This window comes from Erinaceus europaeus, chromosome 10, assembly GCF_950295315.1.
Source record: "Erinaceus europaeus chromosome 10, mEriEur2.1, whole genome shotgun sequence".
Classification (NCBI taxonomy): domain Eukaryota; kingdom Metazoa; phylum Chordata; class Mammalia; order Eulipotyphla; family Erinaceidae; genus Erinaceus; species Erinaceus europaeus.
The window spans coordinates 35,450,418-35,522,506 of record NC_080171.1 but is presented as its reverse complement, the minus strand read 5'-3'; positions in this window follow the sequence as shown (position 1 = coordinate 35,522,506).

Here is a 72,089-nt window from a genome sequence, read left to right as displayed (position 1 = left end):
GAATGAAATAGTATATATAATATATATAAATATATAAGATGTATAAATAAAAATAAATAAATGAAATAGTGTATGTATATCCCTTTAGCACCTATTTCATTACAATACTTCATACACAGTTCTCAAAGAAAAATCAACTTCTATACATGATCCTGAACGCTCAGAAGAGAACCAGACTTAGCAACTAAAAACACGTCCCAGTAGTTAATATACATTATACTTGAAGACAAACAGTGATCAATTTGGGGAAATCCTGAGTTGCTTTTGAATTCCCAATCATGTGTGTGTGCATAAAATTATACTTTGGGCTGGGGCCCTAATCGGGGAGTCCTGAGATTCCCAAACAGACTTGATGGGCCTAGAACTCGAATAAATCCCTCTCTCTCTGTTATTGGTCATTTCTATTAGAAAAAACAAAACAGACCCCTTTGTGGGCCCACATAGGACCTTGCCCTCAACTTGGATCAACAATGGTAGAGAATGTTCCATCCTCCCAAGGGAAGCTGGACAACATAGTCTATGCTACACCTGAGGAAGATGGGTTGATACTGGGCCAACATGGAATGTTCCTACTCATGACCACAGAATATGAGCTCAGATCTAGAGGGATGTAGAGGTCACACAGGCTCCTAAGCTAATTATGGGCCCCAGATCATATCAACTCGATGGAGTTTACAGTAATATTTATACTCCTTCCCATATTATGGAGCTACTCTCTTCCCTGATCCAGCTTTCTCGTCCTTTTCCCAGCCATGACATCATCTCCCCAGACAATAATTAGGATCCACCTGCATATCAGATTTCAGGCTCAGGCAAAAACAAACAAATAAAACCACTAGTATAGCTATAGGCTCTTTGAAATATAACTAAAATATGCCTACTAGCTATCTACAAGGACCTCCCAACACTTCATATTCACTATTCCAGTCTTTAGGTCCATGATTGTTCAACAATTTGTTTGACTTTGTATGTTAACTCTCTTCAGCCACCAGGTTTCAGATACGAGCAGAATGCGACCACACTTCCCTGGACAGACAACCCCTCCAATGTGCCTTGGAGCTCCACTTCCTCAGAGTCCTTCCCCACTAGGGAAAGAGAGAGACAGGCTGGGAGTATGGGTCGATCTGTGAACGTCCATGTTCAGTGGGGAAGCAATTACAGAAGCCAGACCTTCAACCTTCTGCATCCCACAATGATCTTGGGTCTATACTCCCAAAGGGTTAAAGAATAGGAAAACTATCAGGGGAGGGGATGGGATATGGAGGTCTGGTGTGGGAATTGTGTGAAGCTGTATCCCTCTTATCCTATGGTTTTGTCAATGTTTCATTTTTATAAATAAAAAATTTAAAAAAATTATACTTTGGAAATGATAAATGATTACACACTACAGTTGTCTAAGGGTGTGTAATAAAGCCCATCATTAGAATATTATATACGTGCAAGTCAAGAGTTTCTTAAACTTTTGAGACCCTGATCTAATCAGCCTGGATCTTGAAATACCATCTTTTTAAAAAAAATTTTATTTATTTATTTATTTTCCCTTTTGTTGCCCTTGTTGTCTTTTTTATTGTTGTTGTAGTTATTATTGTTGTTGTTATTGATGTGGTTGCTATTGGATAGAACAGAGAGAAATGGAGAGAGGAGGGGAAGACAGAGGGGGGAGAGAAAGATAGACACCTGCAGACCTGCTTCACTGCCTGTGAAGCGACTCCCCTGGGGAGCCGGGGGCTGGAACCCGGATTCTTAGGCCAGTCCTTGTGCTTTGCGCCACCTGCGCTTAACCCACTGCTCTACCGCCCGACTCCCCCGAAATACCATCTTTTTAATAAGTTGAGTCATCTTTGTAGGGTGTAAGGTACAGGTGATAGGGTGACATTCTTCTTCTTCTGTTTTGTTTGTTTGTTTGTTTGTTTTTAGTGATTTACAGAATTATAAGATAATGGGGGTGTAATTCCATGACATTCTCACTACAGGAGTTCTATTAGGGTAATACTCTTCATGACATAACCAGCAATAACTAGCCAGGGTCTAAAAACAAATTTAAAAGATGAATTATTTTTCTTGACTACTGGTTTCTGCAGCAGTTAAAAAAAAAAAAAAAGAAAGAAAGAAAAAAAAACTACTTTGAGTTACACAGAGTTGCAGATGGTTTAATTAAAAGCTAACACTCCATGAATATTAGGAAGATAAGGAACCTGCAGCCAAAGGTGAGGTGCCCTTTCTGGAAAATTCAAATACCACATGCAGCAACGTTATCCTCTGGATGGAGTTTTAAATTGAGCCCTGAGAAGGCACCCATAAAGCAACACTCTGCATTTGTAAAAATCCAGTTGTATGCCTCCTCTGTATTCCAGACTGGAATTTAGTTGGTCCTGACAAAAGGAAGCCTGAAATTAGAAGTTTCCCTAATAGACATGTGATTCATACCTGATGTGCAGAAGAAGATGACAATTTGCTAATAAGCATCCATGAGTGGCCTGGCCATTTGAAATCTCCTGGGTAGACCTAGATTGAGTCACACACAGATGAGCAAAGTGTTTCTGTTCTCCAAAGGAATCGCTGGTCTCCATGGGCCAGTACGGATGATGCTGACAGTAATTCAGTTACAGATAATTGCCATTTGCAGAGCTTAGGTGGATGGGGTCATTCACTTAGTGCTGCCATGCTGCCTTGATTTCACCCGGTTGGGATCAAAACGTGCTTTAGCTTGAAGTGAAATGAGTGAAATGAGAAACAGAAAGCTAGACTCTCACCTCTCTTGGGCTACTCACCCTGCTTTCCTAAGCTTGCGGTGTTTTTAAAGCTGCTCTGTCTGGCCTTTGAAATTGCATTCAAATCCTTCTCTGAAAGTCCTCTGACAGTAACCAATCTCGTATGGTGAGGGCAGCTTGAGACTGAAAAAGGAACATATAACTGTGATGGGTCTATTGAATATACTAGATGGCATCTTAAAGTGGAATAATACAATTGGTTTCAAAAGCTTCACTTCCCCCCAAAAGTCACCAGCAAGGGTAAATTGGATGGGGCTGCGTAAAAATTGAGTTCCTTGGGCTTTTTTCCATGACTTGGTACTAGTAAATTTTCCTCAATCTCCTTTTATTTCCAGGCTTGCTCTTCTCTCATTCATGTACTAGAGTAGAATATAAACAGCTGGTTCATTTTCAGTCCATTATGACATTTATAATACTGCCATCCTCATAAAGACAAAGTTTATTGTTTGGAATATGCTATTTCCAGAGACTAACAAGTCATTAACTGACAGATTGTATATCCGGATTTTTAATTTATAATTCACCACAATTTGGTCCACTTGAAAGTGAGCCCCTCAAATGCAAACATGAGGATTTTTTCCCTTTATTTTTAAGCCTAACAATTGAAACATAAACCAATTACTCAAAATGAACCTGCTCCCTTTGTCTCTTCGGGGTGAAAATATTATTTTTAGCTGGTTCCTAGGTTTATGTAAGCTGTACATTTTGACTTTGACACTTCCCTCCTGGTATTTATACTTTTATTCACAAACTTGGAAATTGACAAGGTATTGTAAATAGTCTTTCAAGAATTCCTATTTTAGGAACTGCACCAAAGAGGGAAAGATCACTTGCTTCTACTTTAATAGGTTTAAACCTCAGCTGGGGGGCAGGGAGGGGGGGAATATGTCTTTTTAACTAATACCATGTCATTTTCTTAATCATGTTGATTCTGAATAATTCAGCCTCTATGAAAGTTTCAAAGCCAGAATCTATAGCTCTAGGGATGGTGTGAGGGGGGACGGGGCGGGTGGGGGAGTTTATTATTCCTAGACTGACAGGAGAGAGCTCTAGCAGGTTAATTGCTACAGGAGGACTAGCTGGGAGTTAGCTGGTGATATATAACGACAAACGGAGTGAAGGGGATTGCCTATTCCTGTTACAGCACAAATATCTTCATGCGCCTCAGGTTTCTCAGAAAGATATGAGAAATAAATGTTCCCTGTTCATTTTCAGTCTGCACAATACAAATAGCCTCCGGCTGAACATGGCGACTGCAGCACAGAGACTTCAAAAAAAAAAGGCAGAAGAAGAGAAAATTCGTAAATTAACATTATTAGAAACGTCTCTGCCTTGAAAGTGCTGGAAATCAATTTCAATATATTTTGCATTTTAATAAATTGCCAAAGAGATAAAGCAGCTATGTTTGAGGAGTGCTTGCCTGGCAATGATGTTTTCTTATCACATCTTGTTTTAACTGATAGGATATAAAATGAAACCTGTGTTAATTGAAGGTGTGGGAAATGTAACTGCTAGTTAATGAAGTAAATGCATGTGAGTTTCTCAGAATTAGACATCTGCTTTAATGTACTACCGCTGACACTATCCTCTTGCTCTTATAGCCCATAATTCCAAAGTAATAGTACTCTATAATATATAAATGGTTGAAAGGCAAAGCAACACTGTTGCCCAAACGGTTGCCAATGGCCATTATGCTTTAATCCCCGCCCCCCAGCAGAAACAGAATATAAATACTGTTGTTTTTATTTTGTACAGAAAACAACAAATTTCAGCTGTTGAACCTCCAGGCAGCCTTGGGGGTGGGTAACAGAAGCTCACACTTCTTTTCTATTGGGAAAACAAACAATATCACTTTTCAATCTTATTAACTGTTTGCACTGTTTAAAATTACTGAGATGAAGGAGAAATTGGGTTTGCTAGTCGTATCTAGGTTGACGTTTTTTCATGTTGCATCTGTCAGTGCTCATACCATGTAGTATGTGCTGATTCAAATGTTATTGGGTGGGTGGGTGGATGGATGGATAGATGGATGGATGGATGGATGGATGGATGGATGGATGGATGGATGGTGGATAATTGACCTCTTTCAATCTCTTTATCTCTGAACAGGAAAAAAAAATCATCTCATCCTCCACTATGTGTATGTATGCACATATATTTAGTAAATAAATATTCAGATAATATACCCCCAGTCTGTATTAGTATGCCCAGAATGCAGTTGTATTTTGTCTTGATGTCTTCTGAAAAAATGCAATCTGTCTCCGACTTGATATTCTAGCTAATTGCATTTCACTCTCCTTTAGGTCATGAGTTTTCTTCCTTGCCTATTTAATTAATTAAAACAAAATAAGGCAATCTTTGTGGGAAATAATTTCTTGAAAATTAGCAAATGACAAATACTATTTGGCAAACTAAAATTAGCCAGCCACAAAGGAGGAAATTTCTGTATCACTACAGCACTTTGACTGTGAATACTGCTAAGCTAAGCTACCCACCTTTTTTTTTTAATCACTGAAATATAGTCTTAACTTGGGTCATTTGATCAACACAAGACTTACTCTTAATATAATCTGTAGATTGCGTTTCTTTTTTAAAATTTTTTGCTATTTATTTTCCCTTTTGTTGCCCTTGTTTTTTTATTGTTGTTGTAGTTATTGTTGTTGTTATTGATGTCATTGTTGTTAAATAGGACAGAGAAATGGAGAGAGGAGGGGAAGATAGAGGGGGAGAGAAAGATAGACACCTGCAGACCTGCTTCATCGCCTGTGAAGCGACTCCCCTGCAAGTGGGGAGCCGGGGGCTTGAACCGGGATTTTTATGCTGGTCCTGTGCTTCATACATGCGCTTAACCCACTGCGAGATTGCTTTTCTTAAGTTTTAAATCTTAGCACATGTGCGTCAAGCTCTTAAACAATGGCTGGGCACATTTTTGTTGCTGGGTAGTGGTGGTGCATCTGGTAGAGTGCATACATTATAGTCAAGGACCTAGATTTAAAGCACTGGGTTTTCACCTGCAGGGGGGACGTTTCACAAGCAGTGAGTCAAGCAGTGTTTTATGTGTCTCTCTGTCCTTGTCTTTATCTCCCCCCTTCCCTCTCAATTTCTCTATCTCTATCCAAAATATATAAGGAATTAAACTATAAAAAAGAATTGGCATTTCTGTTCATGAGGAACTTATAATGAAGTTGTTCTAGGTAACAATAAATGAGAAGCGTATGTTCTATTGGCCAGAAGGTATGCCCATTCTAAATTAATCAGAGGAAAAACTATAAAGTCAGACCCGGTGTATTATCTGCTATATAAACCGAAACCTGCAGGCAAGTTATTGAGGATATTTAGCTCTTAGTTTTGTAAATGAGAATAATATGAGAAATCACATTAGTACTTAATTGTTAATATGCAATTTACAACAGTTTTTATTTGTGGGGCCTGCTTAGGTTAGTTATCATTCCAGCACCCATTTCAAGACCAAAAATATCTTTTCATCTTTACAAATTATTCTGCTGCCACCTCCTAGTCCTCAGCAGTGTTTATTCCCAGAGCAAAAAAAAAAAAAAAAAATTGTCTCTGGGAAATGAATAAGAAACTTATAACATCATACTGTTTTTTCTGTGGTTCTTTCCTCAATGACAAGAAGAGCATATGATTGTTGAAACTACAGAACTAGAGGTATGAGACCAGGCAGTGATGCAAATTAATAACAATATAATATAAACTGTGTCTGTTAAAAGACAATAGTGAGTTTGTATCTAGCCAAGGATGCATTTATGTGTCTTGCTGCATTTGTTCTTGTGTTGCTGTTGTCAGACCTCCAACAATGAGAAAGTGGCCACTGTTCTGCGATGCTGGCCATCTGTGTTCCAGCTCAATTCAGAAAACATCTCCTGGTAACCATTTGGTGTGAGTGAAAGCACTTGGAGAAGAGAAGCACAACATCATGGTGTGATTCGAATCATGGTGTAGATGAAAGAAAAAGAAGAAGAAGAAGAAAAGAAGAAGAAGAAGAAGAAGAAGAAGAATGAGAAGGAGGAGGAGGAGGAGGAAGAGGAGGAGGAGACCCAGAACTTCAATCACAAAGCTTCAGTGAAAATCCTACCTATGTTGTTTAATGTTTTTGTTTCCTTTGGAACCTGTAACTAGGTTCTGAGCCTCAGATTTCTTTGCAATAAAACAAATACAGAAATGTCTACCCTGTAAGTTTTATAGGATAACTTGTGTTATGTGGGATAGAAATGTATGGAACTATGGACTGAGTGGTGGTGCGCTTGGTTAAGTGCATGTATTACTATGCACAAGGACCCAGGATCAAATCTCTGGCCTCCACTGAGGGAAGGCTTAACAAGTGGTGAAGCAGCGCTGCAAGTGTCTATCTCTTTCTCTCCTTCTATCTCCCCTCCCTTTCAATCTCTGTCCTCTTTTTATATGTATATATTTCATCTACTTTATTTTTAATGAGAAAGAGATACAGAGAAAGATAGAGAGACAGACCAGAGCACTGCTCATCTCTGGCTTATGGTGATGCTAAGGACTGAACCTGAGACCTCAGAGCCCCAATTTCTCTCTGTTCTATCAAGTAAAATAAAATAAATTTCTTTTAAAAAAGTATTTATAAAAATATAAAAAGAAAAAAATAGAAAGATATGTATGGGACTATTGGGTTTTCAGAAAAGCAATGCTGTATTTTTCTATGCAAACTGAACCATGATTTTTTCGACAACCCAATCATACAAAATAGATGCCAAGAGTATCAATGATAGTTATTAATAGTTATGATTTCACAAAGAGAGGGAATATAAAGTTAAAGCAGAAGGATTAGAAAAGGTTTCTTGGTAAGATGTGGTATGTAGGGAGTCGGGCGGTAGCGCAGCGGGTTAAGTGCACGTGGCACCAAGCGCAAGGACTGGTATAAGGATCCGGGTTCGAGCCCTCAGCTCCCCACTTGCAGGGGAGTCGCTTCACAGGTCTGCAGGTGTCTATCTTTCTCTCCCACTCTCTGTCTTCCCTTCCTCTCTCCATTTGTCTCTGTCCTATCCAACAACAACGACATCAATAAAAACAATAATAATAACCACAACAATAATAAGAAACAAGGACAACAAAAGGAAAAATAAATTTAAAAAATCTTAAAAAAAAGATGTGGTATGTATTTCCACAAAACCTTTCATATTTATATACAAAAGTTGTATAGCTTGCAGAATTAAATGCCTTGCTTTGATTTACTTTAATATTTGGTCAAAATTAAATATAGCGCAGAACTGAGTATCTTTTGCTGTTAAGATCTAGACTCTAATTCTTAAATTCTTAACATCTTCCCACCCCTCTTGCCTCATGCAGACAAGAAATGAGTCAAATATAAACCTCTCACACACCCAGTCTTATAAACATCATACATAAAACATGAACTTACTTAATAAATGCGGGGTGTTAAGGTGATGAATTCTTACAGTAAATCCAAGGGTAAAGAGCTTTAAAAATTAATCTAATTTCTTTTGAAACACTTTTCTAGAGAGATCGTGACATGATGTGCAGCCAACCTGACTTTGAAAAAAAAACAACCCAGCACTAATAGCTTTTTTTTTTCCTGGCTATTTAAAAATGCCAGGTGCCAGTGTCACAGGAATAATTGACCAGAACTGGAAAGCCTGTGCATAAAAGACTTGGATTCCCCCCTCATTTTACTGATTATATTTATCACAGCACTATTATTTAAATTTATCTATTTACTATCTTATTTAATAAGATAGACAGAAATTGAGAGTAGAAGAGATAGGCAGAGAGACACCTACAGACCTGCTGCTTCACTGATCGTGAGGTGTCCCCCTTGCAGGTGGGGAGTGGGGGCTTAAACTCAAGTCCCTGAACATTGCAACATGTATGCTTAACCAGGTATCCCACTGCCCAGTCCCCCACCAGCAATATTTTTTTAAAAAAATATTTATTTATTTATTCCCTTTTGTTGCCCTGGTTTTTTTTTTATTGTTGTAGTTTTTACTGTTGTTATTATTGATGTCGTTGTTGTTGGATAGGACAGAGAGAAATGGAGAGAGGAGGGGAAGACAGAGAGGGGGAGAGAAAGATAGACACTTGCAGACCTGCTTCACTGCTTGTGAAGTGATTCTTCTGCAGGTGGGAAGCCAGGGGCTCGAACTGGGAATCTTATGCCAGTCCTTGAGCTTTGTGCCACCTGTGCTTAACCCACTGCGCTACCTCCTGACTCCCCACCAGCAATATTTTAAAGAAGTTATCAAAATAATTAATAACTAAATATCAAACTTAGCACCTAATACACATGAGGATGTATACTATTTATATGCATTAATAAATATAGTATATATTTGGCAGTATTACTCAGCCTTATATTTTGGGTCATGGAGATATCTCAGTGTTAGAGAGCAGGATTTGCATGTCTGGGGCCCGAAGTTGATCCCTGTCACTGTCTTATGCTAGAGCTAAGTCATGTTCTGTTATCTCTCACAGATTCGAAAATATATATTAAAAATAAATGATTGTGGGGGCTGGGTGGTAGTGCAGCGGGTTAAGTGTACATGGCACAGAGCACAAGGACCAGCTTCCAGTCCCCAGCTCCCCATCTGCAGGGGGGTTGCTTCGCAAGCGGTGAAGCAGGTCTGAAAATGTCTATCTTTTTATCCTCCTCTCTGTCTTCCCTTCCTTTCTTGCTTTCTCTCTGTCCTGTCCAGCAATAACAACAACAACAACAACAACAATGATAAACAACAAGGGCAACAAATGCAAAAATATAGCCTCCAGGAGCAGTGGATTCGTAGTAGTGCAAACACTGAGCCCCAGCGATAACTTTGGAGGCAATAAATACATAAATAAGCAAATAAATAAATAAATAATTGTATAAAAGTTGAACATACTTAATGCAAGCAATTTGATGAGTTGGAGATAAGCACATCACCATGAAACAATCACTATCATCAAAGTAATGAATGTATCTATAACTCCCAAAAGTTTCCTCATGATTTTATATTTGTTTTTATGGTAAAACTCCATATATATATTACAGATAGAGGCAGAGAGAGAGAAAGAGATATAGAAACACAGAACTGATGTGTCCAACATTGTGGGGGCTGAGCTCAAACCTGGGCCATGCACATGGCAAACTAGTGCTCTGTCCAACTGAGGTATTTGCCAGCTGCCCTCTTAAAAATGTTTACGTGCCAGGTGGTGCAAAGCACAAGGACCTGCATAAGGATCCCAGTTCAAGCACCTGGCTCCCCACCTGCAAGGAAGTTGCTTCACAGGCAGTTAAGCAGGTCTGCTGGTGTCTGTCTTTCTCTCTACCTCTCTGTCTTCCCCTCCTCTCTCCATTTCTCTCGGTCCTATCCAACAACAACAACAGTAATAACTACAACAATAAACAAGGGCAACAAAAGGGAATCAATAAATATATAAAAAACAAAAATGTTTACATGCACAACACTTACTTTGCTAACTGTAAGTAGGATGGTATACAAAATATATTTTGGATGTTAGAGTGATCTGGCTGTGACATCTGTCACCCCATTGATCGTCAGGGTTGATTCAGCTGATCTGGCTGGCTAGGCTGGTGTCCCCTTCCTCCCTCACTGCTCCATGTGCTTCCCTCCAGAAGTTTAGTTGAAGAGGAAGCTTTCACCAGAGACTGACCAGACCAGTCATTGGTCCAGGGTATAAGAGAAGCTGCACTCCCCTGTTAGAACATGCAGCTAAACTCAAAATATCTCTACAGCTTTGTCATTTTGCCTATCTGAACCATTAAACTAGCTGAATAACATCTCCACATTTCCCTGTTTCCCAAACCCTGACAGCCACTTTTCTACTCTGTTTGTACAAGTTCAGTTACTTTAAAGACTCTATATAAATAGAAATGTGCAGTGTTTATCTTTCTGTGACTGGGTTATTTCACCAAGTATCATGACTTCTGAGTTCATCTGTGATATATGTGCCAGGATTTCCCTCTTTATAAAGGCTGAATAATATTTCACTGTATGTATGCCTTATTTTCTTTATCATGGCATCTGTCTGTACACATTTAGGATATTTATGTATCTTGATGTGAATAATGCAGCAATAAGCATGGATCCTCTTTCAGAATCTAATTTCAATGTTTTGAATAGCTGCCCCAAAGTAGGATTATTTAAACTTATGGCAGCTCTATTTTATTTTTTTGAGGAGCCCCCAGGTGATTTTTCCATAGCTGCTAAATTATTCCATTTTCCTAATCACCAGTTCACAAGAATTTCAGTTTTTCTACAACATTCCCAACATTTATTTTTTAATTTGACAGTCATCTCAATGGGTTGGCAGTGATTTCACATGGTAGTTTTTTTTACTTTCTTATATCTGTGATTAATAGTAGGTTACAAGATTGTAAGATTACAGTATAATAGTTTCACATCACACCTACTTACAAAGTTCTGAAGATACAAGAAACTAAATAAGTTCATTCATATGTGTAGTCTAGAGAACTGAGAACAGAACCCATGTGGTAGTTTTGATCACTATGTCCCTGGTGAGGAGTAATGTTGAGGGCAAACAGGAAATATGAGAATAGTATGAGTTGTCTAGCAAGTGATGTTGTGAAAAAGAAAGCATTTCTTTTTCTTTTTTTTTTTTTTAGAGACGAATAAGCTTCACAGCTTACCTCATACTGACCTACAAAAGTGAACTCACATGGACTAGGAACCTTCATGTAAACAATGAAATTGTAAAGTTGAAAGAAAAGAACAGGTGCTCTAATCTAGAGGAAGATTCCTTTAGTAAAGCTTTAAAAAATTAAGCAGTAATGCTTCTCTCAAGTCATATTAACTGACACTGAATTTTCTGATCCCATCCTAATCAATGTAACCAGTGTCTAGAGACTTCAGGCACAGAAAATCAACCCCTCAGCTTCATTACTGTGGTGGGACCTTAGTACTAGCTCATAGTACTCCTTAACTCCATTTCAAGTGGTGCACTTCTTAACAAATCCTCAAAACCTAGATATAGACCAGGACCCATGACATTGGGCATATGTACATGTATCCGTAAGTTAGGGGAAAATGATATACCTTAAAGCAGAAGTGCACAATAGTTTGCAGTGAGTCAATAAATGAAGCAAGCAAGTAGAAAGACCTAAAAAGAGGGAGTGGGGTGGTAGCACAGTGGGTTAAGCGCAGGTGGCGCTAAGCACAAGGACCAGCATAAGGATCCCAGTTCAGGCCCCTGGCTCCCCACCTGCAGGAGAGTCACTTTACAAGCAGTGAAGCAGGTTTGCAGGTGTCTGTCTTTCTCTCCCCCTCTCTGTCTTCCCTTCCTCTCTCCATTTCTCTTTGTCCTATCCAACAACAACATCAATAATAACTACAACAATAAAACAACAAGGGCAACAAAAGGAAATAAAGAAAAAAATCAAAAAATGAAATGTGAGCTGACATTAAAAAAAAAGGAAAGATCTAAAAAGACACCTTAAAGTACCTAATGAAACCGTTTTTATTTAGACCTAGATACCCTCTTCACCTACCTTCTTTTTTTTAATATTTATTTTATTTTATTTATTCCCTTTTGTTGCCTTTGCTGTTTTTTTTTATTGTTGTAGTTATTATTGTTGTTGTCATTATTGGATAGGACAGAGAGAAATGGAAAGAGGAGGGGAAGACAGAGAGAAGGAGAGAAAGATAGACACCTGCAGACCTGCTTCACCGCCTGTGAAGCGACTCCCCTGCAGGTGGGGAGCTGGGGCTTGAACCGGGATCCTTATGCCGGTCCTTGTGCTTTGCCCCACCTGCGCTTAACCCGCTGCGCTACAGCCCGACTCCCTTCACCTACCTTCTATTGCACATTTCTCAGTCACTCGAAAGCTAACCTTGTCAGACAAAGTAAGGACTACAAAAGCTGAATGGGGCAAGAGACTGGCATACTTTAATGATGACTCTTTAGTCACTACCAGACCACCTCATCATCGAGGGCCCTAGTCAGGGAGTCCTGGGATTCCCACACAGACAGATGGGCCTAGACCTCTAATAGATTCCTCTCACCACTGTCACTGGTCATCTCCATCAGGAACAACATATATGGATCCCTTTGTGTGCCCCTATAGGACCTTGCCCTCAAAGTGGATCAATAATGGTGGGGAATGTTCCATTCTTCAAAGGGAGGTTGGACAATATACTCTACCTGTACTACCGAAAGAAGATGGGTCTTGAAATTAGTGCAGCCTGGACTGTTCTTAGCTGTGACCACAGAATGCAAGCCCTGCCTCCTCAGATCCCTGCCCCACTAGGGAAAGAGAAACAGATGGGATGTATGGATCCACCTGCCAGCATCCATGTTCAGCAGGAAAGCAATTACAGAAGCCAGATCTTCCACCTTCTGCACCCCACAATGATCCTGGGTCCATACTCCCAGAGGCATAAAGGATAGGGAAGCTATCAAGGGAGGGGATTGGATATGGAGCTCTGGGGGTGGTATTGTGCAGACATATACTCCCCTTATCCTATAGTCTTGTCAATATTTCCATTTTATAAGGAAAAATTAAAAAAATTATGCAGTAAACAATGTTCCAAATTGATCATGTAAAAATAAAGATTATTCTGCTCAGGGAAGATTATCACCATTAAAATGAACAACTGATAAACTGACTGGGTGAATAAGTTTATCAATCTAAAAAAATAGATAAAAATTTCATCAAACTGTAGAGAGAAAAAGAAAGACAAGAAATTCAAAGGAGAAGTGGTGTGCATTGGCAATAAGAGAAAAGAAAGTTGGTCACAATGATGTTACTTTACCTATTATTCCTAGACTGGGAAGACCAAAAGGCCATCAGACTTTCCTCCCTCCTCTCCTTCCTCTGACATCATTCATCAGGACCTCACAGGAATGAGTAGTGGTGCCCAGAGGCACAGGACTGCTATGTTGCTCTCTATAGTCAGCTGTATCTACAGTGAGACATTGGATTATTCTTATTCAATGCAGAATTGCTCATTAAAACACATTGGAACATTCTCCTTTCCCCCAGCATGAAAAATGTATTTTACATTGAAAATGTATTTTAGAACTCTATGACCTAGGGCAAGGTGGTGGATTACATGGTTGAGCACACACATTACAGTGCATAGGTTCAAGAGTCCAGTCCCCACCTGCAAGGGAGAAGCTTCACTAGTGGTGACAGTACTGCAGGTACCTCTCTGTCTCTTTCTTTCATAGACCTCTCCCCCTCAATTTCTCTGTCTATATACAAAATAAATAAATAAATAAATATAAAAAAGATAAAAAAGCCCAATTCCATGATTGCTTCAAATTGTTCCTTTTCAATAACTGACTCCCAATAAATTCTCAAAGACAAAGGAAATGGAAAAATATGAAAAGGTGCTATTATTAAAACAGAAAAATCTTCTTTATGCTGACCCATTATTTTTCTTTCTGTTGTTATTTTAATGCCACCAGGATTTTATCATTGGGACTTGACACCCATAAGATGAATCCCCTGCTCCCATAGTCACTGTTTTTTTTTTTTTTCCCATTCTTTCTTATTTTGATAGAGACAGAATTCGAACACTATTCCATTGCTCATGAAGCTTCTCTTTGCAAGTGGGGAATAGAAGATTGATCCTAGGTCCTTGTGCATGGTTATGTGTGTGCTACTGTCTAGTACAGTGTGTGCCACTGTCCAGCCACATAAATATTACATTCTATAAAGAAGCATGATGGTGGGTGTCTTTATATGAGTGTAAATGCATCGATGCTGTAGCATTTGTATATGTATTTGCTTTATCTTACTATATAGCATCTGAGTGATATTTCATTCATATTTACTTATTGGGCATCTTCCAATGGTTATATTAAGCCACTGTGGCCTGGCTGCATTTTTTTTTTATTTACAGAACCAATTTGTTTACACTAAAGTATGTTAGGGACCAGGCTAAGTGTGGATCATGACAATAGCCTGATAGCCTTACAAGACAGCTTGCTCAGATCTGAGTTGAGAATAAACAAATAATAATAATAATAAACAATAAATTGCTTCAATTCTCCCTTTTCCAGTCATTGAACCAATAAAATCTGTTTGTTGAAAAATTTTGAAGTGTTTATGTGGGAAGAATGCTAATATCCCTGTGGAGTGAAAAAAGAGAAAGTTAATTTTTGTAATATTTTATTTATTTATTTATTTTAATGAGAGAAATACAGGGAGGGATAGAGGGAGGCAATGAGAGAGACAGAGAGAGAGAGAGAGAGACAGCCATGCCACTGAAAACCATTGCTCAACCCTAGCTTATAGTGGTGCTGGAGACTGAACCTGAAATCTCAGACTACCTTATGGTAGTCAGAGTATAAAAAAGCATAAATAAATAAAGTAAAACCACTAGAAGTTGTTGGAATGGGTTCTACTTTATGAGCTTAAATACAGTATTTATAAATCCATATATTATACATGAATATGTATTCAAAGCAAAGCAGAGGTTAATTATAAAAATGTTAACAGTTTAATACCTTTTACACTATTTTTGTTTATCCTACAACTAACTGTATATCATAATCACCCTTGAATGGAAAAAAAAAAATCCAGATGCTCAAGTCGCAGCTCTGAAGCTTCTTATGAAAAGGGGGCTGAATTTCTTCCTGTTTAAACGTAGTGTAGGTGATGATGTGATAATATCCACAATGTAAAGCCTGTTTTTCTAAATCATGCCTTAAAGTATAATAATTATTTCATAATTAATATTCTTAGGTTGTACTTTGTTTGGATGGTCCAATCTGATATTAAATGTACTCCCCACTCAAAATAAATAAAGGAAATACTCTTTACTGCCACTTGGTGGCAGCATACATATATTGCAAGAGCAATTATTGTAGGAGGTCAATTTAACAGAACATTTTCAAATTGAAAGACTATTTATAAATATATAATCCCTCTAACCAAACCTCCAATTTTCATAACATTGAAAAATAAAATCCACATACTTAAAATTATTTCTCTTCAGTCACAGTGTGTTAGAATAAGAGTGTGAAATAACAAAGATATTATGAATATCAAATAATAGTTCAAATAGCAGCATGTAATGTTTGGGATTAAATTCTTGTGTAAGATTACTGGTTGTATGTCTTTGCTAAATTTTTTAACCTTGGTTTTCACATACACAAAAATACATGGTCTGACTGATAAAAAATAAACATGAGCTAGCATATATGTAACATTCTGCACATGTATAAATACTTGAAAAATCTCGACTCTCAATTCACTTAAGCGATATTATTTAAAGTGCCATTTAACTAGTAAACCACCCAAAGCTGACAATATTTCTATTCCTATTCTTTATCCCTCTGGGAGTATGGACCCATTGTCATTACGGGGTGCAGAAGGTGAAATGTCTGGCTTCTGTAATTGCTTCCCTGCTGAACATGGTTATTGGAAGGTGGATCTATACTCCCAGCCTCTCTCTCTCTTTCCCTAGTGGGGCAGGGCTCTGGGGAAGCAGGGCTCCAGGATACATTGGTGAGGTTGTCTGATCAGGGAAGTCCGGTTGGCATCATGCTAGCATCTGGAATCTGGTGGCCTCTCCCTAGAATCCCAGATTGAAAGCTGCTTTTTTTCGGAGCTCACATCTATTGTCTCCAAGTCACCATCTTGGCCCTGCCCCCCAGTTTTTTTTTTCTTATTGGGGTTACTCAGCTCTAATATTTGAACTATACTTAAATATCAACCAATACTACCTGTAGTATGAATTTCAGAGCAGATTCATTAAAATAAATATGTTAGAATTAAAACATGGACTTCAATAGTAAGGACAAAGATTAAACAGTACTCTGACAGAGGACTCATATTAGATATGATTAACCTTGTTTGCTCATTTTTCTATTATAAGGAATTGGAACTTTTCAATTTTATTTGTTAATTTTTGTCATTAAGGTTATCACTGGTGTTTATGCCTTCACGACTCCAGCAGTTTGTTTTGTTTTTGTTTTTCCTTTTTCTATTTTTGATAGAAGGTAAGAGACTGAGAGATAAAGAGAGGGAGAATAGGAGAGACACCTACAGTATTACCCCACCACTCTTGAAGCTTCCCTCTGTGAATGAGAACTAGGGCTGGGTTTCTGCTCATGGTTAACCAGGACATGATCACCTAGCCTCAAAATTGTCTTCATGAGCAGCTAATTTATTTGAATTCAGTTAAGCTGCTATCCAACAAGAAAAAAAAAAGAGAACAAATGTTAGCAAAATTCCCAAGCCTTTCATTATCATAGTAGGTGAGGTTTCCCAGTAATCAGTCTCACAAGAGTGTCTCCATTTTCACTTTGCTCAAATGAATGGGACTAATAGATGTACTACTAAAATAGAACTCTGCGATCAACACGCTTTCAGTGTTGTGTGCAAACAGTTCGAAGGAAACACCATGAAAGGATCAGGGAATTCAACCATAAAAAGGAATAAATTATGGATACATGGTACAAAATAGATGAAACTTGAAATATTGAGCCAGCTAAAAGGAATTATACACAAAAGACCATGTTTCAATTTTGTGAACTGTCTACAACAGACAAATCTAGAGAGACAGATCCTTCCTAGGGGTATGGGTAAAGGGAAATTGGGTATGAAGTTTCCTTTTGGGGTAGTGAAAATATTCTAGAATGACATAATGGTGATGATTGTAGAACCACTGAATTGTGCATGTAAAATGAAGTTAAAGATATTTTTTAAAATACGTATTTATGGGGGGTGGGGGGGTACACCTCGTTGCATGTACACATTACCAAGCACAAGGACCCAGGTTTGAGTCCTTGCTCTTCACCTTCAGGGGGAGATGGTTCATGAGCAATGAGTCAGGTTTGCAGCTATCTTTCTTTCTTTATTTCCCTCTCCCCTCTCAATTTCTCTCAATACTATCAAACAAAACAAAATAAAAAGATAAATTTTCCAAAACAAAAACAAACAAAAAACCCCAAAAGTATTTATTTATTGATGACAAAGTGAGAGGAAGAGGAGAGACACAGAACCAGAGGAGAACTCTGGCACATGTAATGCAGAGTCTCAAATTGGGGATCTTGTGCCAACATGTTATCCACTGTGCCACATCCACGACTAGCCTACAAAGATAACTTTCTATATTATGTGTACCTTATTACAATAGAAGAATGTGAACATGAACTGGTTGAAAAAAAAAAGTACAGGCTCGGTACCAGTTTTCTTTCACCTCTTCTAGCAAAGAGTAGCTTGAGCCTGTAGATAGTCCGCATTCCATGCAGTTCTGGAAATGTAAAGATAAGTATAGTAAAATCTCCAGCTCCCCCCTGCTTAATTAACATTCTACCTGCCCATATGGACAGTCATGAGGGCATTTCAACTACTGTTTCTTCTACTGTAGTACTTTACATTCAATGTGTACTTTACTCACGTGTGTGACTAATCCAATACCAGGAGCTTTCAGTCTCTTAGAAACCAAAAGGAAAGGGGGTGGGGGACCATCTAACTGTGCTGATGATGATAGGTCAAAATGAATGTAAAAGATTGCTTGATGGCCAGACTGGAAGTTTTCTCTTTATCCTTCCCCTTTACTTAATTTCTTTCCCGCTAGGACTTCTATCCACATGTTATCTCATTTCCTTCAAACAGGAAAGATTGAAGAAAATGGACTGTACTAGCTTTGTGTTTTGTAGAACAGTAATTGCTTTCAGTTTCTTGTGGTTTGTTGAATGTCACTGTTTTTAACTGTCTTAAGGAGCTTTGGTGGTTGATGAGGAGGTCTCTTGTTCACTTGTTCAAAATAAATGCATTCTTTTCATTTGCCTGATTTCTTTCTGTTGTTTGCCAGTTCTCTTCCATCTTCTTAGCTTCAGTTAGGTGCTAGAGATTGAACTCATGGTCTCACTTATACAATCAAATTATGTCACCATCCTGCTTTGTTCTTTCAGTGAGAGAAAGAGAGGCATCACTTGACCATTCATGGATTTGAATTTCCCTCATTTTACTCTGTTGCTCTCATGTGGTGTAGGGCTTGAATCCAGAGCTTCACACATGCATGCAGGCACTCTCCCTGCTAAGTAATCAACTCAGTAACTTGAGTTGATTTTTACTGGCTGTTTCAAGTTTAGTTCTTGATTATGACAGGGGACTGAGTAGCACCACCTTTTCTTTGAATTTTCAGATATAAAAGATTCTATTTTCTCCTTGTTTTATGTATGAATTCCAGGAAGAATATATATATATATATGCACATATATACATATATTTGATAATTTTAGAATTTGCTTTGATAGTTTGTCTAGTTCTTGCAATACTATGTTTTCTGCCAAGAGTTTGACCATTCTACTTGAGAGACTTAGAGCTTATTCTTGGAGTACCAAACTGTGCAATATTTTTTTATATAACAAGTTGTATTTGTTTACAGATTATGCTTTGAATTTATAGTAGAATTTTGTTGGACTCCAGTAATTAAGTGAGATATATTTATTTAGTATAGAAAAAGGGATACTGCAAAAATCTACTAGTTCACCTGTAAAGAATATATGCATTTTGATTTCTTATATGAACAGGATAATTACATTTTATATCATACATTGCTTTAAATTCTGATAGTAAAGAAAATTACCCAATTTAACTTGTAAAATATGAGTCATAACTTGAACATATATCTCTTTGGGTTTTGTGATAATCTGTTTGAAAGGAGTGTCTACTGTTTTAATAATTAAGTACACTAAGGTCATCAGTTTAAGCTTCTACTGATTTAAAGTACTGAGATTACATGTACACTTTAAATTTATGCTAACAGATCTGTGGTGTTTTCTTAAAAGTGAGTATATCTTATTGAATTCTATTATATGGCAACAATGAACAACTTTCTTTAAAACTCATAAAATTCTCATTTTCTATTTTAATTATACTACCTTTACAGATTTGAAGTTTTTTCATATATATTTCAAAGAGACGTTAGCTTTTTACTTTTTGTTTTTGTTGGAAAAATTTCAGGGACAGGTGGCATCTTGTGAATTTTTTTTTTTTTTTTTTTTTGCTTTTGATTACTTGGGCAGCAGTCATAGAAACACACATTAAGGAAGTGACCAAAAGCAAGCATACTTAAAGCTTTTTGAATATTTAAACCAAAGTACTGCTTTGTGAAGTAACTTAAAAAAGGTCCTAGTCACTGAAACATAAAAGATGATGCTCAGATATCCTGGGTGTAGTATTCAGAGTAGATATAGGAGATTGTATTTCCAGAGTAATGGTACAGGAACCACTGGGGCTTCACTGACCCTATTGCAGTTGTCATTGTCATTTTTCCTCTTAACCAAGTTTTATCCTACACTGAGTTGGTGTTTTTTTGTTTTAGTTTGTTTTGTTTCCTTTATTTTTTTTCCTGTATTTTTAAGGAGAGTAATTTTTTTACTGCATTTAAATATACCTAGGCAGAAGGACATGCAAAATCAATCATCATCCATTTGGATGCCATTTTATAGATGCACACTGTGTGCTTTTGTATGAAAAAAATATATAATTTAGTAGTATCATAAAGATATCCATCATAATCCCACTACTTTTATTTTTAATTTAATTTATTTTTTACCACCAGGGTTATTTCTGGGGTTTTGTGTCTGCACTATGAACATACCATTTCTGGGGCAAACTTTGATTGGCCCCACCTTTTTATTACAGAGAGAGAGAGCAATAAATGGGGACCAAAGTCTTGAACCCAGGCCCTAGCACATGTAATATGTGCACTCTGGTGAGTATATAATTGCTTCATCCTTCCCTCCCCCACTACCTTTAAATGTAGATGGTCACTCTAAAATTGTTTCTGGGCTGGAAAAATAGCTCATCTGAATTGTGCAATACTTTGCCAGGGTATGGGGTATGGAGATTGGGTGGTGGGAATTGTGTGTAGTTGCACCCCTCCTACCCTATGGTTTTGTTAATTTATCCTTTCTTAAATAAAAAATAAATTATAAAAAAAACATAAGACAGAGAGTGAAACTGAAAAAAAAAAAACTTTGCCATGGCTACAACCTATATTCAAGCCTTGCCCTCACCACATTGAAGGAAATTTTGATGCTGTGATTTGTTTTACCCTCTCTCTTTCTCTGTCTCTCTGCCTAATCTGTCTCCATCAATAAATAAAATAAAATAAAACTGTTGGAACTTATTGATGGACATCTATCTACAGATGCACATATACATACACAAATTCACATTCATATTCCTACTATAGATAATCTACTTCTAGTTTTCCAATTCAATGTATATGTATTTATAAATATTTCTATGTGCATCTATAAGTATAAGTCGCATTTTATGTGTCTATATAAATATATTTCATGTATATGATAAAATTATGTGTATATAAAGCACAACTATTTACAAATGGTGGGGGGGTAGAAGGTATAATATCATAGGAGTGAGTAAAGAGTTTGAAAGAATTGTCATCAGAAATGCAGAAACAACAAATGAGACTCTGGAAGAAAACTCATTATATCAATGTTATTAGAGAGTTGAAAGCTGAAATAGCTGAGCTAAGAACATAACTAGCTGAACAAGCTAAAACAGTATCAGAACAGGGTAACAAAATAGATGAACTCCAGAAAACAGTAGAGGGCAGGGAGAATAGAATCAATGAGGCTGAAGACAGAATTAGCAAGATCGAGAACAAATTAGAGACAACTAAAAAAGAAGTAAGAGATCTCAAAAAGAGATAAAGAGATGCTGAAAACAAAAACAGAGTCCTATGGGATGACTTCAAAAGAAACAATACATGCATTATTGGCTTACCAGAGGAAGAAATAGAGGGAGAGGAAGAAAGCATTCTTCAGGCCATAATAGTTGAAAATTTTTCTAGTCTAGACAACATCAAAGACATAAAGATTCAAGAAGCCCAGAGGGTCCCAAGCAGAATTAACCCAGACTTAAAGACACCAAAACACATCATGCTTAGAATGGAAAGGAATAAGGATAAAGAAAGGATCCTGAAGGCTGCAAGAGAAAAACAGAGTCACCTACAGAGGAAAACCCATAAAATTAGCAGCAGACTTCACACAAACACTGCAGGCCAGAAGAGAATGGCAAGATATCTATCAAGTGTTCAATGAGAAAGGCTTTCAATTAAGACTACTGTGTCATGCTAGACTGTCATTCAGACTAGATGGAAGCATCAAAACCTTCTCAGACAAGCAACAGTTGAAGGAATCAACTATCACCAAGCCTTCTCTGAAAGAAGTTCTGAAAGGTCTTCTAAACAGTCAGACCACCATAAATAGGTCATATATCAGAACACTCTAAAACTCTACAAGAATGGCATTAAAATATCTTCAATCTTTGATATCAATAAATGTCAATGGCCTGAATTCACCTATTAAAAGACACAAAGTAGGAAGATAGATCAGAAAACACAACCCAACAATATGCTGTCTACAGGAAATCCAGCCAACTCAACAAGACAAACACAGACTCAAAGTGAAAGGATGGAAAACTATCATACAAGCCAATGGCCCACAGAAAGGGGCAGGAACAGCTATTCTTATATCTGACACGATAGACTTTAAAACAGATAAGATTAAAAAAGATAGGAATGGACACTACTTAATGCTCAGAGGATCAGTCAATCAAGAGGACATAACAATTATCAACATCTATGCGCCCAATGAGAAGCCATCTAAATACATCAAATGTCTACTGAAAGAGCTACAGAAATATATTAACAGCAACACAGTCATAGTAGGGGACTTCAACACCCCACTCTCTCAACTTGACAGATCATCCAGGCAGAAAATCAATAAAGACATAAGGCAGCTAAATGAAGAAATAGATAAACTATAACTATTGGACATTTTTAGAGTCATTCATTCCAAGAAACTGGAATACAAATTTTACTCAAATCCACATGGGTCATTCTCAAGGACAGACCATATGTTAGGCCACAATGACAGCATCAGCAAATTCAAGAACATTGAAATCATCCCAAGCATCTTCTTACATCATAGTGGAATTAAACTAACACTTAACAATCAACAAAAGATTAGTAATAGTCCCAAAATGTGGAAGCTCAACAGTACACTTCTTAACAACTTCTGGGTCAAAGAGGAAATAAAGGAAGAAATCAAAATGTTTCGAGAGTTCAATGAAAATGAAGACGCAAGCTATCAAAATATTTGGGACATAGCTAAGGCAGTACTGAGAGGGAAGTTCACAGCTATACAAGCACACATTAGGATACAAGAAAAAGCACAAATAAACAGCCTGATTGCACATCTTAAAGACCTAGAAAAAGAACAACAAAGGAATCCTAAAGCAACCAGAAGGACAGAAATCACTAAAGTTAGGGCAGAAATAAATAACATTGAGAATAAGAAAACCATACAAAAGATCAACGAAAGTAAATGTTGGTTCTTCAAAAGAATGAACAAAATCAACAAACCTTTAGCCAGACTCATAAAAAAAAAAAAGGGAGAAGACCAAATAAATCGGATAGTAAATGAAAGAGGAGACATCACAACAGACACCGCAGAAATTCAACATGTCATGTAAGGCTTCTATGAACAGCTATATGCAACCAAGCTAGAGAACCTGGAAGAAATGGAATATTTCCTAGATACCTACCAACTTCCAGAACTAAGAGGAACTAGATAACATGAACAGGCCCATCACAACTAGTGAAATTGAAACAGTTATCAAAAATCTTCCCCAAAATAAAAGTCCTGGACCAGATGGTTTTACAAATGAATTCTACAAAACCTTCAAAGAAGAACTAATACCTCTACTTTTAAAAGTCTTCCAGAAGATTGAAGACACTGGAATACTCCCTGCCAGCTTCTATGAAGCCAACATCACTCTGATACCAAAAGTAGACAGGGACACAACCAAAAAAGGAAACTACAGACCAATATCCCTGATGAACATAGATGCTAAAATATTGAACAAAATTCTAGCCAACCAGATACAGGAGTATATTAAAAAGATTGTTCATCATGAACAAGTGGGGTTTATCCCAGGCATGCAAGGTTGGTTTTATATATGTAAATCAATCAATGTGATCCACCATATCAACAAAAGCAAGACCAAAAACCACATGGTCATATCAATAGATGCAGAGAAAGCCATTGACAAAATCCAACATCCCTTTATGATCAAAACACTACAAAAAATGGGAATAGATGGAAAATTCCTGAATATAGTGGAGTCTGTATATAGCAAACCTACAGCCAACATCATACTCAATGGTGAAAAACTGGAAGCATTTCCATTCAGATCAGGTACTAGACAGGGCTGCCTACTATCACCATTACTATTAAACATAGTGTTGGAAGTTCTTACCATAGCTATCAGGCAGGAGCAAGGAATTAAAAGGATACAGATTGGAAGAGAAGAAGTCAAACTCTCCTTATTTGCAGATGACATGATAGTATACACAGAAAAACCTAAGGAATCCAGCCAGAAGTTTTTGGAAATCATCAGGAAATACAGTAAGGTGTCAGGCCACAAAATTAACATTCAAAAGTCAGTGGCATTCCTCTATGCAAACACTAAGTTAGAAGAAATTGAAATCCAGAAATCAATTCCTTTTACTATAGCAACAAAAACAATAAAATACATAGGAATACACCTAACCAAAGAAATGAAAGACTTATATACTGAAAATTATGAGTCACTACTTAAGGAAATTGAAAAAGACACAGAGAAGTGGAAAGGTATCCCATGTTCATGGGTTGGAAGAATTAACATCATCAAAATGATTATACTACCCAGAGCTATCTACAAATTTAATGCTATCCCCATCAAGATTACAAACACATTTTTTTAGGAGAATAGAACAAATGCTACAAATGTTTCTCTGGAACCAGAAAATTCCTAGAATTGCCAAAACAATCTTGAGAAAAAAGAACAGAACAGGAGGCATCACACTCCCAGATCTCAAACTGTATTATAGGGCCATTGTCATCAAAACTGCTTGGTACTGGAACATGAATAGACATACTGACCAGTGGAATAGAACTGAGAGCCCAGAAGTGAGCCCCCACACCTATGGACATCTAATCTTTGACAAAGGGGCCCAGACTATTAAATGGGGAAAGCAGAGTCTCTTCAACAAATGGTGTTGGAAACAATGGTTGAAACATGCAGAAGAATGAAACTGAACCACTGTATTTCACCAAATACAAAAGTAAATTCCAAGTGGATCAAGGACTTGGATGTTAGACCTGAAACTATCAGATACTTAGAGGAAAATATTGGTAGAGCTCTTTTCCACATAAATTTTAAAGACAGCTTCAGTGAAATGAATCCAATTACAAAGAAGACTAAGGCAAGTATAAACCTATGGGACTACATCAAATTAAAAAGCTTCTTCATAGCAAAAGAAACCACTACCCAAACCAAGAGACCCCTCACAGAATGGGAGAAGAACTTTACATGCCATACATCAGACAAGAGTTTAATAACCAACATATATAAAGAGCTTGCCAAACTCAACAACAAGACAACAAATAACCCCATCCAAAAATGGGAGGAGGACATGGATAGAATATTCACCACAGAAGAGATCCAAAAGGCCGTGAAACACATGAAAAAAATGCTTCAAGTCTCTGATTGTCAGTGAAATGCAAAGAAAGACAATAATGAGATACTACTTCACTCCTGTGAGAATGTCATACATCAGAAAAGGTAACAGCAGCAAATGATGGAGAGGGTGTGGGGTCATAGGAACCCTCCTACACTGCTGGTGGGAATGTAAATTGTTCCAACCTCTGTGGAGACAAGTCTGGAGAACTCTCAGAAGGCTAGAAATGGACCTACCCTATGACCCTGCAATTCCCCTCCTGGGGATATATCCTAAGGAACCCAACATATCCATCCAAAAATATCTGTGTACACATATGTTCTTGGCAGCACAATTTGTAATAGCCAAAACCTGGAAGCAACCCAGATGAGTGGCTGAGCAAGTTGTGGGATATATACACAATGGAATACTACTCAGCTATAAAAAATGGTGACTTCATCGTTTTCAGTCTATCTTGGAGGGAGCTTGAAAAATTCATGTTAAGTGAAATAAGTCAGAAACAGAAGGATGAATATGGGATGATCTCACTCTCAGGCAGGAGTTGAAAAACAAAAATCATAAGAGAAAACACAAGTAGAACCTGAACTGGAATTGGCATATTGCGCCAAAGTAAAAGACTCTGGGGTGGGTGGGTAGGGAGAATACAGATCCAAGAAGGATGACAGAGGCCCTAGTGGGGGTTGTATTGTTATATGGGAAACTGGGGAATGTTATGCATGTACAAACTATTGTATTTACTGTTGAATGTAAAACATTAATTCCCCAATAAAAAATAAAATAAATAAAAATTAATAAAATACTTTAAAAAAAATGACAAACATTTTTAGATGGAGTCAAAGAGTAATTGAGTTAGATTTTGTAGACCAAGAGGCAAAATTGATGATACTGTTTATGTCCTTATATAACCATTTAAAATGTCATTTCGAAAATAAGGTCTATTCATAGTCCATAAAAAAAAAACAGGTGACTGGCTGGATTAGGCTCACAGATTAGAGTTTGCTGATACCTGACCTAGAGACTTGGTTTTATGACCATGATCACATAAGGACAGGAGATCTAAATTGGTCTCTACTAGAAAATAAGATAAAATTATACCTCTTTTCAATTTTAATTTTAAAAAAAGTGGACTAGAAAAAGTAGCCAGTGGCTCAAAGACTAAAAATCAAAATCTCCCGGTACTTCTCTGTATAGAAGTTAAAATAAGAAAGTCTTGAAAATTTTGAACTCTTCTTATATTCATCATGTTTGGGTTGAGAATGTATTTGTGATTCTGGAAACAGGAATAAAAGATAAATAAATAATACAGTACTCCCGGGAAGGTACAACTACAAACACAAAAGTAAGTCCTGTAAGGGCCTACCCCTTCAGCTCTATCATATAGCATTCCCACAGATATAGTTTAGCTTAATGTGAACTAATTATCCAAATGAAATAAAGAATAAATCAGGTTATAATCAATATCACCAAACCCATCAGATGTTGAAATTGCCAGATGCAGGATAGAAGTAGACACACATATATAATTAGAATTTGAACAAAGAAGAATACTTTTTAAAAGGCTTGATAGAAACTTAAAAAAATTAAAAAACATTTACAACTGATAAAGTAGCAAATTTAGTTGTTGTGTAAAACAGCAGATTAAACACAAAAGAAAAGAATGACCCAATGCTTCTTTTAGTATATGTTAGATCAAGTTTTTTGCCATTTATAAAGAGATTGATCTGGGTGGGCTGGGGTGAGGTTCAGGATGGCAAGTGGAATGTTATTTGTAATGCCTTACTGACCCTATAGCAAGAAAAGGGCATATTTAAGGGCTTCTTTCCAAAGAAAAGTGAGAAGAAGAGCAAAAGATAGATAATGGGGGGAAATGTCAATGAATTCGCTGTCATAGAATGAATTAAGCTTTGGGTCAGGCACATTGTGGAGTAGCTGACAGTTAGATGCTTACATTAAACTGGAGCTTTCAAAAGGTTTAAATATTTATAACTGAGAAGATGATTTATTAAAATTAATGACCAAATGTTTGAATTAAGACATCAGAAAAGCAAAACAATAAGCCCAGAGAACATAAAAGGAAGTAGATAATAAAGATAAGAGCAAAATCTAATAAAACAGAAAAAAAAGTATGTAATTGAGGTGATATATAGGTCAAAATGATAGTCCTTGGAAAATGACTTAAACATAGGCATTTTAACTAAGAAAAATGAAAAAAAATAAGTAATATACAGAAAAAAGTTGGAAATGCTATAGCAAATATTACAGACCTAAGATAATATATGAAATGCCAGTAAATCTGAACACTTGATTTGCAAACTTACCTCAAATTCTATGATATTCCCTATATGTCCTTCTATTTTAAAAGAAACACTATTTGTAGAGAGATATTATGCATCTGTGCTAGTTTATCCACTCACACACTGTCACTACCTTCCTACTCTTCCCTCTGTATTCCTAGGAAATATTACAGGATGAAAATTAATGGTAGATAGGTCTTCTGCCTAGAGATTATAGAGCTATTTTAGTGATAAAGACTTTTTAAAGACACAAAATTATCATCTCAGAACAAGTATTCTTCCAGCTCTAACTATGCATGAGTCTCTTGACTTGATTCTATAGATGATACAAGGCAAGAAAATGTCTGACCTTTCATTTTCTCCTCTGGCCTCTCTCCATATCAAAGAAAGAACAATATTTTTCTAGTTTTTGTTCACAACAAGTATTTCATTGCTAAAAGAAAGGAAGAAAGAAAGAATGAAAGAGAAAGAAAGAAAGAAAGAAAGAAAGGGAAGGAAGGAAGGAAGGAAGGAAGGAAGGAAAGAATGGATGGAAGGAAGGAAGGATAAAGGGGGTTGGGCGGTGGCAAAACCAGTTAAATGCATAGTATTAAGCATGAAGGACCCACACAGGGATCCTGCTGGGGGGAGCTTCCTATCTGCCAGTGTCTATCTTTCTCTGTTCCTCTCTATCTCCTCTTCTCTCAGTTTCTCTCTGTCCTACCCAATAAAATGATGGGCAAAATGGCTGCCAGGAGCAGCAGTGGATTCATGGTGCCATCATCAAGCCCCAGTAACTGGAAGCAAAAAAGAAAACAAAATCATTATTAGAAAGTTAAAGGAGGGCAGGGGTAGATAGCATAATAGTTATGCAAAGAGGCTCTTATGCCTGAGGCTCCAAGGTCCAAAGTTCAATCCCCACACCACCATAAACCAGAGCTGAGCAGTGTTCTGGTAAAAAATAATAATAGCAATAAAATAAATTAATAAGAAGAAAGTAAAGCATTAAATGGAAGATCATAAGATTAGAGGGCAAACAGGCATTCATGAGGATTTCAAATTAGAATATAGCTCTTCATTACAATCTATTTATGTATGCTTCTCTGTTGTTTACTATACAAAATTAAATTTAAGTGATCTAGTTCCATACTTGTAAGATTATAGTATTAGTTTAAAAATTATATGCCTGGCACATATTAAATTTTTAGAAATGAGTATTTTGCCTTTTTTCTATTTTCATACAAATTTCTGTAGAAAAAAGGTAAAATGATTTTGGTACAGAAAATATAAAAGTCTGCACTTATGGAAGATATATATATATATATATGCTTATATATAAATAAATATATTTCTTTATATATTTAAATTTTTATCTTACCATATTCATAATATCCTATGATATTCTATGATAGTTTTAGAAATATACACATTCTAATATAATTTTAAAAATATGTAATATGAGTTAGTCCAGGGGAAACAAAGAGTATGAAAAAATAACTAAGAAAAAGTGAAGAGGAGAAAGTATCATTACTTAAGATGTGCCACTTGCTTTTACTTTAATATTCTCCATGGACAAAGCAATAGATAAATATAAATGATTACTAAAACTAGATTATTTTTAGATATCACAATCATATCAACAGCCTGAAACCAAGAAATAGCACAGACAGAAAAGCTATCCAAAGATAAACATTCTAAAATCTTTGCAGTTTGAATTCTTTTAATATCCCATGTAGATATGGTGGACCTAGACATCTAACAGATTCCTCTCTCCACCATTGTTGGCCATCTCTATCAGGAAAAACATCACAAAGCCTCCTGTGGGCCTGTATAGGACCTTTCCCTCAATGTAGAACATCAATGGTAGAAACTGCCTCACTGAAGAGAGGCTGGATCAAAATACTCTGCCACTGGAGGAAGACTTGTCCTGAAATGAGTGCAGCCTAGATTGTTCCTAACTGTGACCATAGAATTTGAGCTCAGACTGACAGGAATGCTAAGGTTACATAGGCTTCTCTGCTAAATATGAGTAGACATAGGCCCTAGGTCAGATTGATGGGGTTTATACTTAATGACAGTTATGTATATTCCTCAGATTTGGGACCTTCTCTCTATTCTCATCCATCTTTCTAGCCCTATTGTCAACTCTGACACCATCTTCCCAGATAATACTTTTAGCCCACCTTCATATTAGCTGTTAGGCCTAGGCAAAAATTCGTAAAGTCATGGACCCCTTGCAACAATGTACCTAAAACAGACTTCCTAGCTTCTTCCTACACAAAGACCCTTAGTTCCATCTGCTCCTTTCTTACCTTTAGGTTCCTCATTATTAAACAATTTGTTCTGCTTTATATCTTTATGCTTTTCAGCCACCAAGTTGCAGATGCTACCATGATGCCATCCTGATTTCCCTGGGCAGACAACCTCACCAATGTGTCCTAGAATTTCACCTCCTGAGAGACCTCTCCCATCAGAGAAAGATAGAAACAGGTTGGGGGTATGGATTGACCTACCAAAATCTAGGTTCAGCTGGGAAGAAATTCCAGAAGCCAGACTTTCCACCTTTTGCACCCCATAAAGATCTTTGGTCCATACTACCAGAGGGATAAAGAATAGAGAATATTCCAATGAAAGGGATAGGATATGGGACTTTGGTGTTGGGAATTGTACTCCCGTTATCTTAGAATCTTATCAATCACTATTAAATCACTAAAAAAAAATGTACCATGAACCCAACATAAACTTTAACACTAAACAGTGAACATGTTGTTAATTACATAATCAAATTATGCCTCAGAATGATTGAAATAGCTTGGCATTTCTGGCTCTAAAATCTATTTTTATTTTTTATTGCCACCGGTGTTATCACCAAGGTTAGGTTCCTTCAGGACAAATCCACTGCTCCTACAAGAGGCATATATATATCTATGTTGTTCTTTCATTTTTCTTTTTAACAGAGACACAGTGAAACTGAAAGGGAAGGACGGAAAGAGAGAGCGAAGGAGAGAGATAGAGAGATCTGCAATACTGCTTCACCACTCATGAAGTGCCCCCCACCTTCGGGTAGGGACGGGCTGAAGGGCTTGAACCCATGCCTGAAGGGCTTGAACCTATGCCTTTACAATGGTAATATGTGTGCTCTACCAGGAATGCTACTACTTTGCCCCGGCCCCAAGATGTACAATGGATCTGTGATTTGTAAAACCCAGGAAGGGCTGGTTGTCTACTCTTCAATATTTGAACATGAAGACACTTTTGTTTTTCAGTAACAATAAAGAATTAGGAAAATGCAGAAAGACATAAGGTAAGTAAGTTGCCTAGAGAAGTGTGTGTGTGTGTGTGTGTGTGTGTGTGTGTGTGTGTATGTGTGTGACTGTAACTGAACCTGGGGCTTCACATGTAGTAAGTATACAGTCAGCCACTCAACTGTGCCTCTTACCATCTGAAGGAATCTTTGAACAAAGCAAATCAAACTAAATTTGGATTAACTGAAACCTATGATTGTATAAACCATTGGATATGCTTCCCTCACCCCAAAACCTGGTGGCTTCAGTTAAAGGGCACTGACATGCACATTAAGTAGAATCTCTTTGAAATCTCCCTTTCAAGGTTGGCTCAACCTAGCACTTAGTAAAGAAAATCTGCTCATCAGTGAGACTGACAGGCTGTTCAGTGGTTGACCAAAAGATGAACACACTCCTGAATAAATAGGGCTTCTGAATTAACAAGTCCTATCATTTCCCTTAGTACATATTTCCCTATCACTTGTCCTTTGAGCAAAGCACACACTGTGTGTTACAAATAATATGAGTTACACATAATAATCCACGTCCCACTTTTTTTTTTTGTTTGTTTGGGAGGCATAATAGGAAATTACTACTTACAGTTCTCAGTTAGTCATTGATTTCTATCTTCACTCCATTGGGGTTAGATATAAACGGTGTGTGATTATTTTGTTTTTATAGAAAATGTGTTGCTAGGGACTAGGTGGTGGCACAACTGGTTAAGCACACACATTACAATGCTCAAGGACTCGGGTTCAAGCCGCTGGTCCCACCTGCAGGAGGAAAGCTTTACAAGTGGTGAAGCAGGGCTGCAGGTGTCTGTTTCCTTCCCTATCTCCATCTCCCTCTCAATTTCTCTCTGTCTCTATTCAAGAATAAATAAATAAAACAAAAAAATTTTAAAAAAGAAAATTTGTTGCTATTTTAATTGTGGCCATACACATAGTTTCTTCTGAAAAATGTTAGAAATATTTGAGAAGAATTATATTCTCCTGGGTTGAGTGGTGGCATACCTGGTTGAGCGCATATATTACAGTGCGCAGGGACCCGGGTTCGAGCCCCCAGTCCCCACCTGCAGGGAGAAAGCTTTAAGAGTGGTGAAGCAGGGCTGCAGGTGTCTCTCTGTCTCTCTCCCTCTCTATCACCTCCTCCCTCTTGATTTCTGGCTGTCTCTATCCAATAAATAAAGATAATAATTTTTTTAAAAAAAAATTATATTCTCCTATTGTTAAGTGATATAATTTACATATGCTTGTTAAGTTCAGTTGGTTGTGGTTATTGAAGTCCTAGACAACTCTACATGTAAAGAAGAAGTAGAGTTATCTAGGACTTCAATAACCACAACCAACTCAAATTAACAAGCATATGTAAATTCTCTTGTCTTAATATTGTATTCATTATTAAGGGTGGGTAGCAAAATCTCCAACCTCTATTGTAAAATCATTTCTCCATTCATTTTTCAATGCTTGATTCATATCTTTGTTGTTATTTGGTACATATGTAAATACTCTTGAAAACTTTCAGATATTCCTGAGGCCATTTATTAAAACTGTTTTAATTTCAATTCAACCAGATTTCCAACTAAATTACTCACAGTAAGGAGAAGTTAGGCACCTGGTAAGCTTCAGATGTCTGAACTTTCCAGGGAGTGGGATTCAGTACATAGATAGTAAGCTGAACCTCAAAAATGCCAGTAGATAAACATAGCAAATATAATTTAATTCAATTGTTATTAAAAACACACAGATAATCTGGGTGATTTATTTATTAATTCATTCATTTTTGTGCCAAGGGTCAAATCCAGAGCCTCCCATAAATCTGTTCTGAACTACATCTCTGTCTTGGTGAATTTTGATAAAAGCAGAGAACTGAGACTAAAAGGAGAAAGGGTGAAATCTAGGTTTCATAAACTAAGGGAAATATTAAGCTTGTGAGATAAAATTAGATTGATGTCTATAAGATTTTGCTATAAGGAGATGGAGCAGAGTTTTACCATCACTTTGAAGCCAGAAATTTAGACTCAGTGTGGAAAAATATTGCAGAACACATCTGTGCAGAGGACTACTTAGCTCATTAAATGGATCTGAAGCAAATGTTAGGAAATATTAATTTCTATCTAAGATCTTCAAGTTGAGGACACATCACCACCTATGGAAAATAGTATTGTCATTCTCAGTGTTGTGTCACCTATATTGTAATAATATGTATGCTATATATAATTTGAGACTGAAAACATGGTACAGAGTATGCGTTGGGAGGGGGGCCAGGAAGTAGTGCACTGAATTAAGCGTACATAGTATGAAGCACAAGGACTTGCACAAGTATCCCAGTTCAAGCCCCGACTCCCCACCTGCAGGGGTGTCATTTCACAAGCGGTGAAGTAGGTGCCTCTCTGTCTCTCTCCCTCTCTATCTCCCCTCCTCTCTCAATTTCTTTCTCTATCCTATCCAATAAAAAATAAAAAAATACTTGTTATATGGAAAAACTGGGAAATGTTATGTGTGTACAAACTATTGTATTTACTGTCGAATGTAAAACATTAATTCCCCAATAAAGAAATGAAAAAAATAAAAACAAAAAATAACCTCCAGGAGCAGTAGATTCATAGTGCTGGCACCAAGCCCCAGCGATAACTTTGTAGGGGGAGAAATGATAGATATTGGGATAAATTCAAAGACCCCATCAGAAATGAAAGTCAACTGAAGCTTTTTTTTTTTTAATTGGAAGGTTAAAAGTTTACAGTACAGTTGCTGGCACATAGGTACAATTTCGCATCTCATCATAATAGGTGTCTGAAAAACACTCTCACCCCCAACTCGGGTCCTTTTCCATCATCATGCACCAGAGCCTCAAACCTTTCCTTCCCTTTCTAGACATGTATACCACTACCAGTATTTCAAAAAATAAGAAACTTCCTTTTTTAAAATCCTTTGTCACTGGAAGTTAAGTTATAAAAACCCAAGTGGATTTTTAGATTAGGTGATTGCTTAAAGGCAGAAGAGTTTGATTTCTCTTTTCCAAAAGGTATATAATGAGTAGTAATGGAAGTGATATAAGATGTCTATCTCTCCAGGTTGGGCCAAGGTTAAGATTGAGATGTTAGGGGCCAGAAGAAAAAAATAATTATAAAAATCCACATGCTTTTGAGGGCATCTCTTTGTTTCTGAGAAACTGGTGCTCCCTACCTCCCCCAAACACCCCCCCAGTAAATCAATATTTGCCTTTATTAAATGACTCAAAAATACAACGTGGCAAAGAGGTTTAAATTTCCTTAGCTCAGAGCCAGGCATTCTCAATTCACTCAAATTAAAAAATAAGAGTTTTATAAGAAGAAATTGGATACAGCTAAGTGTACTTTTATTTCAATCTCAAAATAAAGTACGTGCTTCAGTGGAGAATTTAAAAACCAAGAAGATTCGCAGGTGATAGGTCAAAATAAAAATATACTGAATCATCTGCATTTTTAATTGTCTACTGAACAACCTACATCAAGATTTTTGAAGAAAATTTCATTATGCTGTATTCATCTGCAATAATTTGGAAGACCTAAATCAAATAATCATATTTGTTTCAGTATTGCCAAAGCAGTGATTCTGATTCTAAAAGATGCTTGGCACTTCTCTCAGCTGGAAATCAGAGTAACAATACCTACATATTCAGGGAAGGAAAAAGTCACTTAGTATCTGTAGCTACTTCAGATCTCTTATCTAAAACTAATGCAAGTGATCATTGATTCTGAGATTTAATCTACAGACCCTAGTAATAAAATTGAGACTTGCAGAAGTGTGGAAACATTCTAGATAAGAGTTGAAAATCAAATATTTCTTGTTTAAAAACTACTCAGATGCTTTCACTTCATTTTTTGTTGTTACTGCTGTTTTTGGTTTTTGTTCTTTTTGTTTGTTTGTTTGTTATGGTTGTTTTTCTCCTTATTACTCCATATTTGTTTTTTTTCCTCCTTATATGGCCTATATTTCTGTCTCTTCTTATGCATTAGATTTCTATCAGCCTGTATATTCTCTTATTATAATTTAATGAAGCATTATTATGCATAAATTTTCTTGCTTTTTTTTCTTGGAAATATACACAAAAATGTGTTAGAACATTATCATTTCCACTAGAAAACTAGTATATGTTTGTTTATTTTTAATCACTGGATTATATTATATCAAAGGATATATATATATGCATATATATAACAACTCTTTCACTGAAATAAAAATATATGTGCCCTAGATAATGTAAAAAAATTATTAGAATGAATTTGTGAACCATTTTGTTCTTAACTATAAATGGTTAGCAGGAATGCAAAAGGAAACCAAGGAAGATATAGCAATTACATTTTTTGCTCTAGTCCTACTTTGTATCATTTGCCTTAATATTGTTTTCTCCCTCTCTTTCTCTCTTTCTTCCTTCCTTCCTTCCTCCCTTTCTGTTTTTTTTCTTTCTTTCTTTCTTTCACCACCAGGGTTATTGATGGGACTCAGTGCCAGCACTACAAATATACTGCTCCCAGTGGATGGATATATATATATTTCTTTTCTATTTTGTTTTGATAGGACAGAGAATATTTGAGAATTAAGGTGGAGTACAGAAAAGTAGACACCTGAAGACCTGCTCATGATGTGTACTCTCTGCAGATGGAGGGTGGGGGCTCAAACACAGGTCCTTGCACTTGGTAACATGCCTACTCAACTGGTTGTTCTACTGTCCAGTAGCCTGCATTATTGTTTTCATTATCTCTCTTCTCTTATGCTCTCATTTTTCATCCTTCTTGCACATCTTTTGATTCATCTTTATCACAAACAGTAATTTGGCAATTCCAAAAATGTAAATAACTTTCAGACAACTCTGCAGTTTTATGTGCCATTATTTTAGATCTTAATTCTTTGCAAAATGGTTGTTATCAAATTCAGCTCAGGTAAATATCTAGACTTAACCAAATAGAACTAGGGGTGCTGGACACATGATACGAACATAACTCTTCCACTGTGGACTGCATATGTGCAAGGATAAAAGAGAGCAATTGTGGAGAGGGGTGTGTGTGAGATAGTCCAATTGGGTAGTGCATTTCCCTGGTTATGTTCATGACCCAGGTTTAAACTTGGCTCCACCATATTGAAGGAAGCTTCGGTACTATGGTGTCTTTCTATGTCTGTCTTTCTATCTGAAGGAGCTAGCCTGGAGATGTGATATCCCAGTGACAGAAAAAAAATAATTTAGTAAGTAAATAAATATTTTATCAATATTAATCTTAGTGGTTTAAAATACCAACTATATAATTAAGTTCAATACCTTCTGGGTAATATTTAGGTAATTTAGTGACAGAGATTCTCATCTCTGCTCGTTGAATCCAACAGAGATGGTTGGAATGGTCTCGTTTGTGCTGGCCTGCTGGGTTACTTTTCTCTTAGTGGTTTCTGGAACTGAAAGTCAAACATAATTTCTTAGACAGCACACAGTTGGAGATGGCCTTGGTTTCTCACTTTCACTTTTCATGTAGTCTTCCCATCTGACTGGCCAAGATATTCCCACAACATGGTAGTCACTGGGTATTTTCATTCTTCAGATGGTGTTTACCATGGAGCATCTCTCAGAGAATAAGGCAGAAGCCACAAATTTAGTATTGTCTATGCTTGGAAGTAATAAGGAATCACTTCCACTGCATTTTGTTAGTAGTAGAAAGCCAGTTCCAATTCATGTTGATAGGAGACAACACAGGATATGAATATTGAAGGCATAGTTTAATGGGAATGACTGAACACCTTTGAAGATTGAACAATACATATAGTTCCTAAAAAAAAAAAGAAGTGGACTAGACTATATTCCTGTATATAATTCCAAAACATAGACCTAAGAAAATACAGTTATCTTATTAGAAATCTAAATGTTCCAGGGCCAGGCAGTAGTATAACGGGTTAAGCCCACATGGCATGAAGTGCAAGGACCAATATAAATATTCCAGTTTGAACCCCTGGCTCCCCACCTGTGGGGGGGGTGTCATTTCACAGGTGGTGAAATAGGTCTAAAGTTGTCTATCTTTCTCTTCCTCTCTCTGTCTTCACCTCCTCTCTTGATTTCTCTCTGTCCTATCCAATAACAACAAAAGCAATAAGACAACAAAAATAACAATAACAGCAGTAAACTTAAGAAAATGGCCTATAGGAGCAGTGGATTCATATTGTAGGCACCAAGCTCCAGTGATAAGCCAGGAGAAAAAAAAAAAGAAATTCAAATGTTCTTTGTACTAAATTCAATAAGAGACATAAAGCCTCTATTCCTTTAAATCACAATCCTTCTAGTCTCTAATGCAAATGATTATAATCTTAATTTTTTACAGTTCTACCCATTATAAAATATTTAAGTATTGTAAGAAAAAAAAAAAACTTCTGTTGGGCTTTTCTGGGGTTTTAACAAATACAGGTTTATTACACTGCAGGTTTATTTATATACATAAAAACCATGACAGCAAAATAAGCAAAATGGGAAAGATAGGCTAGCCATGTGATGTAGGCAACAGCCCTTAAGCAGTGTTTACCAGCCTTCAGCTTGTTGGTGCAGGTGTTGGAGAAAGGGCTTTTTTGAATTCAGGGAGAAAATCAATAGGAATGGCAGCAGAGGAAGAGTGGCTACTAGGCTGAAAGAGTGAGCAGGAAAAGAGAACATCTGGCAGACACTCATTTAAGTAACTTCTATACCCACAGTCTTGTGATTTTGGTATGTCTGTCATATGCTCTTGAGTTAGGATGATGTCAGCTGTATAGACGACATCATTATGTTCATGTCCTATAGTTCCTTTTACTTACCATAAGTGAACAGTGCTCCCAACATTTAACCACCTGAAGTAATACTACTTAGAAATATTGATAGAATGACATCATGAAAATGGTGAAATGAGCTCTGAACACTGTGACTCCGCCACAGAAACATCAAAAAATGAAAAGATGCTACAAAATCCAAGACTGCCTGAGTCTAGAAAATAGTGTGGCAATCAAGCAAATACTAAAACAAGAAAAGGTCAACTTGAAAATGATGACGAAATTATTTGACATTTTTACTTGCACTTGAGGCATCCCCCCTCAAAGCTATCTCTAGATTTTTTTTTTTCTGCTGCCAAAGTTATTACTGAGAATTCACATTTGCACAACTCTACAGATCCTGGAAGACTCTGTGTGTGTGTGTGTGTGTGTGTGTGTGTGTGTGTGTGTGAGTACGCGCGCACGCACCTGCACACACGTGTGCATGGTGAGAGGGGAAAAGAGAGAGACAATAGAAAAAGTGCTTATGAAGTTTCCCTGTGAGGATGATGCTTTACCAGAGACTGACCGTGGGATCCTGGGATGCTTTACCAGATAAGCTATCTTTTGCACATACACGGAGCATGATAAGCTTCAGTGACCTAAAACATCTAAAAAATGAAATTCAGGATATTCGATAGGTAGCACTGGGGGTTAAGTGCACGTGGCGGAAGTGCAAGGACTTGCATAAGAATCCTAGTTCCAGACTGGGCTCCTGCTCCCTACCTGCAGGGGGTTGCTTCACAGGTGGTGAAGCAGGTCTGCAGGTGTCTCTCTTTCTCTCCCCTTCTCTTGTCATCCCCTCCTCTCTCTATTTCTCTCTGTCCTATCCAACGACAACATCATCAACAACAATAACTACAACAGCAATAAAAAAGGCAACAAAAGGGAACATAAATAAATATAAAAAGTAGAAAAATGAAATTCAGTAAATTCATACTATCAATGCATAGTTTAGGCAAATTGTCCTGTTATTATTTGTATATTGTGCCATTTGACATTATACAACTTTAAGAACAGGGAATCCATCTGATTGCCCCTTATACTTCATCTGGCAAGCTAGGGTAGTACATGTTCTGGAAAATAAGTTATGCAAAATATTTTCAAGTATTTTGAGATTATGATTTCCTATGATTGAAATGGTTCTGGATTTTTAAATAAATGGTTTACCTTTAACCCATTCATTGAAGGTTATCAGCTTGACTGTGGTATCTTTATTCAGTCAATATGCTAATACAAAAACTTTTTCATTTTTGATACAATCTTCCAGACTAAATCTTATCATCATACAGGAAAGGAAGAAGAGAGATGAATATCTTTATGTTTATAATGAAGAAATATTGAGAAAATTACAGAGAGTCAATCAATAATAGAATTTAGAATCACTTATTTTCATAGACGAAAAGTCTTCATACTTCTCACAGAAACCAGAAGTAAGTTGTAGCAGTAAGAAAGGGGGGATTTAGGGGGAGTGAGGAGAAACAGAAACTCTGCTTTTAGAGTAGGACTCAAGTATTTTAGTATATCTGTGAATTATTTCCTATACTACTTTTGTGGTTGTTATCCAATGACTATTACTTAGCAGTGCTTTTTCACTTTGGTTGAGACACACAGGAATTATTCTGATTGTGATGTTTGGTACTTTTTCTGCTTACTCTTTCTCCATTTCTCTTTCCAGTACTTTGAGTGTTTCCCTCTAATGCAAGTACAAGGACAAATGATCTATTTTAACAACCATATAAGCAGTCCTTACTATACACATCTTCATTGTTCTTTGTTACTGTAACTCTCTACTCCTAGTAGTCAGGTGTTCAAAAACTTGAGCTGCTTAGATTGCTCAGTGAGAAGATCTGGAGCAGGAAGTGCCTGCAGAAGTAGTTCCAGCCCGATGGCAAACCCCCAACAGCCATGATGTTGCTCTTTGCCCTTGGTCCTGTGGTCTGGGAGCCTCTCTCCCCACTGCCACCCCTGAGCTTCTGCCATTACTCTCACAAACACTCCTTCTCCGGTATCACTTCCCACCAGCACCCTTTGTCCCCACTACCATTGCTCAACTTCCTAACCTCTGCATCCCACATCCCTGCCCCTAGCACCCTTGCAGTAAGTCCTGAGCAAGCATTGAGTATTGAAACATTTTTTTTTCCATTGTCAAAAAACATTGAATACTGAGTTTCAAAGTAAAGGAGGGTTAAATTATGACTGTGCATTATCACTTATTTGTATCCCAAATTCAGACAGAATGAATTTTTGAAACATTTTCATTTCAAATTTCAGTATGACTTTTCTCAAGTCACTTTAATAAGATCTCCATTATTTCTGCTGAGAACTCAGCTTCCAGGTTTTCTTGCCGTAAATCTGAAGGCACTATATTTTCTTTTCATAGTCCCCTCCCTTGGATGCTCTGAGGTATTATTTTTGGTTTTAAAGGTTGTTAAAATCAGGTACTTAGATATAATTTCCTTTGTATTTATTTTACTCATGGTTTCATAACTTCTCCAGTTTGTATGTTAGAACCTTCTGTCAATAGTCACTAGTACATAAAACATTTTTTTCATATTTAATTATCAGTTAAGTTTGCAATACAATTCTTACATTCCTATCCTTGTGTTAAATGCAAGATAATACTTCTTTTATAAATAGCTTTGCTTCAGCAGTAAGAAGTAGAAACAAATATTTGTTCACTGTCACATAAATTTAAATAACAAAAATTCTTGTAAAATGCTAGCATTATATACAATATTGATTTGGGAAGATCAGGATCCGAATTTCATTTCTTTTTTTTTTTTTTTAATATTTATTTTATTTATTTATTCCCTTTTGTTGCCCTTGTTTTTTTTTTATTGTTGTAGTTATTATTGTTGTTGTTGTTGGATAGGACAGAGAGAAATGGAGAGAGGGAGGGGAAGACAGAGAGGAGGAGAGAAAGATAGACACCTGCAGACCTGCTTCACCGCCTGTGAAGCGACTCCCCTGCAGGTGGGGAGCCAGGGGCTCGAACCGGGATCCTTATGCCTGTCCTTGTGCTTTGCGCCACCTGCGCTTAACCCGCTGCGCTACAGCCCGACTCCCCAAATTTCATTTCTTATTGCATTAAAATCTACAGTCATAATGTTTTCCATATGGATTACTTGAATGGTGAAGAAAATCTACTCATGTATTTCATTTCTTCTCTGTAAATCATCGGAACTCTTTAAATTTTTTAATTTATCTGTCTAGTTTATAGAGCCAGAGAGAAGTTGTAAAAGGAGGGGTGAGAGGAAGAAAGAAAGAGAAACACTTTTAGCACTACTTCATCACTCATGAAGCTTCCCCCAGGCAAGTGGGAATTAGAGACTTAAGCCCTAGTCCTTGCTTCTTGGTAAGATGTGTGCTCTACTGAGTGCACTACCTCCTGAACTCCATGTATTTCATTTCTAACTGAACAGTAAACAAAACAAAATTAATAACAAAAACAGCAAGTCTTTTTGATAACTGACTTTTGATGACTTCTAAGACAAATATATAAGTAATCTTATTCTCTGATTAGGTCATATAAAAAATTAAGCAATTAGGTTATTAGTTCTCACATCAGACAATTATCATTATATCTCCTTTCAATGTATAACCATCTGTTATTCTGCTAATCCATATGATCCAATACTTGAATTTCCCATGTTTCAGGGCACAACAGGTAAGAGAGTAGGCTTGTTAAGTTGAATGGCTTTATCTTTCCTTTATGTGTTCCTTCAGTTTTTATGTGCATTTACTTATTGTACATATATGACAACAGAAATAGCTAAAACATTCATGGTTATCTTCCAAAACAAGGCACAGAAACAGATATCTTATTTAGGAGACATCCCACCTCCAAGATCATAAGATGATAATTAAAGACTCTTCCCCCAAGACCTATGAAGAAAAGGTGGGGATGGGGGAGATGTTTGTGGGAGTTTTTGTTTCTTTGTAGGAGTTTTTGTTTGCTTTATTTCTAAATTATTATTTAGGGAAAGGAACAGGAATTTCTCTATCATGACAATCTAATACAAGGACAAACCATTCAGAATGTTATGCTCTTGTTTTCATTTTTTCTACCCTGTAAAGATATTCAGTCCATTAGAATTTTAGAACTATGCTGTCAAATTTCAAATTAAATGGGTGAAGAAAATTATGAAAGTGTCATTATACAATGCTTACTACAGTTGTATTAGAGCATATTGAAAAGGGAAAAAAATGAACTTTGTTCAAACAAGGAAAATGATTCTTTTGGCAAGCCAGTATTGTATGTGGAAGATAGATTTTAGGAAAAAAAATTGATTTACATTGTATAAGAAGGGAGTTTTCATTTTTAACCATGTGTTATTCTAAGAATGGAGTATCATGAATAAATAGACAATAAGAAAAATATTCTACAAAGGAAAATTATACTTGGTGTTAGGACAGAGAATTTTAAGTTTTGGGAATTTTTTAAAAAGAAATTATCTTCTTTAATTTTAGATTTCCTTTTTCCCCACCTACTTTCCTCCCTCCCTTTCATTATTATTACTACTATTATTATTTTCCTTTTGCTATTTTCATTTTGGATATTTGACCTCTACACTGAAATGACTGAAAATACCTGCTCTGAGCATCAATCTTTTTGAAAGACTCCCCCACCCTGTCTCCCTAAGGGCTATTTGTCTCTTGAAGGCATTGTCTACATTACTCACCAAAAGACAAGCATTTGTCCTTGCACTAAATGCTGACATCTCCTGATAAGAGGGAAGCTGAAAAGGAAAAGAATTGAAGGTCAATATGTTTATTTTGCTTTCAAGTGCACTGAGGTAGATGTGTGTTGGGGAGGAGGTTTGGGCTTGAGACTAGGTTGATGGGGGGAGGGGTAAATACTTTATATTGCTGTCTACTTAAGGATTATAAACTTTATAGGTGCATTAGAACACACATTATCATTATTGTGAAGAGGAAAGCAGACCTCAATTGCAAAAGCTCTAGGCTAAACACAGGGAACAATAAGTAAATGATACACATTACTGCATTCAGCACCCCCCTTTTGTTTAGGCTAATTAGAAATATCAATCCTTTCAGAGATTTAACACAACTGTCAGTCATTTTCCCTAGCACACATCTTCCAGGATGAAGAAAATGGAATATACTTAGCAACAAGAGCTCAAGCAGTAGACAGACCATGTATTTTAGATTTATATCGGACCACCAGCAGGAATGTAGCCAAGAAGTGATTCACAAATTTTCTCTGCATTAAGATCACCTAGGGAACTTGGAAAATTACTCAAGCCCATGACCTAGATCTATTCACTGAAAATATCTAAGATGGGGTGCAGAAGCCAGTATTAAAAAATGCTCATTAGGTAGGTAATTCAAAAGAGAAGCAAAGTTGAAGAACTAGTTTAAGAAGAATACATATTTACTACATACACATACAGTAAGAGCAATTTGTAGAAAGCTCACTTATTTATTTAAGTTTTTTGCTGATTCTTTGCAGATTTGTGAATTTGTGAATTGTATATTATTTTTAAAAATTTTTGTCAGCTCTGTCACATGTTTATTTATTTGTTACAGACGAAATCAAGAGGGAATGAGTAGATAGAGGGAAGGAGAAAGAGAGATACCTGCAGCACTGCTTCACCACTCTTGAAGTTTCCTCTCTGTAGGTGGGGACTGGATGGGGGTCCTTGAGCTTGGGTCCTTGAGCATTATAACACATAGCTTTACTATGTGCCACCATCTGGCCCCTGCCAAATCTTTATAAATTAGATAATTTATTTCAATGACTATACTTTTTAATATTGATGTTTTTGAACATTGCTTTCTGTTTCAATTTCACTGATTTCTTTTTAATTTTTCTTCTTCTTTTCTACTTTGAATTTATTTTCTTCTTCTTTTTCTGGTAACTTTATAGAGGTAATCAGATTATTGCTTTGAAATTTTTCCTCATTTCTAATTTAGTGGTATCGGCTTTCCTTCTGCCATTGTTTTAGCTGCATACTATAAATTTGGACCTGTTGTATTTTTATTTCTTTTTCTCCTATGCATTAATATTTTCTTGAAACTTTCTTTCTGGCCTATGAATATTCTGTAAGTTAATGTATTGTTTCCATGTGTTTGAAGAGTTTTCCGTTGCTTTTAAGTTACAGTTTTAGTTCTTCCATTATTACAGAAGAATGTCATGCATGATTTAATTTTTTAAAATATGTTTATGAGTTTTATATGATCTAGTATGTAGTCTATGAATAAGTGGTCTATAAATTTTTGAAATAAATACATAATGTATTCTATATTGATTAGATCATACTGATGGTTTTGTTAAGTTTGCCTATATTCCTACTTTTTTTCCCTTTAAAATTTTTTTTATATTTATCTATTTATTTTCCTTTTTGTTGCCATTGTTGTTTTTTATTATTGTAGTTACTGATGTCATCCTTGTTTGATAGGACAGAGAGAAATGGACAGAGGAGGGGAAGACAGAGAGGGGGAGAGAAAGATGGACACCTGCAGACCTGCTTCACTGCCTGTGAAGTGATTCTTCTGCAGGTGGGGAGCCGGGGGCTTGAACTGGGAATCTTATGCCAGTCTACTACAATCAATTGATCACTTCAAATAGAGTTTAAATTTTTATTTTCAGGTAGGACTTTGGCAATTAAGTTTGCTTTTTAGTTTTTCCTCTCTATATATGGAGAGCTCTATCAGTGGTGTGATAAATTTCACTATAACTAGTAAATAGAATTTAGGAAAGTCATGGGTGTATAGTCTATTTGCGCCTACTTATACCCACTCATCTGTTCCCATTTTCTTTTCTCAAGTTTGTAGTCTTTTTCTGTCTGAGGACTATCAATTCCAGTAGGTGATATCAAGCCTCTAAGTATCACTAAAGTATGAGTTTCAGGAATCACCATATATGGATAATATAGCTTGGTGGAGGGCTGGAATATATTAGACCTGCTGGCAAAATTGCTGTTAGGAGATTTGGTTTAGTCGTATTGCTGCATATGTTGCAAGCAAACTGGTCCCTATTCAGATCACGGTGTTGTTATAAAAGACTGTTCCTTACCCCATTTATGCGGGGTAGAGAACCACTATTGCCATCACTTTGCATTAGGCTGTTTTTGTTCAGGGTATGGGACAGGGTCTCACAGAAGCTTTTGCTGCTGTGAACTGAGCCTTCCTCACTTTTTTCCAGTTAGAAAAGAAAAGAAAAATACTATCAAGAGAATGAAATGCCAATTCTGAAAAGTGGCATATCTCATTGGGGGGAAGAAATAAAATGTCCTGTTTTCTAGGGCCCAAAAGATAGTGCTCCTCAATACTGTTCCTACTTAGTCATGCATAAAGCCCAGATTCTAGCCTGGCCTCTGCCACACTGGAAGAAGCTTCATAAAAGGCCGGACTGCTTTAGAAGAGTTCAAATCTGAAGAAGTAGACTGACTCTTGTCAGGACCTCTTAATTTTATTTTATTTTTCTTTGAAGATTTTATTTATTTATTATTGAGAAAGATAGGAGGAGAGAGAAAGAACCAGACATCACTCTGGCACATGTGCTGCGGGGGATCGAACTCAGGACCTCATGCTTGAGAGTCCAAAGCCGTATCACTGTACCACCTCCTGGACCACTTTATTTTATTTTATTAATTTTTATTATCTTTATTTATTGGATAGAGACAGCCGAAAATCAAAAGTAAGAGGGAGATAGAGAGACAGAGATACACCTGAAGCCCTGCTTCACTACTTGCAAAGCTTTCCCCCTGCAGGTGGGGACTGGGGGCTTGAACTCGGGTCTTTGAGCACTGTAACATGCACTCAACCAGGTGTGCCACCATCCAGTTCCTTAATTTTATTTTTTTATTGTCATCTAAATTACTACAGTTTTAGTGCCTTTAAACAACACAGATTTATTATTTTGTAAGTCTGATACATGTCCCAGTCATTACAAATCTGATATAAGTCTCAGATAGCTAAACTGAAAGCATTATCTAGGCTGCATTTCTTTCTGAAAGTTCTAGGATGAATTTCTATTTTTTAATATATTGGATAGAGACAGAGAGAAATTGAGAGGGGAAGATAGAAAGGGAGAGAGACAGAGACCTGTAGCACTGCTTCACCATGGTGAAGCTTTCCCCTTGTAGATGAGACCAGGGGCTTGAACCTGGGTCCTTGCACACTGAAATGTGTGCACTTAACTAGTTGTGCCAACATCTGGCCCCTAGGGGTGAATTTCTATATTGGACTGCAGTAACTTCTATGGATCAGATGTAGTCTTTGGCTCAGGGTATCCCTCTTTATCTTCAATACTACCAATGTTGCATATCTCTGTTTCTACTTCTACTTTTGCTATTCTTTCTCTAGCACTAGGTCTCAGAAGGAATGGTTCTCTGCTTTAAATGAACTATATTTTTCATGAAATAATCTAGGGTAACGTATTTCAAAGTCTATTATTTTAGTCATGTCATCAAAGTCGTGTGTGTGTGTGTGTGTGTGTGTGTGTGATTTTCAGACTGAAAGACAGAGAAAGAAACAGCAACTGAAGGATAGAGGGAAGACAATGAAGCTTCCTCCAGTGTGGCAGGGGCCAGGCTAGAATCTGGGCTGACTAAGGAGGTACACTATTGAGGAGCACCACCTTTTCAGGCCCAAGAAAACAGGACTTCTATTTCTTTCCCCCAACGAGATCTGCCACTTTTCAGAATTGGCATTTCAGTCTCTGGATAGTTTTTTTTTTTTCTTGTCTTTTCTAACTGAAAAAAAAAAGTGGGGCAGGCTCAGTTCACAGCTCAGATTAATGCTTACATGGATAATTGAAACTAGAACACAGGCTTCCAGATTTTTCCTGTCCCCTTCCCTTTATGGTAGGTGCTGCTGTCATCTGGGCCTGGAAATAATCATTTTTGACCTTTTCTTCCTCCTGCCTTTCTGAAATGGTTTTGGGCTTTGTTAGCTTTCTTATAAGCTTGTACTAAATTGTATCCATAAAGCAGGCTGAATTCCTCAGGGAAAGGTGATGGCTACATTAGTGTGTTATTACTTAAAAATGAGTTGGTTATTTTTTTTTCCTTTTCTTTTTGTCCAGTGCTAGTCTGAAATTTAAAAATTATATTATACAAAATGACAGATGTGCATCTGCTGGGAAACACTAATTGAAGGGATAAAAATTCCTGATGATTGCTTCTGTCAACCCGGAACACACAACTGAGTTTCATTAGTAAATAGGCTGCTCTAGAATCTGTGCTGGGAAAAGATCACACAATTGGCCTTTGTGTTGATTTCACATTCCTTTCTTTAGAAACAGAACAAATTAGAATAATTGGCTGGTACAGAAGAAGCACAAAGAACTTTTTGAAATTTTGTGATGTATTTCTTAGTAAGGGTCAGGCATGAGGTTGGAGGTATGAGTATGAGTCTCTAAAATTGTTTCTTTAAAAATATTCTTTCAATGTCTGTTTATTCCCCTCCAAAAAAAAAAAGAGAAGATTAAATTGAGGAGACTGAAAAAAAATAGCATAATGTTGTGTGTTGACTATATGACTATGGAATTAGGAACAATCAAGAACAATCCTTTCTCACCAAGGACCCAGGAGCAAATGAAGCTATAAATACTCGAAATCTTTTGGAACTAATAATCATGGTAGGGGAAAAAGCAATGCTTCAGGCCAGAGATGTTTAGAGCAAAGGGATGGCAGGAGAACAAAAGGAGAGAGGATATTTTTAGAACTGTCATTTTGAAATTTACCTGCTTCTGCTTCAGTGCTGCTTTGCCTCCATATGGTTCAGGCGAAAGCCTCAGAGTGGGAGCAGCCGTATTTTAAAATAATAGGATTAGAGCAAGTGACTTTAATCAAGGTCTCCTTAGTTCAAGAGCATGAGGGAGAGTGTGGATAAAAAAGGCCACAAAAAAAGTGTTGGCTGAGAAAATTTTCCTCTCCACTCAAACTTCACTAACCAGAAGAAAATGCCCTTTGGATGATGTTTCTTGAAGGAATGTAAAAACATTAGAAACAAAGTGACAAGAATTAGGAGATGTGTTTAGAAAGCAGCCTGTATGATAGTAGTCACCTGCTCATGATGATAACAGTGGTGGGGATTGAGTCCTGATTATTTACATTGATAGTTCTTTTCTCTGACTGTTTGGAGGGTAAAAACTGATTTTGCCTGCTTCAGCATACACTAAGAATTCGATGCATATTGGCATACAGTTGATGTACAAATGAATATTTGTTGATTGTCCAAATGAGTGGATGTGTGTGATCCATTTCTTATTTGCTGTGCCCTAGAGTGGATTTTCAGTGTCAAGTTGGGAAAGTATTTACAACATGGGTTGGCATTGTTCCCATTTTATGGAAGAAGATTATACATCATAAGACATCCGGAAGGCCTCACAGGAATTACTCAGTGAGATAATAAAATTAGATACTGTATAATTTATAATTTATAAGCTTTCCAGTACACTGATAGTTTAGCTGATCCTCTGGTGGTTCTAATAATGTCCCCGTGATCACGTAGGTATAATCAGAATGGTTATAAATCTTGGAGACAAAATATTTCACAATACTTAGGGCTTCGATTAAAAATGGACTGCTGAATAAAGCAGCTTCTGACACAGTATGGGATTTTATGATTTAGCATGAAATCTGAGAAATATAGAGCTTTCTGAAGTCTGCAATGGTAAAGTTCCCTCTACTGTTGAAGTTAATGTCATTAAACAAAGATTCTACATGAGTAACACTATTTTTTTTTTTGCATGTGAATCAGGTTAATTTCCTGTTCTCTCTAAGGAAGCAATAGAGATGGTTCATGTGAGAGATGGTAGGGCTTCCAAAGGTGAAAAGTATTATTTTGTTATAATTTCCGGCTACCTAAAGATGAAAGAGGCTCAGGATGTCATAATCAGTATGCTATTTGTTGCAGGTTACATTGCAGCTTATTAACTTGCGTAAGTTTATTTTCAATGTGAGTATCTGTATTCTTTCTGAGTTTCGGTAGATAAGTGCGTTGCAACTTTGGGACATTTGGACTGATACACTGAAGTAGAATAGAACTATTCTAGTATAGTTTTTGCCACTGTAAAATACTGTTCTTTGCTTGCATACTCATATATGACACAAATCTACTGAAGGAGACAAATGTTTTTAAAATTATAATGAATAACTAATGATTGTATGATTTACTCTTAAACTGTTTATTAAAGTTATAAACAACAGATTAATCATTGCTGACAATTTGAAAAATATCCTAGATACAATAGAGACCAACTAAATTTGGGGCACATATTGGAATGCAATATTTTCCATGAATATTTAATATTTTTCAGAACTAAAAAGTAGAATTTGATTTTCATACATATGTTTTATTTTAAAAAACTAATAAAAATTGGTTGGTATAATAACTTTCTTGGATAATGTGCTGTTTTGCCATATGAATGACCCAAGTTTGAGCCCAACCCCCACTAAACTGAAGGAAATTTCAGTGCTGTGGTTTCTCTCTCTCTCAAACTCTATCTCAGAGACAGAGAGTTAGAAAGGAGAAGAGAGGGAGAAAGAGAGATGAATAAATCCCTCTCTCCATTGTTACCAGTCATCTCTATCAGGAACAACAAAACAGACCCCTTTGTGGGCCCCCATAGGACCTTGCCCTCAACTTGGATCAACAACGATAGAGATATTCCATCCTCTGAAGGGAGGCTGGACAACATAGTCTATGCTACACCTGAGGAAGATGGGTCCTGATATCAGGGCATCTTGGAACATTCTTACTCATGACCACAGAATGTGAGCTCAGATCTACAGAAATGCAGAGGTCACATAGGCTCCTAAGCTGAATATGGGCCCCAGATGAAATCAAATTGATGGGGTTTACAGTCTTCAATATTTATACACCTTTTCCATACTTGGAAGCTACTCTCTTCCCTGATCCAGGTTTCTTGTCCTTTTTCCAGCCATGACATCATGTCCCCAGACAATAACTTGGATCCACCTGCATTTCAGAATTCAGGCTCAGGAAAAAAAAAAAAGCTCATATAGCCACAGGCCCTTTGGAATATAACTAAAATATGCCTACTAGCAATCTAGAAAACAGAGCTGCACTACTTCAGCCTTTAGGTTCATGATTAGTCAACAACTTGTTTGACTTTATATGTTAATTCTCTTTTCAGCCACCAGGTTCCAGATGCTAGCATGATGCCAATCAGACTTCCCTGGACAGACAACCCCACCAATGTGTCCTGGAGCTCCAATTCCCCAGAACCCCACCCCACTAAAGAAAGAGAGGCAGCTGGGAGTATGGATCGACTTGTCAATGTCCATGTTCAGCAAGGAAGCAATTACAGAAGCCAGACCTTCTACCTTCTGCATCCCACAATGACATTGGGTCCATACTCCCAGAGGGTCAAAGAATAGGAACGCTATCGGGGGAGGGGATGGGATATGAAGTTCTGGTGGTGATAATTGTGTGGAGTTGTACCCCTCTTATCCTATGGATTTGTCAATGTTTCCTTTTTGTAAATAAATTAAAATTTTAAAAAGAATGAAAAAAAAAGAAAGAGAGAGAGAAAAAGAAAGTAACAAAAATCCGTTATGGTTCAAATAGTCAAATTGGAATAAGAGGGAAAAATCAACAAGCAGAAAGAACATGAATAACAAAAAGCATTTTCTTAATTGTTTATATCAACTGTAATGATAATTATTTCTGTGGATAAAGTTGTAAAGGGATACTCAAGAAAAATGCATGTAGTTGCAGCCTTTTTGATGCCAAATATTTCTATCCCAAAAGATGACCATCCATTGCTACATTTCTTCATTACCTACTAGAGAAAGAGAGATGATCTGGCATTAGATGTACCAGAGGATGAGGCTTTACACACTGAATGTCATACATGATTTTGTAATGTTTATGACTGGATTACCATAATCTTAAGGAAATATATTTTTGACAGATGCGGTGCCTTGTTTAATTTTTAGAGCTACAGATTATCAGATGACTTCTTGGTGTAACAATTATTTGTTCCTCAGGAAAATCCAATTATGATAATAATTTGTAGTCATTATTAAAAAGCAGGAAGGTGTTTATCTTTTCTTTGTTTTCAAAAGGACGTGAAGGTTGAAAAAATAACCCACAGAAGAATGTGCAGTCAGGGCTAAGGAGGCAGCATAATAGTTATGCTAAAAGACTTTCATGCCTGAGATACCAAAGGCCCACCACAGTTCAATCCCCAGCAACACCACAAGCCAAACTGTACAGTGTTCTTAAAAAACAAACAAACAAGGAAGTATGGAGTCATTGAGGGAAAAGCTAATTTCAAATTAGTGTGAAGAGAAATGAGGAAACAATCCACTAATAAAGTATTTAGAAAGATCGAGAAGCGTATATTTAGAAAGATTCAGAAGCATATCTACTGAAGTGTCTGTATTGTTATCTACTGAAAATAATAGCTTTCTGTTGGTAGTAAGCATGAAGTTAGGGAAAACTTTCTTTTTCTAAATGCAAACAAATTATTCAAGACAAAAAAGCATAGACTTATTAGTTGGAGTATTCACTTTAAAGTGATTAATTAATTGACTATTATGTAGAGTTTGAAAGCTAGGGTAATACAATGAAAAAGAAAAGCTAAATAAATGTAATGTGTAAACATAATGTGATTCTACAATGTGAAGTGGACTTCTATGAAACAATTAACTGATGTCTTGCTGGACATAAAAGTTAACTTCTTTTTAATGCTAGATAATATGAAACTATCATTGACATACAAACTAGGCTTGAATTTAGAAATCGTACAAAATACTGAAAAATAGAAAATTCATATTCACTTAAAATCCTCTGCTTTGTACCATATGCATTAAAGTAGGAGTATGAAGAAGGTGTGCTAAGGAAAGAAATTAAATTCCAGTTATTGCTATAGGAATGGGAATGATGGTCAAGTAAGGTAGACAACTCCTTTGGAATTGAGAGAAGAGGGATTTACTAACCATGACAGTACTTGACAACAAATAACCTTTGCTAGTTCTATCATAGAAGCACTGCTCAGTGATAGTGTGAACTGAATACAGACCACTTTCTTTTGTTGCACTCTCTTCTAGGAATTCATCAATTTAAAGCAAAATCAATAAAATGAGACAGATATCACATCTTTCATTGGGATTATAACCTATCAAGTCATTATAGTTTAAAGGAGGCTCACAGAAGTCATAAATATGAAAATTAAGTAAGTTGACATTTTAATTTTATAGTGCTTCTTATTCCTACTCATTTTCACCTTAGAGGAAACAAAACCCAGAAAATAAAAAATGTCATATTTTCACTATGAATTTTCAAAATAGTTCTTCCAGCCTCCAGTAGTTTAATTGCCTATATATGAGTCTTAAAAAACTGGATTTTCTATCCAGTTCGAGCCCCTGGCTCCCCACCTGCAGGGGAGTCGCTTCATAAGCAGTGAAGCAGGTCTGCAGGTGTCTGTCTTTCTCTCCCCCTTCTGTCTTCCTCTCCTCTCTCCATTTCTCTCTGTCCTATCTAGCAATGACAATATCAATAACACCAACAACAATGAAAAACAACAAGGGCAACAAAAGGGAAAATAAATATAAAAAAACCTGGATTTTTCACAAGCAGTTGCCAACACTTATCCAATAAACAATACTTTGGAAAACGAACTCTCACACTTAGATCATTTAGGGATGTAGACATGTCTGAGAATAGAATGGACTGATGTTTCATTTCCAGTCTGGTACCAGGGAAGATACAGCACACTTAAGAAGCTTTTGTTTTATTTTTAATCAACCGATTGTGATATTTTTTACACACACAAAATAAATTTAATTTTAGTAATAGTTCAGTGTTTACATTTTTGTAACAACTACCCCCAAAGAGTATAGTAGCATAGCTGATCTATTTTCTATCACTATTGAACAATTTTGCCTATTCTGTAAATCCATACAAATTATAGGTTCACTTTATGTTTGGCATCATTTGCTCAGCATATGGATTTCAAAATGCATTTGTACTGGAATATATTTAGCTAATATGTCACTCAAAATGATTGCTGTTATTAGAAGGTATCCATACACAAATTGCACCTTTGGCAGACTGGTGAAATAGTTCATGTGGATATTGTGCTGCTTTGCCATGTGCAAAGTCCAGTCTCCACTGCATTGAAGGAAGCTTCTGTGCTGTGATCCCTTTTACTCTCTCCACTTTTTTTGTCTCTATCTTTTTAAAAAAATTGAGCCTCTAGCATTGTTTATGTTTGTTCTTGGCTCAGTTTTACCATTTTAAATCTTTCTATGAAGCACATGGCTGAAACAAGGAAGAGTACTGTCAGTATAATGGAAGTGAAAGGACTTTCATTGTATAATTTTCTTAATATAAAATGACCTGCTTGGCAATGTTGTGTTAATAATCCTGGAGATAGACTTCTTACAAAAGCCTTTATACTATAAAGCCTTTCAAGATGAATATCTTAGCACTCTTCTGATGTTTATTTTCTGAAATAGAGATTTCAAAGTGTTCAATCTAAATAGAAGCTATTATTTACCTGGGAGCTAATTCTTCTGCTAAAGATGAGTAATTTGACCTTTAAATGACCTCTGATAGTTTTGCAAAAAGATGTTTTCTTTTTGGATAAAATCACTAGTGAGTCCTGGAACTTCACCTCCCAGAGCCCTACAACTCTAGGGAAAGATAGGAATAGGTTGGGGGTATGGATCCACCTGTCAAGACCCATGTCCAGCAAAGAAGCAGTTACAGAAGCCACCTTATGTACCCCATAAAGATCTTTGGACCATACTCCCAGAGGGAAAAAGAATAGGGAAGTTTCCAGTAGGAGTAGGTGGAGTGGGGTGTGATGTGAATCTTCAGTGGTGGGAATTGTGTGGAAATGTACCCCTCTTATCTCACAATCATTATTAAATCAGTAATAATTTTTAAAAAGTATAGATTATTTAACATACACACACATTGAAAAAATAAAGCTGGGCAGACAAGAGACCTCACCTAGTTAGTGGACCTCTTTTTCCATGCAGGAAACCCAGGTTCCGACTGGCCCCAACTACACTGGGGGGAATTTCTATACTATAGTATCTCTCTCTCTCTTTCTCTCTCTCCCTCTCTCTTCTGCTTCTCTGTTTCTGTCTCTTTCTATCTGACAAAGAGCACCTGGAGGTATGAAACTCTAGCAAGGACAAACAATAACAACAGAAATAAATAAATAAAAGCTGTATCTGAATTTGACAGACTATTTTCACTTCCTTTTTGCGGTCTATTTTGATAATTTTGGGTGCTCTCTGGTTAGTTGGGGTCTGCCACATTAATAACTTATATACAATCAATGCCCATCTTTTACTTTCCTACCCTCCCTTCCTTTCATTCTTTCTCCCTTCTCTTTTATTGACTTATTTATTTATCTTTACTATTTTTAAATTTTTGTATTATCTTTATTTACTTGTTGGATAGAGACAGTCAGAAATTGAGAGGGAAGGAGGCAGGAAGAGAGACAGAGAGATACCTGCAGCACTGCTTCACCAGTTATGAAGCTTTTCCCTTACAGGTGGGGACAGGGGACTCAATCCTGAGTCCTTGTGCTTTGAAATGTGCACTCAACCAGGTGTGCCTCCTTCCTTCTCTTTTATTCCTTCATACTTCATCTTACATTTGATTTCACAGTGTGAAAGGCCTGTAGAAATTTTGCTGATGAATGCACGATGGCCAGCTTTTGCATGGAAGAAGATATGTTGACCCAGAATAACCTTTTCTCAGGCAATTTGAATAAGGCCATAGACACTGGGTGAAAGAATTCCAGACAGCCGTGTAGAATAGCAATTGCCCTCAAAGGGCTTACCTGCTGAAGATGTGTATGTCTACATTTCATTATTGCCTTATAGGCAACTACACCAATACAGAATCTATTTTGTATTACATCATGATCATCACCTAGTGTTTACCATTGCAGAACTCACTAATGGTGCAGTTTCTATGGCTTGTTAATTTCATGGCCAAATAATATTGCAATTTACTGCACACTTTTCAGGGGAACTAAGACCCTATAAATTCCTATGCATTTTCTCTCCTTTGGCATGTATTAAATAGACATCAGGCAGAGTAATAAATTTATTTCAAATGCATTTCATAGCTGAACATCAGTTAGGACTGACAGACAATATTTCTTCTTCCAGCAACAGTAAGCTGTTCAATTAATTAATTTATTTAAAATACTAAGTCATTGAAAGTAACATTCCTGAAAAGGGGATTCAGTTCATTGGGATTTCTAGGAAAAATTGCAAAGGGTATGTGTGACTTACTGAAATACGGACTAATCAGCAACACTGTGACTAATTTAATTTATTAATTTGTTTAGTATTATATTAATGGCCTTTCCCTCTCTCTCATTGCTCTTGTAAGAAATCACTGGTACCTGAAGACATACCAAGCCATCTTCTATCTCTGTAACTATATGAACACATTTTATGTAATTTATGGTGACTTCCTTTTTTTTCAGGTAACTATAGTGTTGATTCTCCTCAAAATTATTATTTTTATATGTAAAATTTTTCAAAATTATTTTTTGTTTACAAGATTATAAGGTTGCAGCGTATAACTAACTCCACACCGCACTCACCACCGAAGTTCTGTGCCCCTACCCCTTACAGAAAATCATCCTAGTTCTCACAAAATTTTAGAGACAGTTTGAAGTTATGTTAGTTTTGCTAAGTTTGTGTTTTTCACCTCTTTATATTCCACATTAGTGAAAACATCCTATAGTAGTTGTCTTTCACTTCCTTACTTCATTAAACAAAATCTTCTAAAGTTCTCTTCAAAATTAAAGCTAGTGGAGAGCAATACTTCAGGAAGTCACTGATTTTTATAACTTTAGACTGAAGGCTTCAGAATTCAGCAGGCATCTATCACTGTATAGCTAAAGCTACTATGACCAATAGTAGAAAGAGTGGCATGTATCCCAAGTCAGAGAAACATGTTGGGGATCAGGTTTCAAGTTGGGAGAGAGTCTGCCAGGACTCAGTATGAGTAGATCAGAAATGGAAATACAAGTCACTAATGTTCTGGGAAGGCTGGCGATGAGCCTTACTAATGGGAGTTCAGACAGACAGTAGGCCCAGGATGACCCAGAGCCCATACAGTGTCCACAGAAGGGCCATCAGTCTTTGGAAAGTACTTATGACCTCAGAGATATGGACAATAAATTTCCTTTAGCCTGAAGAAGAGACTAATTCTATTAATTACAACTTTAAGTTTACTTTCTATTCTGCTTGATAAAATGCTTATACATGTGCAGGCCCAACGTGGCTTCTTTAAATCCATGCTGTTTGAGGTAGAGCTGAAAACTTCCAAGTGATCCCAATATATATACTTTTTATTGCCTCCAGGGTTATTGCTGGGGCTCGGTGCCTGTACTACGAATCCACTGCTCCTGGAGGCCATTTTTTCCCATCTTATTGCCCTTGTTATAGTTATTGTTATTGTTGCCATTGATGTTGTTATTGTTGGATAGGACAGAGAGAAATGGAGAGAGGAGGGAAAGACAGAGAGGGGAAGAGAAAGATAGGCACCTGCAGACCTGCTTCACCACTTGTGAAAGGACGTCCCAGCAGGTGGGGAGCCAGAGGCTCGAACCGGGATCCTTTCACTCGTCCTTGTGCTTTGTGCCACCTGCATTTAACCTCCTGCGCTACCACTTGAGGCCCCTTGATCCCAATATTTTATCTTACTTTGTTTAACCGCAACAATCCCATGATTGCTTAATAAATGAATAATTGGAATCGCATAGTATGTATGTCTGTTTATTGGAGGATAACGATGGGATAAGATGGGTGGAGCAATCTAGAATAGAGTGCTAGTAAAATGTGATCTTGGTAAATAAGCATATATTAGAAACGGATTAAATTCAGTGCATGTTTAGAAAATGATCTCTAATTTTATTTTAATAACATATCACGGTATGATCGATTATAGTTTACATCTGATCTATCTCATGAATTTATTGTTAAGTTTGTGCAAGACTAGGTAGGTAATGGGGTTTGCCTTGCAAGCAGCTCTAAACATTTTTTTCCTAGAATCATCAGATGTAAGGAAAAGAAAGGAGGGTTCAGGAAGTGGTGCACCTAGAAGAGCGCATATGTTACAGTACACAAGGACCTGGGTGTCTACCTACAAGGGAGAAGCTTCACAACTGGTGAATCAGTATTGTTGGTGTCTCCCTCTCCCCCAATTTCTCTGCCTCTGTCAGAAGTAAATAAATAAATATAACTTTTAAAAAGAGAAAATAAAAAAGAAGAAAACAAAAGACAACATGGAAACAAGGAAGAAAGATAATTAATAATGTTAGAGTCTCTTGCTTTTATTTATTATGCCTCCTTTTGAAAATAAATGTAAAACTGGGAAGACAGTACCATCCCATCCATGTCTGATCCTTCGGTCTGTATCCCCACCATAAGCCAGAGCAGAACAGTGGTTCACTGTAGAAGTAAATAAGTAAATAAATAAATAGCAGGAATTCAGAAGGTTATACTTACTGATTGTTTTTTCATCTTGATCTTTTTTTTTAATTTTTCCCTTCCATGAGTTGTTTTGTCAGCACCCTGTCATCTTCAGTTATAATAAGCATGCCTATCTTGTTTCTATCTGCATTAATGATACAAATGTTGATTGAAACAATGATCCTGTGTCTATAAGGAAGCATTCAATGTGCTAGCTAATGTGGTTCTTAAATTTAGAAAAATGACTAAAAGTGATTGGTAAAATTCCTCCTCTTAAATGTATAGTTAAAAAATTCTAATGGGGTCAACAAAATAGCTCACCTGCATTATACACCTGCTTTGTCACGCTTGCAATGCACATTTGAGACTAGCTCCTACCACATTGGGGGAAACTGGTGCTGTGATATCTTTCTTGTTCTCTCTGTGTTTCAGCTTCCCTCTATCTGAAAAAAAGTTATCCCAGAGTGATGAGGCCCCAAACAAAAATTCTTCTGATGTTATTGTGCATGTGTAGTGTCAGAGTCTTCAATAAAATACTTTAAATATTCAAGTGTGTAAATTTGTTTTAAAATAAATACACAAAAATACAAAAAAAAAAAACCACTATCCTAATACAGCAATAATTACTAGAGTTATAGTTTCAAAAGTATCTTTCTCTTTAGTTATTATCCCACACTAAAAAAAAAAGGTGTTTTTGATTGTTTTTCTAGATGTTTATGATGATAAGCATACATGTTCATTTTTGATGTCTTAAAATTAGCAGTGGCGGTGTTGGTGGTGGCTCACCTGGTTGCATGTACATGTTACAATGTGCAAGGACCTGGGTTCAAGCCCCTTGTCTCCACCTACAAGGGGGGATGCTTCACAAGCAATAAAGCCAGACTGCAGGTATCTCTCTGTTTCTCTCCTTCTCTACTTCCCCCTTCCTCTCAATTTCTGGCTCTTTTTATGCAATAAATAAATATTATAATGAAATAATTAAGAAATTAGCAGTAGGAATTGTATTCTATATAGAGGCTGTGATGATTGGTCTCTGAGATCACAAAAGCTATAACTTAGGAGAGAACAGTTGAAGGTACAGCAATCACAACAATTTCATTTATTTCTTAAGTAAAATATTATTGTGATGATGCAGTGCTAGCAAGCCTTGAAAAGTCATGTAAGTTTCAAATGTTGATCCACAATTTAAAAAAATTGTATTTTAGCATTTTTCTAGCAATATGTAGGAAATAATGTTGATTACAAAAAAGGTAGGATTGTTACTGAAGCAATTTAGCATTTTGACATTCTAGCATTTTTATAATGAAATTAAATCCAGAAGGTGTTTCTTAACATTGTTCTTCCTCATGCACAATATTTCCCATAATCACATAGGTGGTGCCAAGGGCAGGAAACTCCAATATCATTAAAATTTCATAAAGCAAAGGCAATTTTAAGAATATAATGTTCCCAAACTGACAAAAGGTCTTGAGGATGATTTCAATCAAAGCATAAATTATTTTCTGCTTGTCAAAGGGCAAAAGTGTTTAGGTTGAGTTAATGAGTTATATGAGCTTCTGAGTATGCTTAAAATATTACCAAATCTCTACTCCCAAATGTGGTGGACACAGGCCACATGGGGTTATTTATAGTTAAAAAAATTTCAAGCAAAATTTAAAATCAGTTCCTCAGTTGTACTAGCCACATTTCAATGTATTTATTAGCCACATGTGGAAAATGGACACTGCATTAGATGCTATAGAAGCTGAGTACTTCCTTCATTATAGGTTATTTTGTTTGGTAGTATTCTGAATAGTCACAGAAATGGTAACTGAGGACCACACAATATATCTTTCCCAAGGTCAAATATTTGTATTTTTAAAGAAACACAGAACCACAACAACAACAACAAAAACAGTAACAGAAACATTAAAGAAATCAAATGGCATTTAGAACTGCCAAAGTAAGGTTTAACAATGCACCCTAAGCAGTTAACAGGGTTGAGGTTCCTGATGGATGGCAAGACCTATCTGCCTGAGTATAATTTTCATGCAATAAATTTTGTAGCAAAAAGCATTTCAATGAATGGCTGCCAGTTCTATATTTTTAGCTACTGCTGTGTTTCCAAATTATGTTTATCACTTTCATAAACAGGGCACCACTCTAAAATGTGATGGCTTATCTGATCTCAGAGAAATCAAGAAATCTTGTGGGGGTTGTGGCTATATTGGAAAAGGTTGAATTTTAAATGCATCTTGTGGACTGGCCTGGTTTTAAAAAGGATTCCTGCCATCATATAATCAAAATGTGAAATCTTTTCTCACCTTGCAAAAGTCAAAGGCAGTCCCTGCATTTTCATTATTTTGCTGAAATCCAAATATTATTTTTCCATTTCCTAACTTGTTTTCATCACAGTGTGATCAGCTATTGCCAAGGAAGGAAAGGTTAGATTTATCAATCAAAGTTTGCTATAGGCTCTCAAAATAATTGAACCCTCAGGAGAAACAATCCTCATGTATTATTTTTCTGTTGTTTCAATATCTTCATAAAAAGTCATTTCAATATGTTTGGTCCTGTTGCACAGGTTCTGTGAAGTGCTTATCTTCCTTGGAGTTCTAGAAAGCCTGTGAATCAAAGGGTAAAGATGGGTATGAAAAGGGGAGTGGAGGACAACAAAGAGAGACTAAATGTTGGGAAATAAATGGTGCTTAGAAGGCCTTATGGGTTGCCCACAAGGGTACTCCAATATACACGACCAAGATAGAACAGAGAGAGAGAGAGAGAGAAATATATGAAGTTATGAAGTCATGTGATCAATTAAAAATCACTAAAGTGATCAAGATGTCTGAATAGGGCGATATTCTGCTTGCCTCTTCTGGAGTTGATGATAGAGGTACAACAGAAATAGGATAAATCAACACAGGAAACAGATCATGTTGGTCATCATTTCTCCTTTGGTTAATTCTGCTTCTGTTTCTATCCGTGTCATCATGCCAGGTACCCCTGCATTGCTTAACGATGTGGCCTATTTTCATAATCATTGTTTTGTCTGAGACCTGCCCTGCCTGCAGGGCATTGGTTTAGTCTCCATTGGTTTAATCCCCTCTGGTTCACACTCTTTTTCCACTCCGCCCCCTTATCCTACATACTTCCTTTTCTACCCTGCCACTTCCTTTCTGGAAAGTATAAATGCAGATTCTTTTCTGATCAATACACACTGTATTGTGTTCCCGCTCATCCATGAGTTCCTGGTCATCTCTCTCCCACCCGCAAATCTACACCGGCATCTGGAGCTTGAACAGGGACCGGCAAGAGCACTCCTATAGCAAAGGATAAAGGGAAACTTCTATGAGCAGAGATGGGATAACACATCCTGCTGGCAGCAAGAGCCTAGAATGAGACAGCAGGTCTTAATATGGTGGCCATAACAGCAGGGAAGCAATTACAGAAACCAGATCTTCCACCTTTTGCGCCCCATAATGGTCTTGGAACCATACTCCCAGAGGGATAAAGAATAGGAAAGCTATCAAGGGAATGGATGGGATAAAGAATTATAGTGGTGGGAACTGTGTGGAATTGTACTCCTCTTATCCTATGGTCTTGTCAATTTTTCCATTTTATAAATAAAATTATATAAATTAAAAAATAAATCCCTGCTATCATCTAAAAATCAATTCATTAACTTGTGCTTGTGTTGCAGAACAAGATAAACTATTTTGTTTATGTGGAAAAAAAAAGATGGTGGCCATCTCTTGGTAGCAGAACTCTGTCCTGGTGAATAGAGAGATCTGAACCAAGACCCAAGCACTGCAGTCCTGCAAGCTTATTCTTGCAACATTGGAGCAGGAAACAAGAGGTTTCAGGCTATCAAGTGGAGTTGAAGTGGACAGCAAACAGCTGTAGATTCTTTACTCTCCAGTAGGGTCCAGTACCACTTTCAGAAGCATCATTCTTCAGTAGCATACTTGAAGCCAACCTTCTTGGCTTCATCCATTAGCTACTGATCCCCATCCAGGCCACACAGCTTCATCTCCCCAACCTGCAACTGTAGTGGCAAACAGCCAAGATCATCCCATCTCAGTGGAGAGACTTCCATGGCATTCCCTGAGTTTCTACCACAGCCCCACCCTGGCACACAGTCCTAGTTACTAGCTGCAGAGACTAGTGCAGCCATCCTCTGGGGAATTCCCTGCTGGAAATGCTAGGAACTAGCTTCACTGGCAGGTTTTCTTGGAGAGTGGGCTGGAAGTTTGGATCTCCTCAGCTATAAATGCCAGACCTACACTTGATGGTTGGTTCTCTGTGGGGAGATCCACTGTATTTTCCACACTGATATTATAGCACCAGATACTGCATGGTTCTAGTTGCTAGTCCAAAATCCTATTTACAGTCTTGCCCCAGGATATGATCTGCATGGGGCACCAAGTCCTAGCTGAAATTATCAGATTTCAGTGGAAAAAGAGGGGTTCACCATTCACCAGCCATCCATTACAACCTTGCCCTCACCTGTGCTCCTTTCTGTAAGCCCTTTCACCATGCATGATTCATAGTGTCTGCTGAGAACCAGGACTCATTTTCATCTTCTAGGACTTCATGAGAGGGTATTCCCCATGACCTGGGGGCAGCAGGATCTAGCTGTGATTTTTAGAGCCCTGCATAGTGTGGGGGCATAAATGACATTCCCTGGTCTTATACCTCAACACCCTACACCCTTGTAGATAGCTCCAGGTCTTAGCCACCAGCATCTTGCTTCTATAAGGGGATCAGCAACCCCTGCAGGGATGTCACTGTAACTTTATCCCAGTTCATGCCCCAGACCTCCATTTATCTACTGGAAAACTGATAGCACCATTGGGGACCATGTTGTACAGTCTCATTCAAATAGAACCTACAATCGTCGCCCTTCAGCCATCAGTCTGCTTCTGTGGAGTCTGCACAAAAGCAGAGAGTCTTACCACTGCACACTTCCAGGGACTCCCCAGATGCCACTTCCTGAGAGTTCCACATCTTAGGGTGTAGGTTCTGCTTTCTTGGGGATTTTACACAAACAGGATCAACTACATTTGGAAGATAAATTTACATTGTTGCATGGATAATATCCATGATTTTTTAATTTATTCAAAAATGTCCACTACATTAATAAATTAAAATTTGTCTGCTCTTTAGTTTGAGGTTATTTGGGTTGTCCTTGGTTTCTCTCTGCAGTTGACTTGAACAACATAGGTTTGAATTTTGCTGATTTTGTGTGTGTGTGTGTGTGTGTGTGTGTGTGTGTGTGTGTGTGTGGATTTTCTTGTAAACCGATAATGTAAACTGACTGCAACAATTAATGTAGAGTTGAGAGCTAGAACATGTACCTTTATCTACTGTAAGATTCCAGAGTATGGATCACATACAAAATATGTTAGTCAAATGTTTATGTTGCCAGGAAGGTTACTAGTCAATAGTAAGCCATTAATAGTTAAGTTTGGGAAGAACCAAAAAGTTTTTTTTTTAAGTTTATTCTATTATTGCATAAAGACATAGAGAAATTGAGAGTAAAAGGGAATAGGTAAAGAGATCAAGAGAGACACCTACAGTACTTGGAGACAAGGTCTTAACAAAAGAATTTTTCAGTGACCAATAGATATGTGAAAGGCCTTCAGTCTCATCAGTTATTAAGAAAAATGAATTAAAATAACAAGAGATGAGTGGTGCTGCTCTGGTCTTTCTCTCTGTTTCTCTTTCTCTCACACTAAAATATAATACACAGTGAGATGGTTGTGGCATAGTGGATAAAGCATTGGAGTCTCAAGCATGAGGTCCCAAGCAGCACATGTACCAGAGTGATGTCTGGTTCTTTTACTCTCCTCCTTTCTTTCTCATGAATAAAGAAAATATGTCAAAAAATAATACACACATGCCAGGCTAGTGTCACGGTGTTTCTTCCTGGGCACGTGCTCTCTGGGTTGGAGAGAACTCGACGGGAGCCAACCTGGGCTGCGGGAGCCAACCTGGGCTGCTGCTTACTCAGCGACTTGGGAGAATGACCAGGAACTCGTGGCAGAGTGGAACACAATGTGTCTTTATTGATCAGAGACGAGGCTTTTATATATTTAGAATCGGCAGTGGCAAGTTGAAAAAGGAAGTGGCTGGGAAAGAGGGTGGAGAAAAGGAAAGAGCAGGAAGGTAGAAAGCTTCCGTAGCAACTGTTGCTAGGTTTAACTGGCGGGATCAATGTACCCTGCAGGCAGGGCGTGTCTGGAGGTAGAAAGGAGATAGATCAAAGGTGGGGATCTTTCAGGCAAAACAATGATTATGTAAATAGGCCATAGTGTCAGCAATGCAGAATGGAGCAGGGGGTCTGCCTGACACACACATACTCATTTAACAAATAAATAAACTCTTTTAAAAAATAAAACACAGTCATTTAATTAATACAACTTTCCCTTGAATAACAGGAGGGCTATTCATTCCTGGCTCCTGAAGCCAGGGAGATGTTACAGTGGATAAAAGTTACATGTATGAGGTACTAAGTTCAATCCCTGACATTGTATATGCCAGAATGATGCTGTGGCTTTCTTTCTCTCTCTCTCTCTCTTTCTCTCTATCTCTATCTCTCCCTTTCTCTGTCTCTTTCTCCTAAGTAAATTATGTATTTTGAAGGATAATAACACTGTTGAAGGTTCACATAAAAGTTTTAGTTCCCAGGGACTAGGCTGTGGTGCATCTGGTAGGGCTGCACACATTACTATGAACAAGAACTCAGATTTAAACCCCTGGTCCCCACCTGTATAAAACTGTTAATTTTGGATATACAGCTTTATTATTATTTATTTTTACACCATGACTTGTTTTATAATATGCCAATGATTATTTTCTCACATCTTCCATAGTTTTTGGAAACTTATACACTTACCTTCCCAAAGATCAATAAATTATTAAGGGACTATATTAATTTTTAAAAATAATTAATTTTTCTTTGAATACAAATACAAACTGATTTTTAGAATATGATAACATTGTAAAAAAAACTCTCTTTTTCAAAGAGTAGTACACAATATTTTTGCCATCATAAAATAGTCCCCATGGTAGAAAATACTCTTTATAGAATCAGCATTACTAAATCAAAATCCATTTTATAAAAAGATATCCTTTACTTCCTAGCAATGTTTTCAATTCCTAGATATACAGTAAGCACAGAGTCATGGGAGGTGGCATGGAGACACAACCTTTTCTTTTTTTCTTTCTTTCTTTCTTTCTTTTTTTTCTTTTTATTTTTTTGCCTCCATGATTATTGCTGGGGGTCGATGCCTGCACTACGAATCCACTGCTCCTGCAAACTATTTTTCCCCCTTTTTGTTGCCTTGTTGTTTTATTTTTGTTGTGGTTATTATTGTTGTTGTTGGATAGGCTAGAGAGAGGAGGGGAAGACAGAGAGTGGATTGAAAGACACCTGCAGACTTGCTTCACCGCTTGTGAAGTGACCCCCCTGCAGGTGGGGATCCGGGGGGCTCCAACCCGTGTCTTTGTGCTAGTCCTTGTCCTTCACGCTATGAGCACTTAACCCACTGCGCTACTTCCCGACTCCCGAGACACAAACTTTTCATAGTAATTATAAATAACGGAATAAGGAAATTGAGAATAGGATCAGTGAAATAGCTCACTCGGATTTCTGTGGTAAGCTGGACTGCCCAGTTTACTCCGGACAAACAGCAAGATCAAGAGACACTTGAGAGATTAAGGAGTATGTTTATTTACCTTAGCCTGTCCAGGTTGGGATCACTCCCAGAAAACCTGAACCCCAGACGGGTTAGAAGCAGCCTTTTATCTGTGGTTAGAAGAGAGAAGGGGTGGCTGCTTGTGGGGCATGGCTGGCAGGGAGGAGCTGCTTGTGGGTAGCTGCAGGCAATTGCACAGAATTAAAACTTAGCTGTTAGGATGGGAACTTTCAAACTTTGCAGGTTTCTTTAGTTTTTCCTCCTGACTTAGTTTATCCGGCTGCAGCAGGTTGGCTCTAACTTCTCTGTTCCTGCCACGTCTGGACAATGTGATTATTTGGCATATGTATGACCCAGATTTGAGTTTTCTCACTACCATGCTGGAGGTAGTTTTGGTGCTGTGGTCTCTTACTTTCTCTATATCTTTGCTTCTCTGTCTCTGTGGAAAAGGAAAGTAATAAAGAGAGAAAGAAAAAAGAAAAGAAAAATGAAAGGGAGCTGCGAGGTAGCCTAGCTAAGCCATGACACGAAGCACAAGGACCAGAGTTAAGGATCCATTTTTGAGTCCCCGGTTCCCCACATGCAGGGGGGTCACTTCATGCGTGATGAAGCAGGTCTGCAGGTGTGTGTCTTTTTCTCCTCCTGTCTTCCTCTCCTCTCTCGATTTCTCTCTGTCTTATCCAACAGCAACGACAACAATAATAATAACAGCAATGATAAACAGCAAGGGCAACAAAAGAGAAAAAATGGCCTCCAGGAGCAGTGGATTTGTAGTGCAGATCAGCCCTAGCCATAACCTTAGAGGCAAAAAAAAAAAAAAAAAAAAGAGAGAGAGAGAGAGAAAAAAAAGTGGAAAAAATAAAGTGAAAGGAAAATAAACAGGGTTTGTATCAATTTATTTAAAATATTAATTCCTAAAAACTTCTATAATAAGACTCAAATGTTTATCATAGTAACATCATGTGATAATAAAACTTAGAAAACTTTATCTTGGAATAATTTTTCTGATTCTGTTATATAACTTTCAGATTCACACAAAATCATTTTTGTATAGATTTTTCAGTCCTTCATTCTTTTTGCTATGGAATCAGTGACTCATATTTTTAAATCTAAAAACCAAGTTATATTGGAAAATAACTGAAAATAGAACAATTCTCATATACTCACTGCTTATGAATTACATATCTATAGAAGGCAATAGTATATTTCTCTCTAGTTCCTGGGAAAACTTGTTTTATTCCTGCCAATCTAATTTGACTAATGCATTGTTTTTACAACACAATAGGGGAAATTAAGTGTTAAATTCGGTCAAACAATCATTCCATACATCAGGAAGAAAAATCAGTCAACACAACTGTCTCGCTGAAATGAAGAAAAGATTCAAGGCAAACAACTGTCCCAGTAGACTTGAGTAAATACAGTGGTGATGTCATGTAGAGAATTAATCTTTTCCTATCCTTAAATGGAGAACATTGCCTGCCAATTCATTCACTAAAATACTTCAGAATTTTAATATTCCAGTTGCATTTATTCTTAGTTAATGGCAACTTCCACTCCTTCTCCTTTGTCTGCCAATCAATAGAGAATGTCAGAATAGAAGAATAGTGATATAGGAATAATGCAGTGCATGACCCTGAATTCTACAGTTTCAAAATTCCTTGACTAATTCAATGATAATCTTAGAAAGTCTAGTGCAGGAAAAATAAGTGAACTGAATCACAATATACTGGCAGTTCCAGCGAGAACACCCCAAATTCCTGGTTCTAAGATATCATATAATATTCAAGAAGAAAATTCTAAATGGTCATCATAATTACAGCTCCAAAATAAGTACACTGAGAAGAAACTGTCATCTGTGATTGACTTTAAATTTGACTTCTGTTTTACTTAGAAAGTGGTGTTCAATGTGAATCATGCTAAAAGTCTGTGGATAACGTTAGTTGTGCATTCATAAAATATTCTTAGAGTCTTCTTTTAAAGCAAGGTTGTCTTAAAGTAGTTTAAAGGCTATTTTAATACTATAGGACATATAATTTTGAGTTGCCAATTTTCCCCAATTTTTATCTGCTTGAAGCGCTTAACTACAGTATATAGCTAACACATGGAAAGTAAGAAAAATAGATGACTTTCTGCTTCATGTTTATTTAAGCAATAGGACACATTCCTCAGCAAATATTGTATCAGGAAGGAAAAAAAGTAACTTTTTTTTTCTTTTGAAAGGAAATGTGACTATTTGGTGAACTTAACATTTAATTTTCCCTACTGCTTTGTAAAAGTTAAAGTTTATAAACACCAAAGATGATTATAAGAGTATCTTTATAAAGAGGGCTTCCATAAGTAAGAATTAACTTTAGGAAGGTTGATACCAAGTCTTAATATTATAAAATATCTGAGATACTGTTAATTTTCTGACATATGAAAGATGACCTGTCAAAAAAATAGGAATAATAATATTGAGGTATTACATCAATCTGTTTTGTGAGATGCAAGAATAATATATAGGAGTTTACTGAATTACTTTACAATGAGTCAGTTCTAAATCACAGTGTAGTTCTTTTAGCTTGTGTAATATTCTTGTTTTTGTGCCGCTGTTCTTTCTTGTTTTTTAGCCATTACATGTTTCTTAGCATATCTGATAAAAGGCAAGGTTAAAAGAGTTTTCTAAATGCTGAATCAATCTGACTTTCCATCTGTAGTACCTCTCACAGTATGAGTATAGATAGAGAGCTTTAGAATAATGGAAAACAAGAGTCTCTTGGATTAGCAATGAGCTCTTGATATTTTGGCAGTCTTGTACTCATTTAAGATAGCTAAATGACAATTGAGTAATAACAATAATTGGAAGTGTGTAAACTTGTAATTTAGTAATTACTAAAATGTTTAGGATATATACTGGAGCAAGTAAAAAATTTTTTTGATATAGCATATATAGACATTGGGGATAAATCTATCTATCTACCTTTCCTCCTACCTACCTATCATCAATCATGGTGAATGATTCTGCTGGTGAAATTGGGAGGAGCACTTGTGAAGTTGATGGAGGACAAAATTTGAAGATTCCCCCAAATCATGCTACCTCAGAGACATTCTAAGAATTATAGAGACATTATAGTCATTAGAGATAAAAAATCATTATATTTTTTCACTTGATATGTTTGATCGATCATTTATTCAAATGCAGATATTTTTGATGTCATATATTTGTTACTCCTGTATAAGTATACACTCAAATCTATTCATTTTCTTGCTCTGCTGAGCCCTAGGTCTACTGTTAACTGGCTCATGTTTGACTTTAAGAACTACTTGTGCAATATTAGGAAACAGGCGGGATGCATTGGATCGACCTTCTCGTGGTGTATCCCATGAGTACCCATTCATTGGGGAAACTGACGATCCTTCCTAGCCGTCTGAATCCACATGGATCCCAGTCACTTTCAAAGCCAGCAACAAGCAGCTCCTGACAGCTTTCAACCTGACGCTGTTGACTGGCTATGGAAGAAGGGCAAAGCTAGAAGAAGAAGGAAACAGGGGAAAGGAAGAAGCTAGAATACTTTTCTATCTCCCTTTTTGGTCTTAGCGTCCTCTGCCGCACAAGAATCATCAACTTGGGGACTCTGGATCCTGGAAAGTCTGCCAGTAAGTGAATTCTAAACACTGAATATAGCCTTCCATCCAAAGAGGATAGTATCTTTCAGTTGTTAATACTATCTTGTGGGAGTTGTGCAGTAGCGCAGCAGGTTAAGCGCATGTGGCACAAGGTGCAAGGGCCAGCCTAAGGATCCCAGTTAGAGCCCCCGGCTCCCCACCTGCAGGGATGTCACTTCACAGTCGGTGAAGTAGGTCTGCAGGTGTCTATCTTTCTCTTCCCCTCTCTGCCTTCCCCTCCTCTCTCCATTTCTCTTTTTCTTATCTAACAACAACAACATCATTATCAACAACAACAATAATAACTTCTACAACAATGAAAAAACAGCAAGGGAAACAAAAGGGAAAATAAATAAATTAATTAAAAAAATACTTTCTTGTTACTACCTCTTGTTAAATATCTTGATCATGCCTTGCTTATTCTCATAGTTCTCCTATGACCTATGTATTCAACTCCCTGCACTGAATTTCCTTTACTTTAGGATTCAAGACCAGTTTGTTTTCCTCATTAAAACATGGTACATCTGAAAAGATTTTTTTTCTAATGATTCATCCACAAGTCAATTGGTATCAGCAAATTTCAAATATCCTGATTTACTAGCTTATTAACTTAATCAACTATAATCTCAGGTATTTTTAGACTGTTTCTGAAATAGCATGATTTGGAAGGTCTTGAGAGATGCTAAGTATTATTGTCCGCCAACTTCACAAATCTACCAATTTTACAGCAGAATTATCTTTTCACCCTATAACATAACATCAAAGAGATGGAGGCTGGCATAGTAGCTATGAAATACAGCTATGAAATATAAAGCATTAGTTGCATCTCTGTTTTAGAACTATATAAATATCTCAAATAATTGGTATATTTTAACTCAGAAATGAATGTCATAGGGATTTTTTTAAGACTTTTTATTTATTTATTAATGAGAAAGTTAGGGAGAGAGAGAGAAGAAAAAAAAAACCAGACATCACTCTGGTACATGTGCTACCAGGGACTGAACTCAGGACCTTATGCTTGAAAGTCTAATACTTTATCCATTGAGCCACGTCCCAGACCACCAGAAACAAATATCATTTATAATAAACAAACATAATTTATGATAACAGTAATTTTAGATATACTACTAGCATGATACCTTCTTATAAGGTGCTTTTCCTCCTTAAAGTGTTCTATACAACTAGGAATCCAAATCTATGACAAGTTTAAAGATTATTTTTACAAATAATACTCATTTTGGATTATTTTCCAAATCATCAAGCCTGGCAAGAATATATTATTATGCAATCATGAGTTTCTATTCTATTAGTTTGTGGAAAAAAAATCTGAGTTTTGTACTGTGCTAGGAAAAGTGAGTGATCCTCAGTTGAAAAGGCCACCCTGCCAATATTCTTTGGTCAAAATGGAATAATCCCTTCAAAGTTGAGAAGAGTTCCAAAATGTAATGATTTAGAGTTCATCCCCCCACCCCACAGAACATTTAGAAATCTTGCTGTATCTTGGGTGTTATGTTAGAGTTACAACCATTTTCTTTATTTGTATCCTCCCATGATTCCACATTAGCTTAGGTTCGGAGCCTCCTTACTCTGTGTTGACACTCACAGCACCATTCCACTGATGCACCTATCAATGTTAAGTAACTATTTCACTGTAAAAATGAAGCTACAGTTATAGTGTTCACCAATTTCTATGCTCTACGTACTCTAAATATGGTAAATTTCAAGTTAGTAACAGGAGGTTACAGAGTACAGAGGGGGGAAGAGATGTGCAACAGCACATTTAAAAATATTATTTGTACCATACATATTCAATAGTAATAAATAACCTCAACAGCATAGGTGATGATAAACTATAGTAAAATTGTCTGGGGGTAGTGAGTCTAGGGTACCCATTACATTTTAAGAAATAATTTATTTTATGAGAGAAGGCAAGAGAGAGCAAGGTAGAGAACAGCCCACCCCTTTGCTCCAGCACATCTGACATCTGCATTTGAACCTGCCTCCCCCAAGTTTATAAGGCTTTCATCCTCCATACTGAAATACCTGTTCTGATCTCAATTAACTTCTTTCTAAATGTAATTTATTTCAACTGAAGCTTAAATAATTTACATCTTGGTGGTAGTTTTGACCAGTGCAAAAGACCTAGACTTCCAATTGCCATGAGTCATACAGTGACTGTATTCATCAGGGCATATGCTCCAGGGCATGTCTTCTTGGAAACAAATGATTCTCTGCAGTTCCTCTGCTTTGAAGTGCTTTCTCAATACTCCTGGATTTTGGAATCTCTTCAATTAGTTCTTTCCACTATATTCTGTCCTGGTAAAGATACCTGAGAGCCAAATTACTTAGTTCTGCAATAGCACAGATTTAATGGACAGCTTTGGTATAATACAGAGCCTTCTTTCCTGTGGGACACTTGGTAAAACAGCCATTAAATTGTGTTAGGTAAAGATAAAGATTTTGTGCCTCATTTAGTGTACATTTTAAAGTATATTTTTCTTAGCAACACCATTGATCACATTGAAAGTTGCTTCTGGGAAGGAAATGTAGCTCAATAGTTAACTACATGCTTCAAAACATTCATAATGCCTGGGGTTTGATCCCTACGGATAAATATATGCATATATACAGGCTTGAACCTGGATACTTGAGCATGGTGATATGTGTGCTTAACTAAGTGAGTCACTGCCCAGCCCCCTCTTTTTAATGTTTGTAGCAATACAAATCTTTCCATCATAATCACAGATCCCAATGATTGTCAGTGAGCTAATTAATGATATCCAATGCTGGATATTATGAAATGTGTGTATATATGTGTATGTGTGTGTATATGTCCATATGTATGTATATATATGTATTTGAAAGACTGGAGAATGAACCCACGACTTTGCACGTGTGATAATACAGCACTGCCTGCTTACTGTGTGTGCATTTGTTGTTGTAATCCCTGAGTACACATGCATGTACAATTTCACTATGCTGGGACAATATTTTTGGGTATAGAAAGTAACATAGAAACACAGTGAGAATGGGAAAGTCATCACAGCAAAAAAAAAAAAAAAACTTTCCCCAACACTGTAATACTTTTTATGTGCTATCTCAGGGGATGTTCATGAACCTGGGTGAAGTACATGGCAAAAGAGGTACCCTATCAAGTGAGATGTTCTGTTATCCCCATTTTTTTCTTAGAGTGTTGTTGTAACGGTCTGGTGTCAGGCTGCACCGCAGAGAAGAGAGTGGACATCCAGAGCAAAGGGGTACACAAATCTTTATTATAGGATGGGGGGGGGTTGGTTCAGACCACATGGAGCCAGCCGGCAATGGCTGTCCCCACTACCTGACCATGGGGAGAGAGAGGGGGTGAGATCTGAGAAAGGGGGAGCTGAGAGCCCAGAGGGGGGGGGGTGAGGGGGCTTTTTATTGAGTGACAACCAGGGGTGACGTGTGGGGCCAGGATTGGTTGAAGGGGGCACTGCTAGGATTTTGCGGGGCGTAGTAAAACCTGGGGGCAGAGACTGCATCAGAATAATTCCTCAGCAACATCTCCTCCTATCCCTTTATATCTAAATGGACACAGTAAAGAAAAATGGAATGGAGCAGGCTTAAATGTTTTTAAGGAATGCCGTGCTCAGGTGGTAAGATGTAGGACATTCTGTGGAG